This window comes from Capra hircus, chromosome 28, assembly GCF_001704415.2.
Source record: "Capra hircus breed San Clemente chromosome 28, ASM170441v1, whole genome shotgun sequence".
Taxonomy (NCBI): Eukaryota; Metazoa; Chordata; class Mammalia; order Artiodactyla; family Bovidae; genus Capra; species Capra hircus.
Window position 1 is genome coordinate 1,250,532 of NC_030835.1, and position 50,542 is coordinate 1,301,073.

Sequence of the window (50,542 nt, forward strand, 5' to 3'; positions counted from 1 at the left end):
TTTTTTAACTGAGGCCCACAGTGAGAAACATATTTTATACAACAGCTAATACACCTAAACAAATCATAAGGTGAACAAAATTTTGCAAGACACGACTTTCTATTTTTAAAACACCAGTCAAATCACTACTAACTGAACTTCATGGCACACTGTTGAGCTATAAGTACAGTATGAAAAACACAGATTGTCACGATCCATTACTAGGGAGTGGCACATTGCTGCTCCAAACAGATGCCCACTCTTGCTCTCTCCCTCTCTGTTTCTGTCTCCCTCTCAACTCTTTTTTTGAAGTACTGTTGATTCACGATGTGTGTTAGTTTCTGGTTTATAGCAATGTGATTCAGTTATATTCCTTTTTCTTATTCTTCTCCATTATGGCTTATCACAGGGTATTGAATATAGCTCTCTGTGCTATACAGTAGGACCTTGTTGTTTATCCACTATATAATAGGTGTGTAGCTGCTAATCCCAAACTCCCAGTTCATCCCTCCTCTACGCCCCCTCCCCTTTGGCAACCACAAGCCTGCTCTCCATGTCTGTGGGTCTGTTTCTGTTTAGCAGATATGTTCATAGGTGTCACAGTTTAGCGTCTACATATGAGTGACATCACAGGACGTGTGCCTTTCTCTTTCTGATTCACACCTCTTAGTATGAGAACCTCTAGGTCCACCCATGCAAACGGCAGTATCTCATTCTTTTTTATGACCAGTATTCCACTGTATGAATTTACCACTTCTTTGCCCATCCACCTGTCAGCGGCTGTTCAGGTTGCCTCCATGTCTTAGCTATTGTAAACGGTGCTGCTATGAACACTGGGGTCCGTGTATCTTTTTGATAAGCCAAGGAGTGGGGCTGCTGGACCATATGGCAACTCTAGTTTTAGTATTTTGACAAAACTCCTTACCATTCTCCATAGTGACTGCATCAGTTTTCCTTTCTTTTCCTTTCTTCTCCTCTTTCTTTTTTCCAAAGCAGAGAGTGGGTACTGGGTTGGCACCTAAGAGTCTACACAACACCCACCATAAGTGGCCTGGGGGCCAGATACGGCGCCGTTGAACACTGAGGGAAAAAGGTGATTCTCCTTCTGAAGCTCCTTGAGGATGGACACTTGTGCTGTATGTAAAATGGGGTTAGTAACAACCATTCCCGGGAGGTCGTGGGAATTGGGTGGGATCCCTACGGTAAAGCACCTACAGAGTGCCTGGCGCACAGTGGGAGTGAGGGACACATCGAGCTGTTCCTTAAGGCCAATCATCACCCCAGGCTAGTGCTGGCCCTGAAGAGAGCTTGATCAGCTGGTCAGCTGATCTCAAGTGCTGGAAAGCCCCAGGGAAATTATTTTACCTAGGTGCTCTGTTCACTTATCCTACTGGGCATGAATGAATGCTCAGAGGTTGAGGGCTACGTTGAATTTTACTTACTGTTTGAAAAAAAAATTTTTTTATTAAAAACTACTTCTGAAGCACCCAATTATTGTCCTCAGCTTTGGTGATCAGACCTTTGAGCTCTGCAGGAACAGAGGTCCCTGACCACAGGGGTGTCCTGAATTGGCAGAGGATGGGCTACTCTTCATGAAATCACGCCAAGACAGACCTGAAAGACCCCTGGCCTGGTCATCTTTAGCTCCCTCATTTTTACGATGGGGGAACAGAGCTGAAAGACCCCTGGCCTGGTCATCTTTAGCTCCCTCATTTTTACGATGGGGGAACTGAAGCCCAGAGCCATGCCAACAGGGCAAGGTTATGCAGGAAGTCGACGGTAGAGCCCAATCTCTTTACCCCATATCCAGCAGCCCTAACAACAAGGATTAGTGCAGTTCAGTTCAGTTCAGTCACTCAGTCGTGTCCGACTCTTTGCGACCCCATGAATCGCAGCACGCCAGGCCTCCCTGTCCATCACCAACTCCCGGAGTTCACTCAGACTCACGTCCATCAAGTCGGTGATGCCATCCAGCCATCTCATCCTCGGTCGTCCCCTTCTCCTCCTGCCCCCAATCCCTCCCAGCATCAGGGTCTTTCTAGCCTCCCTCAAATGGGGTCCAGAAGCTCACAGACTCAAATCCCAGGCTGATTTTTGCCTTTGTGGTAACCTGCATTTTTCTAAAAGGTCCATATCACATTCTAAACTGGCCATATGACTCTAAAAATATTAGGAACCACAGATTGAGAGGAAAGTAAAATGATTCATGCTGGGGGGAGGGAAGGGGAAGTCCCAAGGTCAGGGTTGGGATGGTGGCATAAAACAGAAATTGGAATTGTTTTCGTCAACCCCTCCTCCATCCCTTCCACCCCCACACTCCAGAATTACTGAACTATTCGAGTTCCCTAAAAGGCCGTGGTCTTCTGTTCACTCTGCCCCCGCGCAGATAAATCCTCCGGCAGCAGGCGGTAATTGGCAGAGAAGTTATCTCCTCTTCATCATCTGAGGATCCGATTTCTTAAAGGCGGTGAAGCTCTGCGAGGCAACGCCAACCTTGCAGCCGAACTGCAGACGGGTGGCCCTTGAGCAGAAACTAACATCGTTGGGGTTCTACTGATAACCTCCTCTCTCGTGACAGGCACACTAGGAATTGCGGGGCTTGCACAGAAACCTTTGTTGGAAACCCGAGTGTCTGTTCCCTCAGGGTTCCTGACCTTGGCCCGCGTGCTTGATCCTGACGACCCAGTCGGGGCTGCTTCCTTCTTGAGTCTCCCTCAAGGCGCCCTCGGGGTGGTCCTGGGACACCCCGCCCAGCCGATGCCCCAAACCTTCCCCGAGGCCCCTCGGCACCTCCCCTACCTTCCCGGGTGTGCCAGGGGTGGGCGGGCCCGTTAAGGTGACAGGACACCATTGGCCAGAGCTGGGCAAGAGGCGGGGAGGGGCGGGGAGAGCCGGGGGGCGGGGCGGAAAGGGAGTAATGGGGCTGTGCCATTGGCCGGAGCGAGGCGAGGGGCGGGGAGGGGCGGGCCTGACCCTCCGAGTCCTGGAAGACGGGCAGTAGGCGCTGCGGAGGCATCTCGGGTGACTGCGAGGGCAAGGCACCGGCCGTGGGTTCTGCACTGCGCGATGAGTGGTCGGTGAGTGATGCACGGGGCGTCCGCGGAGCTCCGACCTCCCTCCACCGCGCGAGCCCAGGACCTTCCCCAGCCAGGGGCTCTGGAGTCTAGGCACTTGTGGCTGCAGCGTGCTAAGTCCCCTCCCTCTGCCAGCCTGGCACTTTCTGGGCCTCCCCAGCGCTGAGAGTGGGCACTGCGCCAGGCACCTGCTCCAGTGAGAGGACACTTAAGGAGCTAAAACCTAAGGAAAGCAGGTGCGCGCGTGGCCGCCGGCTACATCTTTGCCCGCCTTGTCTCTTGTCTTGTCCAATATCCTAGCAGCATTGATCTTAGAACTGGGGGAGAGGCTTGAAGTGCCTCTTGCACAAACCTCAGATTTCATGGATGGAAGACCACGATAATAGCAGCAGTAGGGCCTCACAATCGCTTTTTACAGAGGATTTGCCTTGTTGTCAGACCTGTCCTAAGAGTTTTAGCACAATATGCCTCTCACACTTCTCACAGCCTTGATACTGTCAGTGTTCCCACCTCCAGACGAGAAAACTGAAGCTTGAAAAGTTACAGAGTTGTCTGGTTATACTCAGATGAGTCAGGAATAGGGTCAGAATTTCTAGCCAGGGCTCATCAGGCCAGATTTCTTCCATTTCCCCCAGTGACTTCAGCACCCTCTTTGCCCCGTGCTCCTGACTGTCCTGCGCTTCCCACTCTAGGCAGATGCCTTTGTTTTATTAATCTGGCACAGCCCTGGGGGAGGGCTGTGTGTGATCTCTCGCACCAGGATCAGTGCCAGGCCAGTGACAGTGTTTTCTTAAAACACTGAAAAAGCTTTAATAACCCCACTTCACAGAGGAATTAAGTATGGCCATGACAGGTGAGGGCCCGAATGCTGGAATTTGTGCCCAGAAATGGTGAAGGGCAGGGAAGTCTGGCACGCTGCAGTCCATGGGGTTGCAGAGAGAGACATGACTTAGTGACTGAACACCAAGTTGGACTCCAGAGCCGTGCACTCGCAAGAAGGACCTTCACAGGCTTCTCCGTAGTTTAACTGCTCAGAGTGCAGTCAAGATTTGTTGGCAGAAGCTCTGAGTAGACAATAGCAACTGAAATGCCGATCTGCCTGCCTCCAACTCCCTGGAGTAATTCCTGAGCTTCGCCAGCAGGGCGGGAGGTGCTAAGTGGGGCGGGGGGGGGGGGGGGGGGGGGGGGGGGAGGGGGGTAATGGGAGGGAGAGGGGAGGAAGGGGAAGGAAGAAAAGAGAAGATGAAGGCCTAGCCCTGGGTCAGAAATCGCAGGCCAGAGTTGTTGCGGGCTCCACCGCTGTCAGTACGTTTCCATTAGTTCTTGTCATTATCCCCTCTGTGCGCAGTGCTGGTGGTTCAAGACTTTGCAGGGAAAGTGAGATTGAGACCCCAGATTAAAGGGTCAGGGTGAAAACGAGGGTGGGGGTGGGGGGATGAGGGGAGGGGAGGGGCTGGGGGGTTAGGAGTAAGGGGGGTGGAGCCGTATTTCCACCCTGAGACTCCAGCAGCTGGCCTGGAGAATGGAGCGAAGGTCCAGAGTCCCCCTGGGTCAGGGTCAGCTGGACAATGACCCGTAACAACAGAATATGAACAGAAGTCGGGCGTGTATTATAGTTCAGGTTCTATAAATGCCGAGGCTCAAAGGGGAGGGTCTGACTCTGGACCGGGCCCTGGTTTTGAGAGTGGGTTCAGCCAAATACCGTGGTTCATAGACGCTCCTGCTGAGGACTGTCGTCGCCCTTTCTGAGTACCATGTTCCCGTATCAGAGCCTCGCTGTCCCTCTGGAGCCCTGGACTCCCATTCAGACGTCTACTGGGAACTTTTTTTTATCACAGGTGAAGCCCATATGAAGCCCACCTTACCTGTTCCCTCATTCACCTTCACAGCAGTCAGTGATTCAACTGAGGAATCTGAAGGTCAGAGAAGGAAAGGGATTTGCCTAAGGTCACACAGCTACAGAATCCCAGTTCACAGTTCAGTTAAGTCGTTCAGTCATGTCTGACTCTTTGTGACCCCATGGACTGCAGTACGCCCGCCCGGCCTCCCTGTCCATCACCGACTCCCAGAGCTTACTCAGACCCATGTCCATTGAGTCGGTGATGCCATCCAACCATCTCATCCTCTGTCGTCCCCTTCTCCTCCCGGTTTCAATCATTCCCAGCATCAGGGTCTTTTCTAATGAGTCAGTTCTTTGCATCAGGTGGCCAGAGTATTGGAGTTTCAGCTTCAGCATCAGAATCCCAGAGCAGAGCTCTATATCCAGATTCTTGCAAAGGCTGGTGGTTATCCTGCCACACAGCACACTGAAGAAAACAGTTTCAAGTTGTTTTAAAGTAAATCAAAATCAAATAGGAAGTGGCTGCACTGTCCGAGGCTTTGGCAGATTTCTCACTCCTGTTAAAGGGGAACTTGCAGTTGGTCCCCTCCCTTTTTCGGCTTCTGACCTCCTTCCCCAGGATGCACTGCTGAAAGAGATTTGGAGCCCCTTCCCCTTGCCTGGGGCTTCCCAGGTGGCTCAGTGGTAAAGAATACGCCTGTGGGGTTAGAGACGCAGGTTCGATCCCTAGGTTGGGAAAATTCCTGGAGGAGGAAATGGCAACCCAGTCCAGTGTTCTTGCCTGGGAAATCCCATGGACAGAGGAGCATGGTGGGCTGTAATCTATGAGTTCACAAGTTGAACACAACTTTAGTGACCCAACAAGAACAACAACAACAGCCTTGCCTGACCTTGGGGGGTAGAAGTGAGGGTGTCATCCAGCCCCACAGCTGCAGAGCTGGAAAGAGACCTAAAGACACTCTTGTCCAGCTGCCTGGCTACAGTCCTGGCTAGGCTGAGCCCGCACCTGCCTCCTCTCTGGCACGCCCCTGTCTCCTCTCTCTTGCTGTGACACGTTCCGCAGAAGTTCTTAACCTGGGACCTGGGGACCCAGGGGCACGTGGGTAAGGGTTTACTGACCCCCTGCAATGGTGAGCAGACCTCCTGTGTGCGTGTGTGCACACTCACGCACACATGGGCATTTTTCTGGAGACAGTGTGTTAAGCTTCCAAGAGACTCCAAAGTGCTCCATGACCCTAGGTTCTGAGCTGAACCGTGTCTTGCAGGAAGCCGCCTTCAGCAGCTGCATGCGGTGCACAGGTGTGGTGCACAGGTGTGGTGCACAGGTGTGGTGCAGCGGGTAGCACTGGCTGGGGAGGGAGGGCGCAGCAGGGAGCAGGGGGTGGGGCAGCAATAGAGAGCATCAGCGCGCCCCACAGCACTCGGCACTTAATGATCGGAGGGCCTGCCCCGCTAACCCCAGGCCAGCGGGATATTGGTCAGCGATCATTCTCAGTAGCTATTTGGCCCAAAAAGCACGCTGCAAGGATTCCTGTTCCTATGAGTGCGTGCGCAGCTGTGTCCGCCCCTTTGTGGCGGCATGGACTGTAGCCTACCAGGCTCCTCTGTCCATGGGGTTCTCCAGGCTCGAATGCTAGCGAGGGCTGCCATTCCCTGCTTCCTCCTTCAGGGGTCTTCCCTACCTAGGGACTGAGTCCTCATGTTCTTACTGATGCCACCTGGGAAGCCCTCCTGTTTGCTTGGATTTCTTCTTCCGTAGGCAAGGGGCGGGTCCAGTTTGAGGAGGAAGAGGTGTGGGAAGGACTTGAAAGGAGGACTGAAGTGCTCTCTCGCCCCAGGCTGCCATGTTTTGAAAGCAAGGACAGGACCCGGAGATCTGGCTGCAGGAGTGGGGGTGTAGCGCCGCCTCGAGGTGGGAGCTGTCAGAACGCTTACGAGAAGGGCCAGGCTGCCTGAGCGCGGAGGGCTCGGCTCTTCAGAGGAAGGGCAGTGGTGTCACGGAGGACTGGGTGTTGGGATGGTCTGAGCGAGAGAGCTGGTGGAAGCCCAAGACTTGGGGGGAGAGGATACGGTGAAGGCGAGCCGGGGTCGGAGGATGGGCCCAGGAGACGGCGGTGAGGGGGGTGGCTCTGCAGTGGAGCCTGCTCTGCTCGGCCCCAGCTGCGCTGCACAACGGCCCCCTGGGCTTCCCGGCCACCAGGGCTGGGGCAGGGAGGGTGTGGCCACGCCCAGGGTGGGGGTGAAGATGGGGGAGAGAGGAAGAGCCGAGGCGGCTGTGTGGAAGGGGATGGGAGCCGCAGCTGCCGTGTTCCTGCTCAGCACCCGCATCCCAGCAGCTGGCCCTCTTGGCAAAAATCTGTTGATTGGGAGTGGCCTGTGTCTGGCCAGATCTGCTATCAGGGGCAGCTGGTACCAGCAGGCACTACGGTTTCTTCCTTGGCCAACTTCCTGCCATTTGCTGGCTAACAGGTGCTCTCGAGGGCCCATTTAAAGGTTCATTGTTTTCCCCACCACCTTCCTGCTGGCCCTGGCTGGTGATCGAAAGTTGTAGCCTTGGGCTGCTGAACAGGGGACTCAGCTCCCCAGGAATGCATGGCGGTGTCCCAGCACCTGCTCTTTTCCTGAGAGCCGCCTTCCTCCTTCTGGTCTGAGTGGCCTGGGCTCAGAGGCCCCCAGCCATGCCCCTCATGCCCTGTCCTTTTTCTTTGGCTCATCGTGTCCCAGTCCTTAACATATTTAATTTCCATCCCGCCCGCCCGCTCCTGTATGCCTGCCTGGAAAACTCCGTGGACAGAGGAACCTGGTAGGCTACAACCGCGGGGTTGCAAAGAGTCAGACACAGCTGGGCACCCACGCGAGGAGGAACGTCAGGGTCACAATTTTATAAGATTAAGAGCAGAGGTCACCAAGCGTTCAGATTTCAAGAACATCCTCAGAACATTTTAATTCGGACACTGATACCATTTTCCATTCTGCCAAGTGAGGACAATGACCATCTATTGTTGCCACAAGCTCATGAAACAGGGGCATTGTGGGAAGTACATCGTCTTGACGTAAAAGCCTTTCAAATGTAGTGGATTTAGCCTCAGGAAAACACCACGGCGTCAGCCTGCTTTTTCTGCTTCAGACCTTGGCCCGTAGGGAGTGGGCTACAGTGATGGCCTAAAGGGCCATCCGCCTTGTCCCACGATAACCGGCTCCACGGCCCCCAAAGAGGAAAGATGGTCCAAACCAGGCAGCTGAAAACCTTCAGTGTCCTTTGTCCCAAACGAAAGACCAGGGACAATGGGGAGGGCAGGCAGCCAGCCCACTGTCCTCACGGCCCCTCCTCACGGCTGGCAGAGCAGCTACTGAAGTGGAAAGCGGAAACAGTTCACTGCCTGTTCGCTGGGACAGGTAGCCATGGCTGGCTTGCTGCCCTGGGGCCCCTCCTCTGGGGACAGGGAACCCTGGCTGCAGCCTGAGTCCCTGAATTGGGGACAGAGCCTCCTACAGCCAGGGAAGCAAGAGTGGAGGCCCGATCTGTGTGCCCTGGGGCCTGGGGGAGGGGAGCCAGCCAGGACAAAGAAAGCTGGGCTCCGCAGAGCCATGGAGCTTGGCCTGCCCAGCTGCATCTCACTCTGTGCTTTGCAGACTGCACCAGGGCGGCGGGCCAGCCCACCCTCTCCCCGACCCCACCCTCGACCAGAGCGGCCCGCTTTAATCCATTTGTGCATTGGGCTTCTCCTGGGGTTTTATTGAAAGATAAGATCATGCTTTTTATAAAAGGTAGAAAAACATTCCATTGGAGATTCATTAAGTCCTGCCCAGTGCATGAGGACAGCGAGTGTTTAAGGGGAGGTTTCAGGAACATGTTTCAAACAGAGACATCTCCATTGGCTTTCTTCCTGGGCCTGTGTCCCTGCTGTCTCTCAAGCTCTCATTCAAGTTATCTATAGGATGCCTCTTAGGTACCCTGCAGCTCACCTGGGAACTGGACAAGACACTGGGAATGAAAACCGTCTCAACCTCCAGCTGGGTAAATGAGGCACAAACACAGTATCGACCTTTGGAGTGGGATTCTGAAAGTGGCCCCAGAGCTCAGGTCTGGAATGCAAGGAGACAACGGGGTGGCCACCTTGGAGTCGGGGGATGAGACGTGTAAGAATCAGAGATCATGAGAGCGGCCTCAGGCCATACGAATGATGGGTGTCAGGACACAGCAGTAGATGGTTCTCTCAGAAAAGAGAACTGGGGTAGAGGTTCCTGCCCTGTAAGGCTCAGACCTCGCCCGGCAATTCGGAAGCAGCTCGGTTGCTTCCCCCAGCCTTCCTCACGCCCCTCCTTCCCTTAGTTGGGACGGTGTCCTCCATTCTCTTTCCCTGCCCCAGAAGCTGTTCGCTCGACAAGCCCCTTCTCCTTTCACTTCGTCTGTGTCATCTAGGATCCTTCTGCACTTTGCTCCTGATTCCCTCTGGGCTGCCAACCCCAGCTGATGTCACCCAACTCTAGCTGGAGACCCTCAGCTTGTTGATCGTGTCCTTTAAATAAGCAGGCTCTCTAGGGTAAAGTGTATTCCAGAAGCCCAGTGCGGAGAGCATCTCCTCTGTCATACAGCACAGTATTATCCAGAGATGGAAGATCCCCTGGAGGAGGGCGAGGCAACCCACTCCAGTACTCATGCCTGAGAATCCCAGGGACAGAGGAGCCTGGCGGGCTACAGTCCCTGAAAGTCCCAAAGAGTCGACACGACTTAGCAGTGAGCACACACGTGGGCAAAGCCGTGGGCGGGGGCTCCCCGGCACCCACCTCACCTTCAGCCAGAACACCCCCTGTAATCTAAGCTGCATAAATATTCCATCTGAATGGAGAGTTCCACAGCTAAGAAAACATCTAACTCAGTGGAAATCAGTATTCTCGTACAGATGGAAAAATCAAGACCCAGAGAGGAAAAAGCATGCAACTGAAGCTATATGGGTTTTTAGCAGCTCCCAGCCCAGGACACTTTAAGAAGTATCTTCTATTAATAACTAATCACTGATTATAAGAGAGTTCTCTTAGAAGAGAATTCCACTTATAAGTGTCCCTACTAAATAGAGCAAAAGGGGCATATCCCTCACAGGCTGTGGGAGAGTGAAAGCGTGAAGTGCTATAAACTGGCGTGTATCGGCAAGCTTTACAGATAAATGTATACGCTGCTGCTGCTGCTGCTGCTGCTGCTGCTGAGTCGCTTCAGTCGTGTCCGACTCTGTGCAACCCCACAGGCGGCAGCCCACCAGGCTCTGCCATCCCTGTGATTCTCCAGGCAAGAACACTGAAGTGGGTTGCCATTTCCTTCTCCAATGCATGAAAGTGAAAAGTGAAAGTGAAGTAGCTCAGTCGTGTCCGACTCTTAGCGACCCCATGGACTGCAGCCCACCAGGCTCCTCTGTCCCTGGGATTCTCCAGGCAAGAGTACTGGAGTGGGTTGCCATGCCCTCCTCCAGGGGATCGTCCCAACCCAGGGATCAAACTCCCATCTCTTGTGTCTCCTGCACTGGCAGGGGGGTTCTTTACCACTGGAGCCACCTGGGAAGTTAAAAATATACACATTCATTTTCTAATTAATTTATTTATTTTAATTGGAGGCTAATTACTTTACAGTATTGTAGTGGTTTTTGCCATGCATTGACATGTATATTCATTTTAACTGAATTATTTACTGCGTTAGAATAAACTAGATTATCCTGCAGTAACAAATCCCTGAAACAGGTTTATTTCTCTTCCCCATCCACATCTGTTGCGGGTTGACAGAGGCCTCTGGTCCCCAGCGATACCCTGGGACCCAGGCTGACCATCAGGAAGCTGTACTAACTGGGTTGTGTGGCTCTCCGGGTCACCATGACGGGAAGCAGGAGAGCTGCCGGGCCACAGCCTGGCCCAGGTGCGCTGGCCTGGGAGTGACGCTCAGCACTTCCATTTGCAAGCCAGTCACCTGGCCCCGTGGCTGCAAGGGGCTGGGGAGCGGGCGCTATCACGCGGTCATTCCAGGGGCAGTGCTTGTCTCCACCACGGTCACCCAACTTTAAAAGTGAGCTACAGCCTGTAAAAACCCAGATTTCTGGCTTCTCATGAAACACCAGAAAAGCTGCCCCGCCGGAAGAAGAATATGTCCCCAAGCCCCCATAGAGTCCACTGACCAGTGTCCCTCAGCCAAGTCACGTCCCTGGCCCCTAGAGACTTTGACATGATTTATTCCGGCTGTGTATACACAACTCTGGGAAAGTTGACTTCGGTGGACCTCATGAGGCTTTCTGTGCTCATTCAATAATTTAACAGCCATTTATGGATCTCCGCAGCATCCAGTCTTGTGATCTGTGCTGGAAACAAGCGGTGAGGCGTAAAAGTAACATCTCTGCCACGCCAGGCTCCTGCTCTTCTGGGAGAGTCACAGCGAGAGGCGGGTCCTGTGACGGAGAGCGGGGCTCAGGAGCTGGCCCAGAGAGGATCTGATGGCTGGAGGAGGGGCCTGGTCTGGGCAGGGCTTCCTGGACAGCTAAGGGTAGGGTCTAGGATGAGGATGATGCTGGATGCTGAGAGAGAGTGGCCATAGAAACCCAAAGGGAGGACACAGCCTCGAACCCACCAGGGGACCGGAGAGCCGCTCAGGCAGGCTGGAGCGCAGAGCAGGAAGTAGGGAGGGGTGAGAGCGAGGCATGAGGAAAAAAAGCTCCTCGGGCCATTTCTGGGTCAATCCAGCCCTTCCCATTATGAGCTTGCTTTAAACAAGACAGTTGGGTCACGGACCCAACAGAAGCAGTGTTGACCGAGAAACTCAGCCTTGCCCCGGGCTGAAGCCAGCTTCTGTGTTGGTAGCATTTAAGGAAGTACCCGGAGAGAGAAGCTGGCAGATCACTGTTTCCACAGGAGAGCCGAAATGCTGAGGAACTGAAACCCTATTTCGAAATAGGCCAAGGAGAAGGCCGCTGGAGGCCCCCAGCTCCAGGCCCCACGGCGCCGATGCCCCCCAGCTGGGCGCCTGCCCCGTCTGCGGGCCCGTTTGCCACATGCCAGACCAAGGCAGAGGGGAGGCGTTTCCGGGATGATCCTGATGTCACCAGGCAGCTCACCACCCTCAGATCATTCCCCGTCTCCATGCCTACCATGTGTCCCCTGCCTCCAGCATCGGCGCTCAGGGCTGATGTGGCTGCAAGAAGGCTGGCTCTTCCTGTGTGTGGGAGGATCGAGCCAGCAGGGAGACGGTGTGCTGGGCTAGTCGGGACCAACGCCCGGGGCTCTGTGCAGTGAGGCCCTGCACGCGGCAGCCGTGGAGCAGGCCCTGAGCCCCACAGTGGCCCTGGCGCAAACTCAGGTCAGGAAGGTGTGGCTGAACCAGGCTGTGTGAACAGACGTGGAGTGTTGTTTTTGAGAAGAAGCCGAAGGAGCTCCATGATGTGAAAGACATGCTGTGTGCCCTCCCAGGTCTGTGCCATCCCCCAGGGTCGCTAAACTCCTCACTCCTTGCTGCACCTTGGGAGAAGGCGGGCAGAAGCAGGATCGAGGCTAGAGTGTGTGTGTGTGTGTGTGTGTGTGTGTGTGCGGTGCTGGCTTAGAGCCCAACATGATAGAGAAAGCTCTAGATCTACCCTCCATGAAAGGAGCCCCGAGGGCTTGGGAAGCTCCGCAAACATTTCCCGGTTGTGAATGAGAAGAGACAGTTTCATGGATGAGTCTATGAACAACGCTGTAGGACAGAAGTTACTTCATGCACCAAGGAGAAAATGAAGGGTCTGAGGGCTTAAGTCGCTGTCGAGATCAGTGTACAGAAGGGGCTGAAAGACCAGAATCGAGGGGCTAGACGCTTGTGACCAGCGACTTCGCCGGTTACTCACTGGGAATCTTAGGTGAAGCACGTAACTTCTGTCCCTGATTCCCCATCCGTGAAATCAGTACACAATCGTCCTTACCTCTAAGAGTACTGTCAGGAATAAATAACTCATAGAATACGCTCAACAGCCTCCAGCATGTATGAACATGGGATCAATCAGCCTGTCACTAGGAGGGCTGACCCAGGGGTGCTGGCTCTAAAGGCAGCAGTGGGGCAACCACCCCGGGATCCTTGGGCATGGGCAAGAAAGGCGCAGGGCGACTCAGAGGTCTGAGGGAGCAATGGACGTGGAAGACATCATTCAAGGTGTCCTTAAAAGGGAAAGAGAATATAGCCTGACACACTTAGGAGAGTGATCTCACTCCTAGGGATTGTGCGGAGGTTGGGGCAGGGGGCTGAGCGGCAGTTCTGACCTTGCCCGGCCTGGGCTGGCGCATGGGGGTGCAGGGTCCCATTAAGCCCTCTGGGTCTGGCACTTCAGCCCCTCCGTGCCTGGGCGGGGCGGGGCGGGGCAGCAGGAGTGAGTGGTCTCAGGCCCCTACGCCAGAGCTCTGGCCCCACCCTGGCTATTGCTCCTCGTGGCTCACCCGTCTGTGGGCCCTCCCTTGTTTACCTAGCAGGTAGCTTCCAAGTCTGCAGACAAGAGGAGAAGATGAAGGAAGATTGTCCCCCCAGCTCCCATGTGCCCATCAGCGACAGCAAGTCCATTCTGAAGTAAGTCACTGTGTGCAGAGAGGGGCCTCCATGCCCGCCCTCCCCGGCGGTCACGCCCCTGCGGGGGGCAGCCTTTGTGGGAAGGGATTCTGGGCATTTTTAATAGGTATGATGGTGGGCCTACCCCAGGGACAGTGATGGGGGCGCTTCTTTCTGAAGTCTTTCTCTTTGGAGATCAAGGGTCAAGGTATGCCTTTGACCCCCATCTCCTAGGGCCCAGGGAAGCAGGAAAGTGTGCCTGCCTACTGTGGCTCTGCAGAGATGGCATTTAATTTATTTTAAAACTAGAGCAATCCTACATTCTTGTTGTATCAAACAGTTCATGGAAAGAACCCTCAAAACTGGTGTTGAGTCTTTATTGAAAAAGTATATTTTATTGACATTATGATTTAATTCTGCTTCTTTTTATTTTATTTACTCCCTGTCTGTCTCATGATAAAAAAAGAAAAACTGGGAAACTTTTCGAAGTTCATCGCTGAACTAAAGAAATCTTTTTTTTTTTTTTTTCATTTTATCTTGCTTTTCGAGTCCTGAGTCCAAATATTTTCTAAATTTAGTCAGCTCCTGTCTGTTGTCCTGAAGGCAAACCAAGCCTCCTTAAAATGCATTAGCTTTTACTGGGGACCTGGCTCCTAGGATCCTCCTTCCCAAGACCCTGAAAAAACAGTGCCGCCTACAAGATCGTTTTCCTTATTTATATTTGATAATAAGAACAATGTAACAATTTTAAATATTTTGAAAAAGTCATAATAACGACCCTAATGTGATGGATTCTAAGTCGCTTCAGCCAGAGATCTCTTATGTCTCCTGCGTTGACAGGTGGGTTCTTCACCGCCAGCGCCACCTGGGAAGCCCAGGCATATGTTCTGGAAATTTATACATAGGTATCCTATTAGTTATGTGCTATAAATATATTCTAACAAGACTGTATTCAGTGATTACACACTTCGCAGCACAGTGGACATGGAATGTTGGATTCTGCATCGTTAATACCATCACGTTGTAGAACCCTGCCCGTTACCATCATCCCACGTCACCCAGGGCTGCACACCAGAGCACCAGAGTGTGTTCTGCTCATCCAGGCCCTAGATGGCTTGAGTGTGGGTGAAAGCACTGCCTGAGAGGCTCTAGAGCCTCTCTTTTCCAGCAGGGAGCCACCAGCCACGGTGGCTGCTAAGCACGTAGCCTGTGGCTGAAAGGGTGTACTGAATATGAAAGAGGCTCCAAGTGGCAAACATTGCTTACAAAATAAAGCAATGAACCAAGTCTCGGAAGCAGTTTGTGATAGATTACACGATAATACTCTAGGGACACGGGGCTCAGTAGAATGTGCTATTGAAGTAACTCCCGTTTTATGTTCCTTGGTGCCATGGCTACTGTGGTGACTTAGTCCCTGAGTCGTGTCCGACTCTTTTGCGACCCCGTGGACTGTAGCCCACCAGACTCCTCTGTCCATGGGCTTTCCCAGGCAAGAACACTGGAGGGGGCTGCCGTCTTCTCTAATGGGCCTCCCCGAGCCAGGGATCGAACCCGGGTCTCCTGCAGGCAGGCAGGCAGGCAGAGTCTTTACCACTTGACCACCAGGGAAGCCCGATATGGCTACTGGACAGTCTAACACCGTGTGTGTAGCCTTCATTTCACGTCTATTGGACCGCACTGCCTGCGGAGCCCGGCTTGGGGGCAGCAAGCTGGAGTCGTTTTCTCTCTGCCACACCTCAGCCAAGACACAAGCTGTGGCTTTCCCTTTATTCGGGGGAGAAAGCGCTTGGATTCAGTAGCCTTCCTAGGGCCTTCAGGATCTTACGCTCGGAGCCGTCAGTCTCATACCTTGACCACATCCAGACAGTCAGGAGGAAGAAGACAGACATCTCTGGTGGTACTCCCACAGCAGCCAGCCCAGACCCTTATCGGAGGTCATATGGGGGGAAAAAGCAAGCTTTTAAAAAGCCGATTAGCCAAGCCCAAGTGATTTATTCCGAGGTAAAGTATAGAGAGATTGTCAGGAACTCTTATCTATAACAGTGAAATTGTGCAAACACCCTCGAAGTACAACAGTGTGACCTGGGCCCCTCGGTGAGTTTTGCTTCCGTCTCAGCCCCACCTCAGGCTTCCCAGGAGTGCTGGCAGGTGAAACTCCATAGAAGATTAAAAGGCATGTGTCTGATGGCAAAGTCTAGCCTCTCGATGGAATATATATTGTTGGCAAAGTGTGTGCATTGTGCCCATTTTATAGATGAGGAAACTGAGGCCACCAAAGCCAAATGCTTTATCCAGGGCCCGGCCACACTCCAAGGTCACATGTATGTCCTTACCTTTTCAGGTCAGAGCTCCTAAGCCTGCTGAAAACCTACAACTGCTACCACGAGGGCAGGAGCTCCCAGCTGAGGCACAGGGAGGTAAGGCCGCCTGTCTTCTGTTACGTAAGGTCGCCGTTTATCCTGGCTGGCCAGAAAGACTTTGGCCGGTCTTTTTTTGGTCTTTATGCCTGTTAACCAAGGGTAATTCTTTATGCCTGTTAACCAAGTGAAAGAATGTTTCCTTCACTTTAAGTGTCCAGTAAGGATAATGAATTTTCAGGTCTCCCATTCTCTGAGTTGGAGACAAAATTATCTCCTTTGAGGTCCCTGCAAGGGGTGCTGAGGGTCAGACCATTCCCAGGACAATGCAGAGCCTATGGATTTCACAACGTGGGTCTTCTCTGTCCTCCTGGGACTTTGGTCAGGATTCCGTGTTTGAAACAGATGGATTTCACAACGTGGGTCTCCTCCTTCCTCCTGGGACTTTGGTCAGGATTCCGGTGTTTGAAATCTTTGAGATTCCGCCCAGCCCAGTCCTTCCTCTGCCCATCCTTCATCACAGGGCCCTGGTTTGCCCAAGTTCACAGCAACCCAGGAGTGAAAGCAGAGCTTCTCTGCTTTTCAGCCAGGAGAAGAGCCTTGCAGCAGAGGAGGGCTCCCCAAGTGATGCTCACAGGGCTGGGCAGGTCCAAACATGAAAGGCAGGGTGGCCGTGGGGGAGAGGACATCGGCCCACTGGCAGGCCGCCGCTGCCTGTCAGACCCAGCCAGGGTGGCCGGGTGGAGTTCTGGGATTGGGGCACCCAAACCCTTCCTGATTTTTCTAAAGAAGCTAGATATCCAGAATTTCATGTGGAATTTCCAAACCTCGAAACACTGTGTGAGCTAAACAAAGCACGCTTGTAAGCCGCACACAGCCCACGGGCACCAGCTGAACTCCAGGGAGTGACCAGCACGGCCAAGGCTCAGGGAGCCACTCACCAGGCAGGTTAAGTAGAGGCGGTCTTACCACCATCCAGAACTTTCGGCTCTTTCACAGGGGAGCCCTGGTCGGGATATTGGGACATTTGGAAAAGCCGAATGGGAAGTCTTACCGTGATCATGAGTAAGCTTTATTTTGGGAGTTACCACAGTTGAGATCCCCTAGACAAGGAAATGGCAACCCACTCCAGTATTCATGCCTGAAAAATGCCATGGACAGAGCTACATGGTGGGCCAAAGTCCATACAGTCACAAAGCGCTGGACATGACAGAGAGACTGAACACAGGGTTGAGATCGGGTTGGCTCGTGGACTTTCTGCAGCCCATCCGTGTCTGAGAAGGGCCGGCAGACTCTTCCCACCCTCCTTTGCTCAGACCTGCTGAATCAGAAACGCTTTCACCCTCCCAGCTGTTCTGACAAGTCCTCCAGGGAATTCTGGTGATGGCCAAGTTTGAGAACAGCTAATCTAAGAGCTTGATCTTGGCACTTGGGATTCCCCAGAACATTCCCCTCTGTAGGAACAGCTGAGTGGGACTGGCAAGCCCCAACCCTGTTTGTGTGATGGGACAGTATCCGTGGAGGATAAAAGGACCCTGCATCAGGAAGAGGAGCTCCTGACGTTCCCCAGAGGCAGGAAGTTAACATCCCACAGGCAGAGATTTTCATTTTTCTAACCCTAAAGTGGGTGGCGGAGGGGTGGGGTGGGGGGGTCTGCCTTGATTTCCTTGAGCTGGGAAGTACTTTTCATGAAACTTCTGCAGCTTTCACCATCCAGGTGTGCCAGCCTGAGGGAGTGTATGTCTTTGGAGGTGACCGCCACCATCAAGACAGGTCATTGGCTTGGGAGGCAGGGAGTTCTAACACTGAAATGCCTGACTGGTTCCTGGAGCACCACGTCTCAGAGTGACTCACCCACCACCCGGTGTCGGGGCCTCTGCAGTTCCTCAGATCGCTCACCTGGGACCTTCTGGGCCTCAGGGACTCGCTGACCTCAGAACTTGCTACAGGGCCACCTGAGACTGGCCTCTCCTGGCCCTGCAGGCCCCAAGGGCAGGACAGACAGGAGGAGCTTGGCCTCAACTCTATTCGTTGTAGTCCTAGAACTTGAGGGAGGAGGGGCCATTTTCCAGCAAAGAAACCGGGACTCTTACATAAGCCTCTGGTCCACGACGGCACTGAAGTAACAGAGACGCTGGTGGCTCCAAGGCCTGAGCAGAGGAGTTGAAATGCAGTGTAGCACAGTCAGCATTATGCTCTGGAGACCTTTGAGGTCTCTGTTGAGGATGACTCACCAGATCTTAGAGACTCAGAGGGCTGTTCGCTACCTTTGATCCCCAGGCTCGACCCCCAAGCTAAGCACGGGGTGCTCAGCATCGGGTACCTCCCCACCCCTGTTGTCACCAGGCCTGCCATGGAGCAACCTCAGCCTGGCTGCTACAGTTGGGCACCTTCTCTTCCACTGTCTCATCTGCGGTCCCTTGAACTTAGAGAGATGAAATGTGTCAATGGGCAGGGGCCGCACCTGGAGCAAGCGTTTCCCCATGAACTTTCCCCCAGCTTGTAAAGGGCTAGGAGCAAAGGATCCCCACCTCAGTAGGCTGAAGCACTAGCTTCCTTCATTGAAACCCTTGCCTTTAGGATAGGATAATTCTGCTTGTTTTACAATGAAAAGTGTGAATGCTAAGTTGCTTCAGTCGTGTCCAACTCTGTGCAACCCCATAGACGGCAGCCCACCAGGCTCCCCTGTCCCTGGGATTGTCCAGGCAAGAATACTGGAGTGGGTTGCCATTTCCTTCTCCAATGCATGAAAGTGAAAAGTGAAAGTGAAGTCGCTCAGTTGTGTCGAGTCTTAGCGACCCCATGGACTGCAGCCCCTCTGTCCATGGGATTTTCCAGGCAAGAGTACTGGAGCGGGTTGCCATTGACTTCTCCGAAAGTGTGAATAACCAGGAGCAATCTGAGCCTTTTGGAAAAATTGCAAAGCATTTTAACCAGGCTGGTTGGTGCCTGTAGAGACTAATGGACCACCAGGAAGTGCCAGTGGGCAACTATATCACTGCTGACATCCTGAGCTAGAGGCCTTAGGGCCCTGGGGTCGCTGGGTGTGGTGTGCGGCCAGCTTCCAAAGCCAGCCTCCCACCTTGCCGGCGCTCAGCTCTAAATGGATGCAGAGCTCCCCCTGGTGGCCCGAGGGCACATCACACCCAGTGTAGGACCCCAGCCCCTGAGCCACTGCGTCCTGCTTAAGGGAAGGGCCTTCCTCCACCAGGGACCTCCTTCCCTCTTGCAGTGATCCCCCTTCCTCCAAGGCCTGAAGGCAGGGGTGACAGGGGCTGACAGACCACTAGGCCCGTGTCCCCTGGGAGTTGCTGAGTGCTTTCCAGTCTGCCTCTCCAGGTGGGAGGGACATTGGGCCCCTTCCCTGTCTCAGTGCTGGGTGGGAGAAAAATGGGAGTGCTCACTAGGGCCTCAGCACGAGCACTTTCTGTTAGGCTGTTCTGTCCTCAGGAGCTTGGGACGCTGCTGGGGACCACTTCCCCCAGACCTTTTCTTTTGTTTTCTTTTTAGGGGGTACCTTCTGAAGGTGCCATTAGCTTTTTTCACATCCAGGAAATGGAGAAGTCCAGAGCCCAGGCCTCTCCTTGGCCCTGTCTGATCTCCCGAAATGCGGCAGTGTGATTTCTGAGCTTGCAGGATTAGCAGCGTCATCCTAATTTCCGCTGCTTCGCTGTAAGGCTGGCCCAGCGAGCCCAGCACATCCCGTCGCCAGCCACACACCCACCCAGTAGGTCAGCCCTCCTCATCACCTCCTAAGGTTGTTCCAGCCAATGCCTGTTCCACACATATTTGCTGCAGAAGGTCAGGGACCCAGAGGTTTGAGCCAACCAGAGGCACAGCAGTAGTGACTGCTGGGAATTTGTATACAGTGTTCATAATTGCGTCTCTGAGCTCACTTGTACTGTTTCCCCAGTCACTGTAGAATGTGAAGGATGGGCCTTGCTGTCCCCATTTTACAGATCAGGAAACTAACCACTAGTCAGGAGCGTTTTAAAACTTAAAATTATTATCATTCTAATAATTTTTTTTTAACGTATGGTTTACATTCTGCCTCCTCAGAGAACACACGTTAAAGAGGACTGATACACACTGTAAACGTCCAAAGTGATTTCTGTAAATGTTTTTAAGTTGAAGGAAAGAAAGGGCAAAAGAAAGGAAGGGAGGGAAGGGTGGGTGGAGGCAGGGAGGGAGGGTAATTTGCTAGTCCACAGAGCAAGGAGGTGGGGGAAACTGAAGCAGGCCTCGCGCCCACCCGTGACCCCAGCTCTATCCTTTGCTCCTTTGTCCTTCCCACCCTGATGAGGGCAGCCAGCACTGGCCTGGCCCAAGATAACCCAGCAGCAGGCCTGAGGCCTGCGTCTTCTGATTGCTCCAACGACCCCCTCCTCCCCGAGGAAGGCAGTCTGCCCCCTCCCCATTCCTCATCCTCACCCCCTTGCTTGCCAGATGCCTCTGGGAACTGAGGTTTGCCGGGCTGGGGGTGGGGGCACCCATGGACACGTGGAATGAGGCTGTGGTCCCTGGACCCTGCCGTTCACCCCACAGATGCGAGGCCCCGAGTGAGGCGGTTGGGGGCGGGAACGAGTGGAGACAGAGCGGTGTGGTCTGGCGTGCGGTGCCCTGCAGGCCGGCCGGGGCAGGTTTTGTCTTGGCCGTCAGCGTGGGGAACGCTCCCGGGGCCACAGCAGGACTTCTGCGGTGGGGCCCCTGAGCCTCCCTGGGAAGCCCCAGGGACTGACCCCCTGAAGCACAGCAGCTGCGTTTGCTGAGCCCCTCTGTTTGCTCATGGGCCCCCGGGGGGACTTGGGAGTGCCCAGGGCTAGGCTGTGACACCGCTGAGGGCCAAGGCTTTCTTTCTCCTCCCCCCTAACCTTCCTTGTTTCCCCACCTGTGAGGCCACCAGAGGCAGCAGCTGCTCCGCGTGTGGCTCGTAACCTGCGCCCCCACATGTGCGTGTCTCAGCACAACCTAGGAGGCAGGCCTCATTAATCACAGCTTACCCGGGAGAAAACTGAGGCACAGACACATTAAATAACTTGCCGAAGGTGATAAGCCAGTTAGGAGAGCCACAGGTGGGATAGGCTGTTATTCAAAGACGGGGTCTCACTAGGACTTGCCAAAGCAGAGAGCCCCTGCAGAGAGGTGGTTCCCTCCCAGAGACCTGCCAGGGGCAGTCCCCACCTGGGTGGGGGGGTGGATAGGAAGGCGAGGTGTGGAGGAGACGCAGAGCTGTGTGCTATTTACAGAAGTCTTTATTGGGGAGGCCTCAGAGTTCATGGATCACCGGGAGGTGCAAATAGAGAGTTCTGAGGATGCTGCTGTGGCGAGGGCTTGCGGGGGAGCCCACATCCTGTCCAGGTTGCCCAGAAGCCTGGGAGCACTGGTGCCAGTCCCTCGACGTTCTCTGCAGAGAGTGCCCTGGAGCCTTGGCATCACTCAGCCTCCCTCTGGGGGTCCCTGGTGCCTTGCCACTGTCCGTCTGTCTGCGAGAAGCCCAGGGATCAGCGGAGGGTCCAGTCCTCCGTGGTACATCCCTTCTACTTGGCTGCTTCTCCTGAGACTCCCCAAAGAGCCAGTCCAGGGGGTCCACAGGGCCAGTCCTGGGCAGGGAGGGCTGCTGGCCAGTGGAGCGAGTGGTGATGTCCTGTAGAGACCCAGCAGGGGAGCTCTCCGCACAGGAACGGGCTGGCCGGGGGGGTCTGCTGATTCGCACCCTGGCTGCAGTTTCATCCAGCACGGAGGTGGGCTGTGCCAGCTGACAAATGGACCTCACGTAGTCCTCCAGGCTGGGGGAGGCGGGGGGCTCCTCTCCAGCCCCTCCAGGTAGCATCTCCTCCGAGGTCTCCCGAATTGTGGGCAGGAGAGCCACAGAAAGCCAGAGCCGGGACCTCATGGCTGCCGGTGACAGGGAGGCAGCAACCTGTTGGCTGACAGAAGACCTGGGGTGAGGGACTGCTGGCCATCCTGACACCCTTCCACATCCCCTCCCCCATCTGAGGTCACTTGGGTGAATCAGAAGCTTGAGAGCAGTTTAAAGTCTGCAGCTCCAAGAGCAGGCTCGAACTCCTGGGCTCTTAATGCTGACATCCCTAAGACTGTCGTTACTGTGGTTCAAGAACCTGTGCAAATCAGAGAGCCCCGCTTCATGGGGCTGGAGTCTGAGGAAACCTGGGTTTAAAACCAAACCTGGGTTTAAAAACCAAACAGCCGTTCCTGACCCAGGGTTCTTTGGCAAAGTCACCTCTCCAAGCCTCCACTTCTCGGTAAAATAGGGTTGTGAAAACACCTCTCAAGGGTGCTGGGAAAACACGGAACATCTCCCTCCGGGGAAACGCCTCTGAATACAAAGCCCCTCAGCAGCTGCTGTCACCGCTGTCAGCTGCGTCCTGGGCGCGAACCCGCAGTGAGGCAGGGCACGTCCCAGGCTGAGAGCTGCCCTCAAACATACCCAACGCGTTTTTGTTTTACCTCTAACCAGAGAGCAGTGGCCCTCCCTTACCTGTAGCTGGCAGGGGAGATGGATGAGCAAGGAAGCCCTCAGGAAGCACCCAGGAAACTCAGGGCCAAGGGCCCAGGGTCGAGGAGCTGGAGCCGGTGTCCAGAGCCGGATTGCTGCAAGAGGGACAAGGAGGACGACGCACCAGGGCTCTGCCCAGAGTGAGAGCCTCCCTGAGCTGTCTGGCAAGCCTCGGGGCCTGGCCGCTGCTTTTATACCTTTCCACCGGCAATCAATTACTGTCACACAGGGCCAAAAATAGCAGTGCTCAGGAAGGCTCTCAGAGGAAAACAGCTTGGCGGGCGGGGTCTGGCCCAGCTGCCAGCTCGGAGCAAGTGTTTGCACCGTGGGAGGTTCTGGGAATGTTTACTCCGCAGGGCAGGGGTGGGGTAGCCACAGCTCCTGGCCGTCTCAGAGCACTGGCAGGGCCAGGGGCCTCCACTGGACCTCCACAGCGGCGCTAGGCTCTGCCATCTCTGCCTAGAAGCATTCTTTGGTACATCTTACACCAGCACCCCGACACCCCAGTCACTCTGACCCAGTGCTGCTCTGACTGAGCCCCGGGCCTGCGCCTGTAGGGGCCCCGTCAGACACAGCGATGCGGAGCTCAGCCTGGAGATGGGCGAGGCCGGGCTTCCTTGGGCTTGCTGAGTCTTGGGCTATGCTCGCCTTCCTCTGGGACCAGGGGCAGCCTGCGGGGTCCTGGTCTTGCTGCTTCACAGAGCTGTCAGATGAGGACGGGCTTGTGTATTTGCTCCTGGCTATCTAACCAGTACACCTCTGCACCAGCAACTACTCTAGGGACAGAGAACATAGCAATGAGCGAGTCGTTATGTCCTTCATCCAAAATGCGGTTCAGGTCTTGGCTTTCAGACTTGGCTTCAGACACCACTGTCAGATGTTGACACATTGCTGGAGAGAGCCTCCGCTCCACCAGGAACAGCTCATGTCCACTTGCAGACACGTTTATCCATAGATACCCGCCCCACGGTGGACTCTGGCTGGAGAAACATGAGAAAAACCATAGCCGCAGACCAGCTGATGCTCTGGGGCAAAGCTGGGGCGGGGTCCGTGAGGCCGCCTTCAAAGACGGTTCTGGGGACCCCACTGTGAAGAAAGATGCAGGGGCTTGGTCTGGGGAAGCGAGGGGCTGGGGCAGAGCTGCTGCCTGAGGTCAGGGCTGAGCCACGCTGGGGACCAGCTGCCTCGTGCGACTCACGTCTGGTGTCCCTGCAAAGCCACCGGGGGGCCCCGGGTGTGAGCGCCCCTTCCCTGGATGGAGGGGACGCCCTCTCGGCCTGCAGCTTTCTCTGATCTTATCAGAGGAAACCCGCAGCAGAGGAGAGGGACCGCCTTCACCACCCACTCTGGGTCTTCTCGCCACCCTCCCAGGGCCGCTGACCCGTTGAGCCCGTCCAGCCTCTCCTCCACAGGGATGGCTGGTCGCCGCCTCGTGCCTGTGCAGCCTCAGTGGTCGTCAGGGGCTCTGGGTGTCCTGTTGTTGTTGTTGTTACTTGTTTTCTTCTTTAGCAAATGGTGCAAGGCTGTTCCAGAAAGCTGTGTGTGTTTTTGATAAGCTTGAACAGAAGAGAACTATTTTCTTTGTGGATGGCAGGGTGTTTTTAAACTATTACTAACTAACCATGAAATCAATACTGCAAGACACCCCTGTAAGTGTTGCCAGGGATATGAAACTCCCACAGTCTCTCTGTTCTCACAGTTTTCAGTGCCAGCAAGGAGAAAGAAACGGCGCTGATGAATCTATTACAGAATGGTGCTTGAGAGAGCGCGGGGAGAATGATGTTTAAGTTCATTGCCAAAAGACCAGTATCAGCGCGGACTAGGAGCAGGTAGCTGGGGAGACCTGACTCGGCTGAAGGGTGAGGCTGAGAAGGTTTCTGGCAGGTGCTCTGAGGGTGCAGACAAAGCAGCTTGGCCAGGAGCGCGTGTGGGCTTGATCAGCCTGGCGCAGGGGAGTTGGAGGTGGTTGTATGCAGACAGAAGCCTGAAATAGGTCAAGAGACAGAATCGAGGACCCGAGGGGAGCAAGTGGGAGCCGGCTGCGAGTGCTCCTGGACGACTCTGTTGATTAGGACCTCAGGCTTTGGCAGCAGATGAGTGGCTGTGCCACCTGCAGACCTTGGAGAATTAGGGCTGGTCAGGGACTCAGGCTGGGAGCTGTTGTTGGTACCCTGAGTGTGTGTGCCACTAGTGGGGCGCGGGACTGGCCGTACCCCAGGTGGTCAGGAAGGCAAGACTGGCCTTGAGGGAAGAGGCCAGCTTGGAAATCGGGGGTGGGGACCACGCTGGTCCTGCTCAGCTCTAGTGGGCATGGGATCCAGTGCCCTTGGCACGTTCCCAGCGGGACCAGGTGACCGTGGCCCCCCCGAGCAGGCGCAGCGCTGGGCGGAGAGCTGGCCTGTGTTGCACCGGTGTCTGCACAGCTGTGCTTCCCTGGGGCGTGTTTCCTTGCCACTGTGTGGACGTGCCTGCCGGACAGCAGCTGCGTTCCTGTGGAACACCTGACTCAGCGCCCCGTCCCAGCCCCTGTGTCCGAGCAGTGGAAGGGCACGCCTCAGGCTTCCTCTCCAGCCCGGGCCTCGTGCCTTAGAGCACAGAGAAATTCACGGGCCTTCCCCTAGAGGAAGACGGGACCCTTGGGATGAGAGGCTGCATCTGGAGGCCTGAGTGCACAGGAGGGGTCCCGTGGGCGGGGGCTGACTTCTGAGCGGGCTGTGAGGGTGGTCAGTGACCCCTGAGTGCGGCTGCTCTGAGAGGAGGGGCTGAGCGTGTGGGTCCCCACAGGAGGAAGGGGCTCTGATCATCGAGGGGCTCCTCAACATTTCCTGGGGACTGAAGCGGCCCATCCGGCTCCAGATACAGGATGACAGGGAGCGCGTGCACCTCTCCTGGACACCCGGACAGTCCAGCTGCCATCTGTGAGTGCCCGCTGGGTGGGGGGGGCCCAGGTGGTCTCCATGACAACCTAAAAGTACTGCTTGGAGTGTGCGGGGCCAGGAGGTTGAGCTCTGTCTCTGCATGAAAGCCCCGTTTCTGTCTGGGGCGGGAGGTGGGAGGGTAACCCACCCCGGTCACTCCTGTCACCCCTTGACTGCCTCAGCCCAGGACCTCAGCTGCCAACCTGAAGCCTCACCCCGAAGTGGTTCTTCTCCATGACAACCAAGTCACCCCCCTCCTGGAGAGCGACCCAGGCTGCCCTCACCTCCACTTGCGCTTCTCAGGCATTCCTCGTCTGTAAGAGAAAGAGGCCTCTCAAAGCCGTCTGCAAGCAAAGCCTCTCAGCACCTCCTGTTCTGCCCCAAAACACACAGGTTTAGCCTCCAATGGCTCTGCTTGCATTTCAATAGCAGAATTTATTTTTACAAATTTATCAGAATTTATTTGTATCAGATTTATCTGAATATATTAAGAACGTTTTGATCAGGATAAAATGGTTTTCTACCTGTCTTAACAGACATTTGCCTCTTCCCACTTCACACCCAAAGATGGGCAGTAAGCTGCTGAGTTTTGCTTGCTTCCACACGTAATAAATCCTTCTAAGAGTCGGAAATTCAAAACACGTTCCCTTCGAAATTCAAGTAGAGTCGCTGCTCTCATCGCCCTTTGCGAGCCGGTGCCCCGGTGCATCCCCAGATGTCCCTGGTCACTCGTAGTGGACCTGGGGCCTCAGAGCCTCAGGTTAGGGTGGGCTCCTTACGAAGGAGGTGAAAGCGGTCGCGCGAGCAGCCCCAGACAAGGCCCCGCGGAGGCCCCTCAGTGCTGGCTTGGCTCCTCTGTCCACTCCCCCCAGGCTCCCGTCCCGGTGTGGCCACTCCCCATCACACCATCCCTCCTCCAGTCCAGTGCTGGCTGCCCTGGCTTGGAGTCCGCCTTTCTCGAGGCCTGGCGGTTAGCCCCCTCCAGGATGCTGCTGCCCTACTCCCCGGGCCAGACGGCAGCCCAGAGGGGCCAGAAGGCAGCCCAGAGTGCCCACTCGGCACGCGGCCGCAGAAGCTGACCGCCTCGGCCTGGCGCCCAGCACGGGTCTGTGTGTGTCCATCTGTCCGTACCCCGGGGCCTAGAACAGGCCACTCAAGTCTGCAGGGCAGACTCCCTCTCCTTCCAGCAGACACGGGCAGTCTTTTGCTTTTCTTTTTATCTTTGACGTTGACCATGTGTGAAATCCCGGCCTCAGCTCGGCCTGCCCTGCTTCCAGCCTGTGTCTGGCCCGCAGAGGCAGCCGGCCTCCTTCTCTTTGATCTGAACCACCTTTCTCTGCCAGCAACCCTCTCAGCACCATGCCTGTCTCTTTTCAGGAAGGAGCCACCTGCTCAAGATGGCAGAGTCACTGCCCAGGAACCCAGCGCTCAGGCTGGGCCCCAGGAGGAGAGCTCCAGAGGCAGATCAGGTCGGTGGGGCCTCGAGCAGCCCAGGACCCGGTCCCACTCATCTGGGGTGGTGGGGGGGCTGGCTCATGACCGCCATCTCTGGAGATCAGCTTTGTGGAGTAGCAAAGAGTGGCTGCGTTTGCCTTCAAGAGCGTGGTGCTAAGCTGTTTTGGTTGTGTTAGACTCTTTGTGACCCCATGAACTGTAGCCCGCCAGGCTCCTCTGTGCATGGAATTCTCCAGGCAAGAATACTGGAGGGGGTTGCCATGCCCGTCTCCAGGGGATCTTCCTGACCCAGGGCTGAAACCCACATCTGCAATTCCTGCACGGCAGGCAGATTCTTTACCAGGGAGCCACCAGGGAAGCCCAGCCCCTGCTCAACCTCTCCTCAGCCCAAGGCGTTCTTACTGACTCCTCTCCCAAGGACAGGGAAGCGGAGGCTTCCAGAGGTGATGTGGTTGTCTGCATCCCTGCAACGTGCTGCCTTCTGAAAAGGAGAACATCTGCAGAGAACACGGCTCTCCCCTGGCCCTGCGGGCCTCTGGGGCCTCTTCCCCAGCCGCCAGGATCCGCGCCTGGGAGTCTGTCCTCTCTGCACCTCCTCCTGGACTCAGTGAAGGGCTTGCCCAGAGGACAGGGCTGGGGCTGTCAAAGTCCTGCTCTGGGCCCCTGGAGCTGGAGGCCCAGAGGCTATGGCCGTGGGGCATGGTGACACAGGTTATCCTGTCTGGGGGTCACCTTTCCTGTCTGCAGAATGGCTATCACGCTGGCTGGACCCCAGCCTCCATCACAGGGACAGTGCTCACACTGCCGTCTCCTGCAGCCCAGTGTGCCAGGGAGCCAGCTTCACACGCGGCGCCGCCACAGAGGCCGCTCTGTCACCGCTGCAGGCCCCTGTCCTGAGCCTGACCCCCTCGTCCATTTCTCGCCGCAGAGCCAGCGGAGGAGGACGAGGAGACCCCCCAGCTGATGCGGACCAAGAGCGACGCAGCCTGTGTGATCCAGAGGCGGCCCAGGAGCCGAGCGCCCGGTGAGGCCCAGAGGATCCGGCGGCACCGCTTCTCCATCAACGGGCACTTTTACAACCACAAGGTGACGGCCCAGCCTGGCCTCTCCCCTGGGCCCTGAAGCTGAGGCTTAGAGAGCCAGCCCCAAGCGCCATGCAGTCATTGGGCCTTGTGCAGTGGGGGCCCCTCGGTGGTCACGCCTGAATTCACCCTCAGCAAAACCCTGGTAGGCTTCCCAGGTCGTGCCAGTGCAGAAGACGTAAGAGACGCAGGCTGGGTCCCTGGAGGAGAGCGTGGCAGCCCACCCCTGCATTCTTGCCTGGGAAATCCCACGGGCCGAGAAGCTTGGGGGGCTACAGTCCAAGCGGTCGCAAAGAGTCAGACTCAACGGAAGCGACCTAGCCCGCATGCACAGCCCTGGTATGCAGGCGAGGCAGTGCCTGTGTCCTGATGGAGAAACAGGCTCAGGAGGACAATTGTCTTGCCCCAAATAACATCTCACTTCATGACCACAAAGCCTGTCTTTTTCCCATCACACGCTCAGTTCATTCTCACAAACTGCATGAATATCTGGAGGACGACGCTAAATTTGTCTTCAACAGGGCACTTTTCTGTCAGGTTCCCACCCAAGGTCGGTTCATTGTTTCAGGGGAATGTCGTGTCCCTACTGTTATTGTCACTTGGTAGGTTAAGCCAGCTGGGTTGCGGTGTGCCCCAGAGCATGTGTGAAGGGTCCCAGAGAACTCGCACAGCTCCTGATTCCCAGCACTTAGCCTTTTGTCCTAGCCTTTTGTCCAAGTATGTATTGTACTGACCTCAGGAAAAAAAGATCTCCTTCCCCTGATGACATCATTCCATAAACAAACCCAACTGTAAAAAGGAGAAGTGGATTGTTGCTATAAATGGCACGCATGGCAGTGTGGGTGAGGCCCTGAATGGGGCGTCCTGCCCTGGAGCACATCCCGCAGCGCTGGGAAGCTGGAAGCCAGGGCTTCCCGGCTCAGCAGCTGCCCTTCCTGATAGGTGGTGGGTGACTCATGGGATGGGGGAGCTGGGCGAAGGGAGGTCTTGGGTCAGATCTGAAGCACAGTCACGCAGGGGAGGTCTGCTAGGAGCTATTCAAGCCACTCTTGCGGTACCCTGCACTTGGGGATGCAGAATTCAACAAGGCGGGCTGAAGGGGCCCTGCTCCGTCATCAGGACCTCCTCCACTCCACACTAGGTTTGCAGTGAGTGTTGCTGAGGAACAATAGGTTATCTTCACTAAATCTGGGAGGTGAGTGTGTCTGTCACTCTGCTGCTGCTGCTGAGTCGATTCAGTCGTGCCCGACTCTGTGCGACCCCATGGACGGCAGCCCACCAGGCTCCCCCGTCCCTGGGATTCTCCAGGCAAGAACACTGGAGTGGGGTGCCACTGCCTTCTCCAATGCATGAAAGTGAAAAGTGAAAGTGAAGTCGCTCAGTCGTGTCCGACTCTTAGCGACCCCATGGACTACAGCCTACCAGGCTCCTCCGTCCACAGGATTTTCCAGGCAAGAGTACTGGAGTGGGTGCCACTGCCTTCTCTGTGTCAGTCACTCAGTCACATCCAACTCTTTGTGACTCCATGGACTGTACTCTGCCAGGCTTCTCTGTCCATGCGATTTACCAGGCAAAAATACTGGAGTGGGTAGCCATTCCCTCCTCCAAGAGATCTTCCTGGCCCAGGGATTGAACCCGGGTCTCCTGCACTGCAGGCAGGTTCTTTACCATCTGAGCCACCAGGGAAGCCCAAATCTAGGAAAACGAGGAGTATTTGAGAGTAGTTTCCTCAGAGCAGGAGGGGAAGGCAGGGCTGAAGTTAAACAGAGATTAAGAATGTCTGGATTAGCCAAAGGACCAGCCGTCTAACTTGGGCTTTTTTTTTTTTTAACTTGGCTTTTTTTTTTTTTTTAACATAGGCCGTTTTTAGTCTTTGTTGAATTTGTTGCCATAGCGCTTCTGTTTTACGCTTGGTGCTTTTTGGCCACAAGGTACTCGGGATCTTAGCTCTCTGCCCAGGGGTCAAACCCAGCCCCCTGCACGGGAAGGCGAAGTCTTAACCCCTGGACTGCCAGGAAAGCCCCCGACTTGGGTATTCTTTACATGCTGTTCCAAAGAGGTTTAGTCTGCCAAGTGTAAAGTAACCACCATTTGCCAAGACTTGAATAAATATTGATATGCTACTTTAAGGGACTATTTGAAAATTTAGAAAGATTCTTTGCATGGATTTAGGAGAAGGCAATGGCACCCGACTCCAGTACTCTTGCCTGGAAAATCCCATGGGCGGAGGAGCCTGGTGGGCTGCAGTCCATGGGGTCGCTAAGAGTCGGACACAACTGAGCGACTTCACTTTCACTTTTCACCTTCATGCACTGGAGAAGGAAATGGTAACCCACTCCAGTATTCTTGCCTGGAGAATCCCAGGGATGGGGGAGCCTGGTTGGCTTCCATCTATGGGGTTGCACAGAGTCGGACATGACTGAAGCGACTTATCAGCAGCAGGCTCATTCTAATTCTACATTCCTAAAAAAAAAAAAAAGGAGGTTTTTATGACTCACGGCACTGAATTGTAGGCTTTATCTTCAGCACATTCTCCTGTCCTCTAAGAGGTGTGTTGGGCACTTTAAACCTTACATTAGTCATCGCAAATGTCACAGGGACGCGGAGAAGTCCGAACACTCTGTAGCCTTTGCAGTGAACCGAAGTGAACAGCCGGGGCTTTCATCGCAGCCTTCCGCTTCCCTTGGTGCCATCCTGCCAAGAAGGGCTTCTTAGCCAGCCAGACCTACACTCGACACACTAGTCAGGGTGGCTGTTCCCCAAGTCACAGACTTACCTGCCACACGTGGGCCCATTCTTCCAGGCAAACTGGGTGCCTTCATGAACTAGCGTCTCAGGCATGTTGGACAGTTGATTCACATCTGCTGAAGGAGCAAGGGGCTCCCTTTTTTGCTCCTCGCTCCGCATCCATTCAGAATCAGTGTCCTTAGAAATCAGGTAACATAGTGCTTGAGTCACAGGCAACAATTTAAAAATAATAATAAATTCCTAGAATTAACTTCCTGGAGTTTTTATTCCAGGTTTTATTTCTTACAGCTGTACACTGTTGCTCCACTTCATTATTTTCTAAGACAGCTCTTACTCGCAGTAGTGTTGGCTTGATTTCCAGAGTGGGTAGACTTGGTACCTGTTTTCAGTGCTTTGCCCGTCGGACTCAAGTGGGTTCTATGAGGGAGAAACATTGTGGTTAGGGACGGGAAAAGAGCCACGGGACCTTTGTCCCTACTTGGAGCTGGTTGGTCTCTTCTTGAGAAAAGAGTTCAGGCAAGAGAAACACGGCGTCTTGTTGACATGACCTTTCTTCTCCAAGAGACAGCCTGACTCCTCTGTTTCATGTTTCTTAGAAACTCGGACTTTCTGTGCCACCCAGTCATTCTACATCTCAGCTGTGGAGAAAGCAGGTCTGGGTTTGAGGCTGGCTCTAGCACTCGGACCTCAGCTGGGGACACTGAACAAAGCCCTCATGTACCCTGAGCCCCAGTACATCCTGGGGAAAGCCGAGCTAGGACCGTCCAGGAGGAATGTGCGAACTGGAATTTGGTTTCGGAAAGCAAGGAGGAGCTTGCCCACAGGGAAGTCAGACATGAAGGGCGGACCCTGCGCCATGCTGGTGGAGCATGAGGCTTGGGGCAGCTCTGCCCTTTCTAGACGGGTGACTCCAATGAGCTACTAACCTCTCCAAGCTCCATGTACTTCTAAGGACTGTTGTGAGGATTAAATCAAGAATCTATGTAAAGTGTTTAGCAGGGTTATTACCTGATTAGTGATCATTAAGGACTTAATAAGCTTTAAGTTTATTCCCTGGCAGTTCCCTGGTGACTTCACGTGTGGTGTCTCATGAACAAAGGCAGCATGCCTGCGAGAATACCAAGGGCGCCCAAAACTGTGCAGAAGCCGTGTGGCTGGAGCACGGGATGCTGGGAGGGAGCCACGCGCCACGTGTGCGCCGTGTGGGAGGAGCTGCGGACGCCGCCGTCTAGGCTGCGGCGCGTGCAGGGATACAGTGCCGCTCAAGGTTCACCCTCCAAATAGCGTCCTGGGGCATTCTGCTCAAACGCAGATGCCGACCCAGGAGCCTGCACCAGGGACCCTGAGACTGTGTACTGACACGGCTGGTCCAGAACACACTTCGAGTTGCAAAATGTTTGAGAGGTTGTTCCTTTGGGCAATAGGGTGGAAAATGGATCGAAAGGGCTGAGACTAGAGAGGAAAAGTTGGGAAGCTGATGCAGTATAAACAGAGGGCCTCCCCGCAGGCAAGCTGGGAGAGCAAAGAGGACAGATTTGAGAACCTTTAGCCTTAGAATCAGCAGACACTTGGTGATTTGGTTCTAGACAGAGTAGAGAGACTCACTGTGGATGACCCTCACGGCCCTTGTTATTGTTCAGTCACTCTGCTGCTGCTAAGTCACTCAGTCGTGTCCGACTCTGTGCGACCCCATAGACGGCAGCCCACCAGGCTCCCCCGTCCCTGGGATTCTCCAGGCAAGAACACTGGACTGGGGTGCCATTTCCTTCTCCAATGCATGAAAGTGAAAAGTGAAGTGAAGCCGCTCAGTCGTGTCTGACTTAGCGACCGCACGGACTGCAGCCCACCAGGCTCCTCCGCCCATGGGGTTCTCCAGGCAAGAGCACTGGAGTGGGGGCCACCGCCTTCTCTGGCTCAGCCGCTCGCTTGTGCAGCTCTTTGCGGCCCCATGCGCTGCAGCACACCAAGCTTCCCATGGCCCTGGTTCCTAGAAGAAGGAGCTTGGCTCTGATCGATCTGCAGGCATCTTTCTTAGAGGCCTCGTACGATGTGAGCTGTCAAAGCTTCTCTGCTCACGCCTGGATCTGGGCGCAGCTTGTGTGTGGATCTGTGCGGATGGACAGACACAGGTGATCGCAGAGCCCGGGTCCACCTGCTGTCCCAGGCTGCTCAGTGCCAGCGGGCTGACCGTATGCCCACACCCTGCCTGGTGTCAGCCCTGTGTCCCCTCTGGCCCCCTTCCTGTGCAGACCTCCGTGTTCACTCCCGCCTATGGGTCCACGACCAACGTGAGAGTCAACAGCACCATGACGACCCTCCAGGTGCTCACTCTGCTGCTGAACAAGTTCCGAGTGAGTCTGGCCGTGGGCAGCCTCGCCCCAGATGCTGGTGGCTGGCAGTTTTGCTGGGGAGGGGGCTGGTGGAAGCCATGGCTCCTGGGGGAAGGCTGAACAGGTCTCCTCTGCTGAGCTAGCCGGAGAAATGCTCTGGGAATTTAAGGAGGCGGGGGCGGGGCGGGTCCCTGGGGATGTGTGTGTGTGGGTTTGGAGATGTGGTTACTGCCAGGGGCCCTTTCCTCTCTCTCCTGCCTTGAAAAGCCATGGTCTGACTCCCTGTCCCTGCCCGTGCAGGTGGAAAACAGCCCCAGTGAGTTTGCCCTCTACATCGTTCACGAGTCTGGGGGTAAGTGTCTGCCTTTGACTCAAGTCCCCATCCATTTGGCAAGCTCACCAACTGAGCTCCTTCTCTGAGGGCTGAGCTGGCTTGTGCAGTGGGCACAGGGCAGGTGCCCTCCTGGCCTTGGGACATGCTGTGCCCCCACCACGGGCAGCCCTCCCAGGCTTATATCCAGGCACACTTGTCATCCCTTTCGGAATCCCACCAGAACCACATGGTGAGCCGCTCTCTCCAGTAGGTTCAGTGAGGCGTGGGGAGGACTGTGCCTCTGGGTTTTCAGGATGGATGAGAAGCCCCTCACCCACTGAGAACTGCTGTTGCAGAGCTCGCACCGCACAGCCCTCTCTCCAGCGCTGCATAGCCTGGCCTCCCCAGGTCTGCTTCCAGACGCGCCAGGCTCCTCCAGCCACGGTTCCTCTCTGAGCTGGGCCTTCGCTGAAGGACACGATCCACATCATCAAGGCAGTGTCCATCACACAACATCTGGCAGCATTGCCAGGGCCCCTGGACATCTGTCTTCCATCCCATTCCCATCCTGGAACAAAGAGACACGGTCCTACCACCCCATGAATGTTGTCTACCACGTTCTTTTTCAGAGCGTACAAAGTTAAAAGACTGTGAGTACCCACTGATTTCCAGAATCCTGCATGGGCCCTGTGAGAAGATCGCCAGGATATTCCTGATGGAAGCTGACTTGGGCGAGGAGGTCCCCCACGATGTGAGTGGGGCTGAGGCATCCCGAGGCCTCTCCTGAGAGAGGGGCTGGGGGATGGCGTGGCAGACTCCTGTGACCTCTGGCAGAGCCCCCTTGGGCAGTGCTCCCGGGCCCCCCATGGCCATCCCGTCTTAACGGTTTCATCCGTCTTGTTGCCATCAGCCACCACCAGATCCATCAGCTGGCTCAGGGGAGAAAGAAGTTGGGTCTTAGAAAACCATGGCCTGGCCTTTTCCATTCTTTCCAGACAGGTAGAGTCTTTTCCTTCAATGGAGTGCATTTTGTTGTTATTTACATTAAAAAAAAACAACAAAAGCTCCTTACCTAGGGTCTGACTGCACCTTATGGAAAGGACCAAGTGTCTCAGGACATCTTGAGTCCTGACTAGGCAATGAGCACATTTCCAAACTCCACTACACAGAATAGGCCTATAGGGTGTGGACCTCCAGAAGAAGGCCTGTGACCCTGTGTCCCTGGGGCCATTTGCAGACTAGTGAGTTCATTCTATTGTTGGGAACGATGGCATTCCCACCGTCTCCACGCCCACCCCAGAGAACTCCCAGACTGACTCCGCTCGCTATTGAACAGTCTTCCTAAAACTCAGTTTAATCTTTCCTCCCAGGGATCACAGTGGCCTTAGGGATCAGAATGGGCTCCATCCTCCCATCCTGGTACACACAGAGCTGTGTCGGGGGGGGGTGGGAGGAAGACAGGCAGCCTCTTCCTTGGAGACAAGACCCTGCTGAATCGGCCACAAGGAAAAGAAAACACTTTTGGCCTCTAAGTTAAAGCACATTGAAATGTTCTTGGATTTTCTAGGTCGCTCAGTACATTAAGTTTGAAATGCCGGTGCTGGACAGTTTTGTTGAGAAATTAAAAGAAGAGGAGGAAAGAGAAATAAGCAAACTGACCGTGAAGTAAGCAGCCCTTGAATAGCCAGTCATGGGTCTGGAACATCAGGGCAAGGGTGCAGTCGGAGCACCAGGCCCGGGGCTGCGAGAGCTCTCCCTGCGGTTGTGCCAGGCGTCCTCATGCAGTTCAGGGACGCCTCCCCCTGGCCCCTTGCTCTGTAGTGCCACCAGACTGGGGTGACAGCCTGCCAAAATGGGGGCCTGCAGCCCAGCCCGCCCATCGAGCCTCGGCAGCCCCACTGTCACGGGACAGACACAAGCTGCTGAAACTGGGCAGGAGACTCGGGCAGCAGCGTGGGCCGGCCCTGGCCCAGGGCTGTGTGTTCTGCGGATGGCACTGCCCTGGAGGTGCCGCCGGGGGGGCGCTGCCCGTGCACATTCAGCCTGGTCTGAAAAGTGCCGGTCCATGCTGGCGGGAGCGCCGAGCCTGCCCAAAGCGGCGGTTACTGGGACTGCCTGTACCCCCTGATGGTTGCAAGTGCAGGGGACCAGTTCAGTGGGCAGGTGAGTGGGTGTCACCTGCTGGCTCCTGGAGCCTGGCTGTGTGAGGTCAGGTCACAAACCCCGATGGTCTGTGTGTCCCTCTGTGAGGGAAACTCGGTCCCAGAGTCCCTCTTAGGAAGGGAAGGAGGAAGGCCGCTCACCGTGAGAGTCTGCGGTCGGGGGACTATGTAAACCCTGGCTTCTGGCTGAATGTCCCTTTAAAAGGCTTCTGTGTGTACAGTCAGGCCCCACTCAGGCAGTCAGTGGAGACCTCAGCAGAGGGAACCGTGTCACTGTAGCGAGGAGGGACCTGGGGGTCACTCGGTGCACAGAGAGGGAAGGGCGGCCCGAGGTGAGGACGGAGTCTACACCACGTGACTGTGGAGCCAGGGCTCGGACAAGGCTTCCTGACCCCCTCTGCCGCCCTGTCTAATCCAGCACACTCCTGTCTGTACCGGAGACTCTTTGGAATACAAGGAGCATTCTCCTGTAAAGCTTGACAGGGTTTGCAGCCCTGTTTAACTGCTCCTCGAAGCCAGTGGCCTTGCAGGATCTGGGTCCCGGCTCTTTCTTCCTTCCCCTTGGCAGAGGAGAGACCGGCTCTTCCTTCCCCTTGGCAGAGGAGAGATGGTGGCCACTAAGCAGCCGGTCGGGAGCCGTGGGTCTCCAGGCCCAGCATCTCTGGGCTCCTCTGCTGTGCTCCTTGCTCCCTGTCCCCTCTGGTACCAGTGAATCCTCTCGGCTGTGTCTCCCTCCAGGTTCCAAGCCCTGCGTCTGACAATGTTACAGCGCCTGGAGCAGCTGGTGGAAGCCAAGTAGCCCAGTAGCACCTGCCCCTTCCGAAGCCACCAGCAGCCACTGCACACTGACAGCCAGTGGCCAGGCCCCGGTTGGTCACACAGATTGGTCGCAAGGCCGAGGGATCTGGCGTCTGTGCCCCTGCCTATCCACCCTCCAGGCAGCCTGAGTCCCACGGCCCTGGCGCGTGGCTCCAAGCTGAGCACTCACGGGGCCCAGTCCTAAGCCTGAGGACCCAGGAGCTTGCTGGGTGGGGTCTGCATGTGAGATGGGCCTGGGCTGCGAGCAGCCCTGGAGCTGTGACATGAGCCGAGTTAAGGAACTAGATAACATGGCCGGCCCTGTTCATGCCACACCTCTCCAACTCAGGGGAGCAGAACAGTCTTGCTTCTAGAGTGTGGGCTCCACCTGCTTCCCCAGTGCCTGGCCCAGAGTCACTGCAGAACCACAAGCCATTATCCTCATCAAACACGTGAGCCACTAGACCCTGTCCACCCTCGCCTCATGCCGCCGCTCAGAAACTCTGCTGGGAAGAGCAGGAACTGCCAGCGGGTATGGGATGTGCAGTGCTCCCAGCTGTCACTTCACCGTGGCGTGCCAGGTAGCGCTTCTGATGTCGCTCCATGAGCCTCGCATAGCTCAGTGCCCTGCCGGCAGAGGTCAGACCGAGAATAAGAGCACCAGCAGCCCGTCTCTCAGCGGCACTCACTCTGAACTTCCCTGGCAGCACCTGAAGGGACTCTTATAAGGAGCTCGCTGAAAGAAGCATGTCAACTGTATCACATTGAGGAGGTGACCCACATGACCCCGAAAGGATGCCTGCAGGGTGGGTGAGAGGCCAGGAGCTGTCTAGGGACTGCCGGCAGTGGCTTGGGAAGGCCACGCCTCGCCCGTCACTGCGCTCCTCGGACACTTGTGTGCCTCCTGCCCTCTCTGGGTGTGCATCAGTACTTCCCATCAAAGGCCACCACCGGGAAAAACTGTTTGAGGAGAAAGGGCTTGGAATCCCCTGGGGCCAAATCCAGAACAATTTGGGTCTGCCAGTTGATGGAAAAATTCTAGAATGAATAAGAAGGCCTTTGCAAGAATTATGCAACAGTTTACAGCAGTCATGTGAGATGTTTGTACAAAACAGAGCAAATGAGACCAGATTCTCCCCATGGGGCCCATGGATTGTGGATTTAAAGGGAAAAACTATAAAGTCTCCTGAAGCCAGAAAGTCAGCATGAGTGAGACTCCAACTCTGCCTCAGTCAGCAGCTCCTCACTGGCGCCCATAAAGAACAGAGCGTGGGAGCAGCTACGCCATTCGAGCCCACTGTTCAGGGTGAGCCCCACACCAGGACTGCTCCCACCTGGCGCCCTGCTCCCAGAGGCAGGTGCAAGGATGCCCCCGGGAGGCCGCCGCCGTTCCCGTCTCCTTTGTCCGCAGGGTTTCCTAGGTTCTCAATAAAGGTGTTGCCATGTGCAACCAAAGGTCCAAGCCTTTTTTTTTTAGCTTGTGTGTGTCCACCCTGACCTCTGCTCTGACCTCAAACTCTTGTCCTGCAGGACGCCAAGTTCGGTAGAGGAGCTAACGCTGAGCACAGCCTGCCGCTTTCGACACTGACATGCCTCCTTCCTTTCCAGGCGCATCCTTGGGCCGGAGGACAGCGACAGCCGTAGGGCTCAGAGGAGGAGGTCTGTGGGCAGCCTGGACAGTAAGCGTCCGGGTCGCCCCGAATTGCAGTGTTCCAGCATCAGGAGCACCTCGGGAATCTTCCGGGGCTCAGGGGGATGCAGCAGGGTCTAGGAGATGGTAGAGAGCTGGTCAAACAGGGTTCCCCAGTAAAATAGTGAGATAGCTACCCAAAAGGCTTCCCTGGTGGCTCAGACGGTAAAGAGTCTGCCTGCCGTGCAGGAGACCTGGGTTCAGTCCTTGGGTTGGGAAGATCCCCTGGGGAAGGAAATGGCAACCCACTCTAGTATTCTTGCCTAGAAAATCCCATGGACGGAGCAGCCTAGCGGGCTACAGTCCATGGGTCACAAGAGTCAGACATGATAGGTAAAACCACCACCAGCTTCCCAGACCATATTTATACGTGCAGGTCAAGGACCACAGCTGACCATCGTTCAGCAGTAACCGAGGGACAACTGCCTTGTGCCAGACCTGAGCTCAGCTCCAAAGGGACAAAGGCAGTCTTGCTGCGGCCTGCACTCAGAGGCCTCCTAACTGGGAGACCAGGCCACACGCCCTGCAGGGCCAGGGGACGTGCAGAGCAGAGAGATGGTGAAGCTGCCTGGAAGGAAGCCCAAGGCTGAGCCCCACTGGCCTAAGACAGCGTGTGAGACATTCCAGCCTGAAGACGCCCGCTAACCTTGCAGCAGACAGAGCCTGACACATGAAAAGCCATCAGATGAAGAAACCCTCTGTCAACATTCCCCAGTTTTGTTTTGGGGGGTTGGTTGGTTGGTTTTGTTTTTCCTTTTCAGCTGTTACAATATTACTTCATTTAAAGCCTGTCTTGATAAGGGCCACTTGTGAAATAGAAAAGTTAGCGAAACTAACTTCTGAACAGCATAGCTAAGACATCCCTAACAAGGGGAAAGGTATAGTCATACCTCAGAGATAGTGCAGATTCGGTCCCAGAGCACTGCAATAAGGCAAATGCCACGATAAAGTGAGCCACAGATTGGTTTCCCACTGCATATCGAAGTTATGCTTAAGCCCTCCTGTCACCTGTGAAGCGTGCAATAGCTTCGTGTCCAAAAAACAAAGCACGCACCTTGATTTTAAAATACTTCATTGCTAAACGATGCTAACCATTCTCGGAGCCTTTGGCATAATCTTTTGCAACAGTGACGTTAAAGATTATTGATCATAGATCACTGTTATAAACATAATAATGACAGGCTTGAAAATTGCTATATCAACTGAAAAAAAGAACCAGCCTAAAATTTGCGAGTTTGTTTTTAGTTAGAGGATAATTACAACATTGTGATGATTTTTGCCATACATCAACATGAATGGGCATCGGTTGACATATGTCCCCGCTCTCTTGAACCCCCTTCCTGAATTATGTTTTATTTGGGGAACTTACTGAGGACCAAACCCCATGGGAGAGCCTGTTAGACAGCTCTGAAGAACTGTTCCAGAGAGTTAAGGGAGGAGACAAGATATGAAGATTTTGCTTAAAAACAGAAGAAAAAAACATGTGAGCAAACATCAAAAGATTAATGCTAATCACAAAAAAGCAGACATCCCAAGTTAATGATTTTACTGCCTTTTGTGTATGGAAGACACTAGAGTCTGAGTTCATTAAAATTACTCCTTAGATATGCATCTTAACTGTGGAGGGCCAGTATCCTGTTTTTCTCTCTCCTGACTTCCCCTCGGGGTGCACCTTTGGAGCAGCTGCAGTGACTGATGGCTTGATAGCAGGCAACATTTCTTGTTTACAGAAATGGCTGGCAACATGCAACATTTTTTTTGTCCGCAGTGAGAATTACCAAAATAAGACACAGAGATATGAAGTAAGCAAAGTGAAGTCACCCAGTCGTGTCCGACTCTCTGGGACCCCATGGACTGTAGCCTACCAGGCTCCTCTGTCCATGGGATTTTCCAGGCAATAGTACTGGAGTGGATTGCCATTTCCTTCTCCAGGGGATCTTCCCGACCCAGGGATCAAACCCAGGTCTCCTGCATTGTAGACAGACGCTTTACCGTCTGAGCCACCAGGGAACGGAGCAAAGGCTATTGGGAAAATGGCACCAATAGACATTCAATGCAAGGTTGCCTTAAACCTTCAATTTAAAAAAAAAGCAATGTCTGCAAAGAACAACAAAACGAAGTATGCCTGTACACGTCTATGACCATTTGAGGATTACAAAGCTTTCTATCAACGATGCTTGCTTTTCAGAGGCAATTTGAAAAGATGCTAATTCAGCTCACCAGGACACCACAATTTCAGCTTTCTCCCAGGCTCTGCGGTTTCCGGCTGGTCTATGTGGCAGGTCCATGTGCCTCTCTCCATAGAGCTTTTGGAGAGTTTATCATACCTTGCTTCACTCACTAGAACTCAGGTAGAAAATGCATACACAGGTGGAGTGAAGACTGCAGTGATAAGTGTCCTCTCCTAGATCAGCACGGTCTTCCCAGGTCAGACTTCAGGAACCAGGGCAAATAAAAAACGCAAGATAAAATCAACATGATTGCAAAAGATCTGAACTCAGGAAAAACAGGGTAATTTGCCCAGAGCAAATGAGCAGAAGGAATTTAAAAAAAAAAAAAAAAAAAAAAGGCTTGTTTTTCCTGTGGTGATAGCCATTTGCTACCAGTTTAGATTGTTTACCAGAAGAAGGATTAAAGACCTTCCCACTGTTAAAGCCATTGGTTCACCAAGGACACACCTGGCCTCTTAGTCCTAGGGAAACAAAGCACGAGGCTTGCCCTGTCAGATCAGGTGATTGTGGAGAAGCTAGCAATACGCAATGTGCCCATGTGGGCAGGATCCAGGTGCCCACAGCTGCAGGCAGCAGTGGGCTATGTTTGTCAGGCGCCCTGCTCCTCCCTCCCAGGAAAGGCGGTCAGACTCAAGCCTTTCCAGATGTAAAAACAGCAAGTGCACACGCTGTCTTCAGGTCCCAGGAGCTGTGGTTATCTGGGAGCAAGCCAGCTGCTGATCTGCCCTTGGACTCTGCTCCCTCCCGGCTGGCCTTTTAACAGAGATGTTTCCTGCAAACTCAGGAATGGGAATTCCCAGAGAACCCAAAGGAAACAGAAAGCAAAGCCTCAGGCTTGGAGGGCAGAACCATTGTTCAGGGGCCCTTCGTGGGAGAGAGGCGGCCCCTGTCCCCGCGCTGGGTCGCTGGGCCACACGTGTGGCCGGCCTCCTTTGCGGTGTTGCCAGTGCAGACCCCGGGCAGCAGCGCTCCCTGCTGAGGCAGTGGCTTCTGGTGCGTGTCTCTGTCTGCAAGGGAATTGGGGTGCAAGGGACGAAGCTAGAGTGGAAAGAAGCTGTCTTGCCAAGACGGTTCTGTCTGTAACACAACTCTGTATCGCAATTACACTCAAAAAAAAAAACCACTGTTCTCAGCCCAGAAGCCTCTTCTTCCTAGAATGAGCCCTTTAGACACAACTGGGCCCAGGGACACTCTGGCCCCTGCTGTGAGCAGTTTCCCGAAGAAGCCCTAACCGTTCAGAGAGCTGGCCTGTCTTGACCCAATTTTCTCAGAAAGATGTGCTGTTAGGAGAACACAGCCCATCTCTGCGGCCCTGACCATACAGTCCTCCCTCTCCCTTCCGCCTGCCTTTTCCTTTCTGCTTTGTAAACATCTGGGCTTTCCTTGTGGCTCAGCTGGTAAGGAATCTGCCTGCAGTGCAGGGTCCCTGGGTTCGATCCCTGGGTTGGGAAGATCCCCTGGATCTGTGAATATTTACACTGGATCTGTAAATATCCAGTGTGACCAATTTCAGTCATTTACTCTGTTTAAAGTAACCTGGACTTCTATTTGACAGATACTGCTAGGTAGAGGCGAAGGGCATGGGCTCTGAGGCCAAACTGTCTGCCGCTTAAGTACATGTGGCCTTAGGCAAGCTACATGCCTCCATTTTCTCACTGTTACAGGATTCTAACAGTTCTTATCTCTTAAGGTTGTGGAAGGTATATGACCTTTGCTGTAGTAACAAATAACAACAAAAATTGTGGTTACAACAAGAGCGTTTATTTCTCTGGCCTGTTACATGTGACTGCAGGTGGCTGCAAGCGGGCTCATGTGGCTCCGCTCCACACGCCTTCTCATCCTGGAGCAGCCACTACTTGGGACATGTTATTCTTGAGGCAGAGGGAAGCAAGAGTGGTGGCGGAAACACAGTGACCCAAGCGGCCTCTGGAATGGGCTGTACGCTGCACCCACACACGAGCAGCTGGCCAGAGCTACTCATATAAAGTTAATATCAGTGGAATGGACAGTCATTCACTAGGAGACAATGAAAGCCACACAGCCTTAAGCAGGGATGGAAAACTCAGGAAGGGTGGAGCAAATGCTCAGCAGCAGTCAGGAACACTGAACGAGGCACCACCTGTGCTTCCAACAGTACCTGGAGCCTAGAAGCGCTTCTGCCACACTGGCAGATTGAGGGCGGAAAGCCTGGCCTGCCTTCTCTCTCCTTCCTTTCCTTCTCTGCTCCGCCCCGCCTCCCCACCCCATAGCCTCTCCTCTCTCTCGCCTCTCTCCATCCTCCCCCCTACTCTGCTCACTCTTGGCCACAGCCCTTTACCTCCTGACTTCTCTCCTTTTTAAGATCCAGCTTTCTTCATCCAGTTCCCTACCCCTCCCATCCGCACATCTCTGGGCCTCCTGTAGCTGGCCCAGCTGCTTTTAGGTACAGGCAGAAGGGATAATCCCCCTTTACGAGGGATGCGAAGTTTTAACTGGGCTTCCCAGGCAGCTCAGATGGTAAAGAATCCGCCTGCAGCGAAGGAGGCCTGGGTTCAATCCCTGGGTTGAGAAGATACCTGGAGAAGGACATGGCAGCTCACTCCAGGATTCTTGCCTGGAGAATTCCATGGACAGAGGAGCCTGGCAGGATATGGTCCATGGAGTCGCAGAAGAGTCGGACACAACTGAGTGAGTAATGTTTCTCTTACTAGTAAAATTTTTTGAATAAATTTTTACTATTTTAATGCACATAGAGCAAACAGTCCAAGCAGGTCACTTTTGTTCTTGAAACTTTACCTAAACCATCTTTGTGCACTGTCCCATACCCCCACCCCCACCCAGCCACCAGAATCCACCACTTGTAGTAATAATTCAATAGTAAAATAACAATGGCTGGCATGCTCTAGTCCATGGGGTCACAAAGAGTCAGACACAACTTCACAACGGAGCAACAACAAACCATGCCTCACATTTCCTATGTGTTAGGCATTGTGCTAAGTGCCTTACATTATCTTATTTAATCATTAACAGTCTGGCTATCATCTAGATTACCGAGTTGACAGTCCCTGTCCAGGACAGTTTCATGCTTTGCCATCTGCAGAGCAGAAGGCTCCATCTTGAGATCTGAACCTTGGATCTAGTCTTGCTTCTGCCATCAACCAACTAAGTATTCCAGGCAAGTTTCCCTCTTGGCCTTATCTTATTGCTCTTTAAGACAGATACTAGGATCCCTGCTTCGTGAGACTATAGTAAAGATGAATGACCAGAGAACGGATGTAAAAGCACTTTGTGAACAATGAGAAATCTTATAAATTCACTCATTCAACAAATACTTGCTGAGTGCCTGCTACCTTCTGAGCACTGTTCTGAGCACTACAGATATGACAAAGAACAGGAGATAGATCATGACAGCTTTGGTGCCCCTGTGAAGTCATGAGCTGTTGTTCTAGAAAAATGGGGAGCTTTTGCTCTAATAAGAGCAGTCTTTCGAGAATTTAGGAAGCCTTTGGAGGATTTTGAACAAAATGAATGACATAATCTGAGTTGTTTTTCGGAGGACCACTCTGGGGCTGTGAGTAGATGTAGGAAGACCACAGAGGAAGCCAATGCAATAATCCAGATAGGAGGTAATAGCAGCCTGGTGGCATTAATAGCAGTGGAGGTGTTGAAAGTGGTTCAATTCTGGATATGTTTTGCAGACAGGAAGCAGGCCAGGAAGCAACAGTTAGAACTGGACGTGGAACAACAGACTGGTTCCAAATAGGAACAGGAATACGTCAAGGCTGTGTATTGTCACCCTGCTTATTTAACACATATGCAGAGTACATCATGAGAAACGCTGGACTGGAAGAAACACAAGCTGGAATCAAGATTGCCGGGAGAAATATCAATAACCTCAGATATGCAGATGACACCACCCTATGGCAGAAAGTGAAGAGGAGCTCAAAAGCCTCTTGATGAAAGTGAAAGAGGACAGTGAAAAAGTTGGCTTAAAGCTCAACATTCAGAAAAGGAAGATCATGGCATCCGGTCCCATCACTTCATGGGAAATAGATGGGGAAACAGTGGAAACAGTGTCAGACTTTATTTCTTGGGCTCCATCCTTGGAAGAAAAGTTATGAGCAACCTAGATAGTATATTCAAAAGCAGAGACATTACTTTGCTGACTAAGGTCCATCTAGTCAAGGCTATGGTTTTTCCTGTGGTCATGTATGGATGTGAGAGTTGGACTGTGAAGGAGGCTGAGCGCCGAAGAATGGATGCTTTTGAACTGTGGTGTTGGAGAAGACTCTTGAGAGTCCCTTGGACTGCAAGGAGATCCAACCAGTCCATTCTGAAGGAGAGCAGCCCTGGGATTTCTTTGGAAGGAATGATGCTGAAGCTGAAACTCCAGTACTTTGGCCACCTCATGCGAAGAGTTGACTCATTGGAAAAGACTCTGATGCTGGGAGGGATTGGGGGCAGGAGAAGAAGGGGACGACTGAGGATGAGATGGCTGGATGGCATCACTGACTCGATGGACACGAATGTGAGTGAACTCCAGGAGTTGGTGATGGACAGGGAGGCCTGGCGTGCTGCAATTCATGGGGTCGCAAAGAGTTGGACACGACTGAGCGACTGATCTGAACTGAACTGAACTTTGCAGACAGGAGGTAATAGAGCTTGGTGGAGCTAATAGCAGGAGGTGATGAAAGTGGTTCAATTCAGGATATATTCTGAAGATCGAGCCAACAGAACTATAGATGTCTTGGAACTGGGTTTGGGGTAAAAAAAGAGACAACAGTGACATCAGGATTTTTGACCTGAGCAACTGGAAAGTTGGAGTTGCCATCAACTGTCAGGATGAAGACTGCTGAAGTAACATGTTCAGTGAATATAGTAAGTTCATCTGGTGGGGTGCGAAAAGAAGGTGATTGGCTCCAAGAGATGAAAACCAGGAGAGGTCATCACGAAAGAAAAACAGGTGGTGTGTTGAAAATCACCAGACTTGGAGCCGAAAAGACACATTCCAATATGCAGCGGTCCACTAACAGTCTGAACTTGAGCAAACTGCTACTCTAAGCCTTGGTTTCCTTAGCTGTAAAATGAGAATGATCAATTAACACGACACTGTAAAGCAACTACGTGTGTGTGTGCTTCGTCTCTCAGTCGTCTCTGTATTTCCCCGTGGACTGGAGTCGCCAGGCTCCTCTGTCCATGGGATTTTGCAAGCAAGAATACTGAAGTGGGTTGCCCTTTTCTCATCCAGGGGTATCCTCCCAACCCAGGGATTGAACCCACATCTCTTATGTCTCCTGCTTTGCAGGCGGATTCTTTACCCGCTGAACCATCAGGGAAGCCTCCAAAAAAGCAACTATACTCCAATAAAAACATTTAAGAAAAAAAAAATTTAAAAAGAGTATGATCGTTCCCATTTTGTAGGGGCTTTTTGGTATAATTAAATAAGTATCAGGAATGGTTTAGGCTCTCCAGAAGTACCTCTATATAACCAGTAATTAATACTTGTACAATGCAGTCTCGGGGTCGAACGGGCTGGTACTGAGTTCAAAAGCCCTGAGACCGTGGCTGCGGTTCCCGGCCTGCCGGTGGCTCCTGCGTCACAGAGGGAGATAACCGGAGGCCCTGCGCTCCTGGGAGGCCACACGACGCCTCTCGAGGGACAGGAGATGAAAACGGGAGGACAGGAAGAAACGAAGGACGGTTTTTTTCCGGTGGGCTCGGGACCATAGAGGGCCACTCCGCCAGGATCCTAGAGCGACCGCGTGGCGCAGACCAACCGCGCGGCCTGCACTTCCGGCAGCGCGAAGGGCTCGGGGCGAGCGGGCGAGGGCGGCGGCGGTGAGTGGGCCGAGCCCGCAGGGGCGCGGGCTGGCCGCGGCTGGGCGGCGCCGACCCGGCCGGCGCGGGGGGCGCGGCTCCGGGGCTCCGCTCCCGGGAGGCCCCGGGCGCCCCCGCGGCCGGCGGCGAGGCGGGTGGGGTGGGCCCGGCGGCCGGAGGCCCCGGCGAGCTGAGGCCGAGCGCTGGCCCGGCTCCGGGGCCGCGTTCCCGTCCGCCGGGCGCGCGGCCGGGTCAGACGGACTGAAGAAGCGCTTGGGTGGCGCAGGGCTGTTGCGAGCACTTCAGACGTTGACGCGCGTGAATTTCTAACACCCTGGTGATGTGGCGGCCTCGTTGTCGTCCCAGTGTTACTGGCGAGAAAGCAGGCACATTCCAGCTCGGCTTGTTCGCGTGGCCAGCGGGCCCACTCACTCAGATGTACCCTGATGCCCGCGACTGCCGTGGAGCTGGGCAGAGCCCCGGCCGGAGCGCTGGACTTGGCATTGCAAGTTGCGGTCGCAGTCAGTTCTCACTGCGGGTACAGGTTCTGGGGTCGGGCTCCTAGGGGCTGGGAGCCTGGCCAAAGTAAGCCTGCCGATTCCTTAGACATGGGAGTAGAATGAAGATAATCCCATAAGCCTGCACTGAGAGTGAGATAGCACAGTGACCCAGGCTACCTGTGTGATTTCCTCGTCTGTAGTGTTCCAGCTGAATTAGAGTTTCCTACTAGAACTGCCTTCCGTAGTATTTAAAAATAAATATGGGGTTTTTTTTCAGTGTATAATTACCATTATAGCTATTTTTGAACACCAACATCATGTACCTGACAGATGTCTCCTTGAAATAGATGTTCCACAAATATTTACCAAGTTAAGAAATGAGCAGTGCTCTCTAATTTTGTGCTGTGGGCCGTTTTCTCTTTTGGTACTTACCTTAATTACAGCAGATGTAACTGTTAAATACACAGTTAAAGTCTCAGCACTATCAGGGCTAGAGTCTCAGGTATATAATATAATGACGGAAAAGCAGTAACCGTGAAATAATTTTTGTTTCCAGTTATTTGCTTGGTAAGCTTGTGTGCAAAGACCAGGGTGATTATTCCCATTTTAAAGTCTACTCACTTGCTGACACAGGAGGTGGAAATTAGTTCCAATCATGGTATTACCTTTGCAGGCTTAGGTTCTCCCACATTTGTCACCTATTTGGAGTTTGTGCTTGTTTGTAGCCACAATTTTAAATAACCTTGTAAGTAATTAAGTGAAATTAATTTATTTGAACATTGGAATTCTTGCAGCATTTAGGTATTTTTAAAATTCCTCCCTATTTTTATGTGTAAACTTACTTTCTTCTCTTCTTCTTGTGTTTTGCCTACCACCTTTTATTCTGTTTCATTACACTATCAAATAAAGTTCTTTGGAAATTTTTCCCTCCCAGAAAAAAATCCTCTTGTATCAAGCTTTCAAACAATTGTCCTTTCTTGGGCCATTGGAATCTAGAAGAAATGATAATGAAACATTTCTTTGTTGACATTTTCCTCATCCAGTATTTGAATAGATTCACAGAAACTTTCCACTCCTTATAGAATAGTTCTTATATTCGAAACAATTTATGCTACAAAGTTAGAACTGGATTGTCCTCCACAGCTGTGAAAGTAGAGTGGCTGAGCAAACAAGGGTAAACAAATATTTAATAAAGGAGTGTGAGTTGTCATTTCTTTCTAATTTGGACACCCTAATTAGCCTCCCATGAATGACAATCGGCTTAATATGGGGCAAATATTAAAATATAATGATAACCTGTTACCCAAATTTTGATTGACTTTTGGAGCTATTTTTTTTTATTCCTATTAAAATATTATGTTGTCTCTACTTTTTAATCTTTCAGAATTACATACTCATTTGTTATTGCCCAACAGAAATTTGTATTTTTTATTATCACTTTTTTCGTCCTGTCCCAACAGACAGGAATTCCAAAGGTAAATTTGGTTGTATTTATTAAGTTTAGACTCTGAAATTATTGGGCTTCCCTTGTGGCTCAGCTGGTAAAGAATCTGCCTGCAATGTGGGAGACCTGGGTTCAATCCCTGAGTTGGGAAGATCCCCTGGAGAAGGCAACAGCTATCCACTCCAGTATTCTGGCCTGGAGAATTCCGTGGACTGTATAGTCCATGAGGTCGCAAAGAGTCGGACAGGACTGAGTGACTTTCACTGAAATTATTAGAATTTTTTTGCACATTATTTTCCCTAGAATTATCTTTGTTTTCATATATATATTGAATACATTCGTAATTTTAAAATAGATGAATTTTGATGGGCTAAAGAGGTGTTGCTGTTGCTGCTGCTCCTGCTAAGTCGCTTCAGTCGTGTCCGACTCTGTGCGACCCCAGAGATGGCAGCCCACTAGGCTCCCCTGTCCCTGGGATTCTCCAGAAGAGGTGTTAAAGTTGAATAATTAACAAGTCACCTATAATTTGTTTTTTTTTTTCCTTTTATACAGAAAATTCTGAGCTGTGTAGCTCTAGGAAGTGGAACACTCGTTCAGAAGAAGGACATAGCCTGTCTTAAGAATACATTTGGCTCTTCACCATGCGGTTAGGAAAACCTAAAGGAGCTATATCTCGGAGCTCCAGCCAAGGAAAAGTCTATGAGAACCAGCGCAGAACCGGCCGGCAGCGGCAGAGATGGGGGGTGACTGTCCGATTTGACTCAAGCTTCAGGAGACTGAGACGAGGCCTGGATGAAAAGCCTTATAAATGTGTCGAATGTGAAAAGAGCTTCAGTCAGAGCTCGACTCTCTTCCAGCACCAGAAGATCCATACTGGAAAGAAGTCCCACAAGTGTGCAGACTGTGGGAAAAGCTTCTTTCAGAGTTCTAACCTCATTCAGCATCGCCGCGTCCACACCGGGGAGAAGCCCTATCGGTGCGATGAGTGTGGAGAGAGGTTTAAACAGAGCTCAAACCTCATTCAGCACCAGAGAATTCACACTGGAGAAAAGCCGTACCAGTGTGACGAGTGTGGCCGGTGCTTCAGCCAGAGCTCCCACCTCATTCAGCACCAGCGAACCCACACTGGGGAGAAGCCCTACCAGTGCAGTGAGTGCGGCAAGTGCTTCAGCCAGAGCTCACACCTCAGGCAGCACGTGAAGGTGCACAAGGAGGAGAAGCCCCGGAGAGCCCGGGGCAAAAGCATCCGGGCGAAAACTCACGTGGGGTCATCTTGGAAAGCGGGGAAAGGGAGGAAGTCAGTGGCTGGTCTCCGCTAAGTAAAGGGCACTGCATCAGCCCTTTTTTAAAAAATAAAAAATGTTTCTTGTAGAACTGGAGGTATTTTTTAAATTTAATAGTGTCCTTAAACACTGTATCCTTTCCGAGCATGAGGACATTGGGAGTTCAGTGACATTGGGATCGGAGAGATTATGAGTCCAGCCTTCCTCATTTTTTATGTAACCTGCAGTACAAAAAACAGGAAATGTGTTTCTAGAGAACATAAGCTCCTTGAGCTCTTTTGAAATTGCTTCCTGCATCGTTTTGACCAAAAAAAAAAAAATCATGTTTTGATGACCTGTAAAGGTGTAGAAATTCCAGTGACTGCTCAGTTTCAGGACTTTCCTTGGAAAGAACAATTAAAGGGAGAAATTAATTCCATCAGTTTCAGAGTTCTGTTGTAGATGAGAGTTTATGTTCTTAAAGTTTTGCAGTATATTACTCACTGGTTTGTAAGTACGTCTCAAGGGTCAGCAGAGTAAAATGAATTCACGTTCACAGACTTTTAGTCAGTGAAGTACATCAGTTTGTGTTAGCTTTTTTTGTTCATTTCTCCTGTTTATAGATAGTTACTAATTAAAAGAGTAGAGCTTCCCTATTTTTCATCAAATTCTTAGTAAGTGACACTCTGGAAGCCAAAGAGAGCAGCGAGTTCAACCGCAGGCCTCCTCCCCGTGCTGATGCTGCCCTTCGTGGTGGTCTGACACCACACCACTCGTTTCTAGAAGCTGAAACAGCTTCATGTCAGTCCTTACCCACGTCTTTGAGCTCTCTCTTGTGCTCTGACAGGCCGAGCCAGCCTTTTAGAGCTAAATGAATAAATAAACCAAAATTATTTCTTCTAAATAATCTCAACTTGCAAATTAAAAATCTACAATTTATATGCTCCCTGCCCTCCCCCTTCAAGAGCTTCTTATAACCCTGGTTATCTTAAATGTTTGCCAGTAACATAGTGAAGTTCTGAAAAAGTCAAGTAATATAGTGAAGTTTTGAAAAAGTCAAGTGTTACTGCATTGTAGCTTTTTTGAAATCTAAGTTTAACTTTTTCTGAGTTACCTGTCTTATTTATAAGACCAAACAAGTTTCTTATCTTTCATGAGAATAGTGCCAAGTATCAAACATTTTGATCAGCCTTCAGCTCAGGTTTTAATTTCTATTAAATGCTAACATTCTTCTGATTTTTTTTTGTATCTTTCATAATCATATCTGATTCTGCTGTATCAATGACAGTTATCCATAAAAATTTTTTAAGAGTACTTTGCATATTGCTACCTTCTGTTTGTTTTTCTCCTGGGAGGCTGCTTTGATGATGTAGGCAGCATCTAAAATCACAGCCTGGGAAGAACCTCTTGTTTTGCTTGTCTTTGATTGCCTCAAACTTGAACTTTGCCTCCCTCATGGCCTTGTATTTGAGCGCCAAGTCATGGCAGATGGCTTTGTCAACAGCAG

General features: G+C 53.1%; 3 protein-coding genes across 8 annotated transcripts; 2 read left to right on the forward strand and 1 right to left on the reverse strand.

Annotated features, from left to right (window-relative positions):
• RASSF4 (Ras association domain family member 4) lies at nucleotides 2,950-37,567 on the forward strand. Of its 4 annotated transcripts, none has more exons than XM_018042262.1 (11): nucleotides 2,950-3,056; nucleotides 13,360-13,453; nucleotides 15,774-15,849; nucleotides 25,091-25,224; nucleotides 26,602-26,693; nucleotides 27,608-27,765; nucleotides 32,759-32,860; nucleotides 33,140-33,191; nucleotides 33,782-33,903; nucleotides 34,720-34,817; nucleotides 36,053-37,567. In XM_018042262.1, the coding sequence occupies exons 2-11, from the start codon at nucleotides 13,392-13,394 to the stop codon at nucleotides 36,111-36,113; spliced, it is 957 nt and encodes a 318-aa protein (XP_017897751.1). In that variant the 5' UTR covers nucleotides 2,950-3,056; nucleotides 13,360-13,391; the 3' UTR covers nucleotides 36,114-37,567. The 4 variants fall into 4 exon arrangements, with proteins under 4 accessions (XP_017897751.1, XP_017897752.1, XP_017897753.1 ...); XM_018042263.1 differs by having other exon boundaries at nucleotides 2,960-3,056; nucleotides 13,357-13,453; XM_018042261.1 differs by lacking the exon at nucleotides 2,950-3,056 and adding an exon at nucleotides 10,670-12,333.
• On the reverse strand, nucleotides 21,024-23,336 carry C28H10orf10 (chromosome 28 C10orf10 homolog). 2 transcript variants are annotated; one of them, XM_018042265.1, is made up of 2 exons: nucleotides 22,289-23,336; nucleotides 21,024-21,709 (listed from the first exon to the last, which is right to left on the reverse strand). In XM_018042265.1, the coding sequence occupies exon 2, from the start codon at nucleotides 21,680-21,682 to the stop codon at nucleotides 21,056-21,058; it is 627 nt and encodes a 208-aa protein (XP_017897754.1). In that variant the 5' UTR covers nucleotides 21,683-21,709; nucleotides 22,289-23,336; the 3' UTR covers nucleotides 21,024-21,055. The 2 variants fall into 2 exon arrangements, with proteins under 2 accessions (XP_017897754.1, XP_005699424.2); XM_005699367.3 differs by having other exon boundaries at nucleotides 21,024-21,716; nucleotides 22,289-23,303.
• Nucleotides 45,670-50,349, forward strand: ZNF22 (zinc finger protein 22). Of its 2 annotated transcripts, none has more exons than XM_018042266.1 (2): nucleotides 45,670-45,850; nucleotides 48,326-50,349. In XM_018042266.1, the coding sequence occupies exon 2, from the start codon at nucleotides 48,415-48,417 to the stop codon at nucleotides 49,090-49,092; it is 678 nt and encodes a 225-aa protein (XP_017897755.1). In that variant the 5' UTR covers nucleotides 45,670-45,850; nucleotides 48,326-48,414; the 3' UTR covers nucleotides 49,093-50,349. The 2 variants fall into 2 exon arrangements, with proteins under 2 accessions (XP_017897755.1, XP_005699423.1); XM_005699366.3 differs by lacking the exon at nucleotides 45,670-45,850 and adding an exon at nucleotides 46,086-46,367.

Coding starts and splice junctions, on each gene's coding strand:
- RASSF4 (XM_018042261.1), top strand. Junction 32,861..33,139: donor TGCTGCTGAACAAGTTCCGA/GTGAGTCTGGCC, acceptor CTGCCCGTGCAG/GTGGAAAACAGCCCCAGTGA. Junction 34,818..36,052: donor ATAAGCAAACTGACCGTGAA/GTAAGCAGCCCT, acceptor GTCTCCCTCCAG/GTTCCAAGCCCTGCGTCTGA.
- C28H10orf10 (XM_018042265.1), bottom strand. CDS start 21,682: ATGAGGTCCCGGCTCTGGCTTTCTGTGGCTCTCCTGCCCACAATTCGG.
- ZNF22 (XM_018042266.1), top strand. CDS start 48,415: ATGCGGTTAGGAAAACCTAAAGGAGCTATATCTCGGAGCTCCAGCCAA.